This window comes from Sturnira hondurensis, unplaced genomic scaffold (genome assembly GCF_014824575.4).
Source record: "Sturnira hondurensis isolate 20B ecotype Veracruz unplaced genomic scaffold, ASM1482457v3 Scaffold0022766, whole genome shotgun sequence".
Taxonomy (NCBI): Eukaryota; Metazoa; Chordata; class Mammalia; order Chiroptera; family Phyllostomidae; genus Sturnira; species Sturnira hondurensis.
This window is the reverse complement of record NW_028095397.1, coordinates 1,088,578-1,160,372: the sequence shown is the minus strand read 5'-3', so window position 1 is coordinate 1,160,372 and position 71,795 is coordinate 1,088,578.

Sequence of the window (71,795 nt, the reverse complement as noted above, 5' to 3'; positions counted from 1 at the left end):
TTAAAGATTTTACTTATTTATTTTTTAGAGAGCAGGGGAAGTGAGGGAGAGAAAGAGAGGGAGAGAAACACCAGTGTGTGGTTGCCTCTCGCGTGCCCCAACTGGAGACCTAGCCTGCAACCCAGGCCTGTGCCCGGACTGGGAATTGAACCGGCGACCCTTTGCTTTGCGGTCTGGCACTCGGTCTGCTGAGCCACACCAGCTAGGGCTGTTCTGTTCACTTTACTGGGTAACAGCCTCAATTGTGCATCGTATGTGCAACTGGATTCAGATTTTAGAAAACTGGGAAGCAAGACTCGAGGGAGGGGGCGGGGCTCCTCAGCCAGGCCCCAGCCGGAGCTGCAGGGACCCCGTTCACCCCCCGAGATGTCCCGAGGACGCGGGAAGGCTCAGCGTGCGTGCGGGAAGACCGAAGCTCCACGTTCCCGCAGGACTGACAGACGAGGCGGGTGTTCTGTGACGGTAATTAGATAACGCACAAAACAAAACTCTGTCTGCAGCGCCTAAAAAATTCACTGCCCAGTAAAAACATGGGGTCATGTGTTTCGTTTGTCACTGGTTGAGCAAAGGGAATTCACTCTGTTTTTCATGTAAATCCAGCTTTTCGGAAAACATGCCCGCTGATGAGCAACTACGGCATTCATACGACTAAAAGTTTTTGCTCTCCTTTCAAACAAACATTTTGTGAGAGAGAAATAGGATTTTAATTTCCTGTATTTCTGAGGATTTGCAGGAGGACTTTATACTCAGGGGCCAGCAATGGGAAAGTGGGGCGTCGGAGGTGTTCTGCCCTGCACCCCCTGCCTGCGCAGGCAGACAGACGGACAGCAGTCTGTCAGGAGTCTGCCCATCCAGCCGGCGCCGTCCATGGTAGATGAATAAATGAATGCTGAATGAATAAGTGCAGAAGTTACAACAAAATAATAGCTTCTACTTTATAAAACATACAATCAGAAAGAGTAACGCATACCTGTTGCTTTTAGAAAAACATTATTTCTCACAATGCTACTCTCTTTTAAAGTTCATTTAGATGCTTTTATTCCTGACTCTGTACTTTGACCATAGAAGCTAATTTGTGCTTTTTCTTTCTAATGGCCTGTTTGGTGGACAGAAAACAGCACAACGTGAGCTGGCCTGCAGTGCTGGCCACACACCTGTCCCTTCCCGGGGGGAGGCAGGTTCTGTCTGTGACTCGGGGGTGGCCACGCAGCTCCCTTTGGCCCATCAGGCGGAAGTGGGCCTGTCATTGGTGTGACCAGCCCTAGTCCGCGTCCTCCGCCGCCTGTCACACGTGCACAGGAAAGCCGCGGGAAGTGAGCAGTGATGGTGCGTCCCGTGGACTCTTGGGGTCCGAGAGGGAGCTGCGACGTAATGATCTCACTCTGCCTCGGGCCCGGCACACACATCACCCGGATAAACCACTTTGCCGTGGAGAACTGGCTCACGGCATCCGTTTCTCGGGTTCATTCACAGTTCTCCCGGCACAGAGTCCAGCCCCTGGAGGCTGCACTGGCCTTCTCCCCGTTGGAGTGGTCACAGCCCTGAGTGTGACCGTTCAGTGTGGGACGTTGCATCCCCAGGGCCTGTGCCTGCCTGACGCCCTCAGAGGTGGCCCAGCGTTCAAGGGGCACTCGGTCCTGTTGTTCAATAAGTTCTGTGAAATGCAGGTAAAATGTCTGCAATGGACTCTCCAAGAATTATTTTAAAAACTCTATCTTCTCCCTTTACAAATTTCTAATAATATATGCTCAAAAAAGTCTGACCACATGCCCTGCCCGTGACAGAATGCGCTCTGATCGCCCTCCCTAGTTTCACGCCTGTAACATGTCAGCGTGTTTATCAAACCAGTGAGACCGGAGTATTTTAAAGGACACGAAGAAAAAAACTACAAATTATGATAATTCCTAATCAAGGCAGAAGAAGGTAATGAAGTCTTGCCAGACAGAAATTCATCTACATCATTGATTAAAAGAGATAAAAAGGGGAAAAAAAGAAAAAGGCACGCGATCCGAAGAGCCCTGAATTTCAGAGCGGACAAAGCCGGCCCGGGAAGATGAGATCCGCCTTCGACATAAAAGTGATTTACAATCAGTCTCAATTAGGTTAAGATGAACTGCAAGTGATTTTCTTTCTCTAGAACTTCTCATATTAACTTCGCTGTCAGATTTGACTACCATGTGCTTTGCATATGAATATATCCATGTGCTAAGCTGTCTGCATTAATTTAAATCTGATTTAACTTGGTTAACACTAATAGCCTGTTTTGACAGAGTGAAAAAAAGTGCCCTAAAAGAGAGAAGACAGTGAAAGCATGGAGCACCATCCGTCAAAGAGAAGGGTGTGTCCCCAGCTGTCGGTCGGCGCCAACTCACAGGGCGGGAGGGTTCCCACACAGGTGGTCACTTGATGGCCGGGAAATCGAGGCTGGGTCTTCGGACGGGAGAGCGGCCCGGCCACGTGCTGCAGATTCTGAGGAGACGTACACTTTGGCTCTGGAACATCATCTACCTGCATCTGAGACGGACGTGTGTGGTTAGGGTTCCAGGGAGGGAGCAGGTGTCCCCGAGCCATTCAACAAACGAGACCAAGGGCCTCAGCAAGTGCCATGGGAAGTGTCGGCCCGGGACTGTGCGGCAGCAGCAGCCGTGGTGCCGCTGTCATGTGGAACTGTCCTCTCATGTGTTGTTTCCCCCACCTGACGCCCCCTGCCTCTCTCCTGAGGAGTGGCCTGGACTTGAACTTGCTGCTGGAACCTCCTGAGAGCTTCCTAGTCCCAGTGCTTTTCAGATTTTGAACTTGTCTTCAGTTGGTTTTGTCTTTGCTGATAGCTGTCCATCCTTCTCTTCTGCCCATTTTTCTCTTGGGTTTTGGTGTTTTCCTTACTAATTTTAGGGGTCTTTGAATATTAAGAAAATTAAAGCTTTGTTGGGATCTGTATTGCAAATAGAGTGATCATTTCTCTTTTGACTTTGTTTCTGGTTATTTTAAGCACATGTTTGTTTGTTTGTTTGTTTTTAGAAACAGAAGACTAAAGTATAGCTATGTTGTGTCTTGTGTGAACCATGTGTGTGAGAGAGATGACCTTCATTCTATTTTGAAGTTAGATGGGGGAAACAAAACCCTGAAATTACCTTCTGGAAGTGGGACTCATACAGGACAGGTTTCCCCACTGGGTGAGCAATCTAGGAACCCATCTGTATCAGTGCACCAGCTGGTGTTATTGTGAGAGGCTGAGTTTGGCTTCAGTGAGGATTTTTTTTTGGAAGACTCTTTTGATGTATTGCTTATTTCGTGATGGGTGATTTATGAGTGCACCTGTCTACACCATGCTGAGTGTTCAGCAGTTTTGGACTAAAACCAGCATGACCCCCATGCCCTGCCCTCCCTATTCACCTGGTCTCACCCTCAGAGACTGTTTCGTTTCCCGAATGAAAAGGCCCTCAAAGATAAATGTTTTGCTGATGCGGCGGAAGTGAAATGAAAAGCAGCAGGAGCACTAAACGGCATCAGAATCAACCAGCTCAAAACTGCTGTGAGCAGTGGAAAGGACATCCTGGTAGGTACTGCATTCGATGGAGGGCACGTTGAAGGCGACTGACGTTTCAACAGGGGAGAATAAATGCACATTTTTAATAAATAAATTCTGGTTTGGGCGGTTCCCACGCATGCGAAATTCACTGGAGGCCGTTGGAAGGCCTTGAGCTTACGTAATGTCATTTTCACAGCCAGTGGCAGCAGGACTCGGCGCGGACCTGCATTCTCTCCCAGCGGCCATTGGGGCGTGCTGGTCCTTCGTGCTGACTGCTGTGTCATGTGTATGAGAGCCGTTGGGGCCGCGTGTGTCTGGGGGCTTCGGAAACGCTGTGCGCCGAGGGGAGCTTCAGCAGCTGGTCCAACACGTTTTCACGGTACCGTTTTCCCTGTGAGTGCATTTCAGACCACAGGAAAGCAAGCGCGGTGGGTCGTGCACCAGTGACTGGATGTATTATCCACATCTGCCAGCTTTCGCTCCTCGTGTTTCGGGGGAGCTGTGTTAGTTTCCAGATAGCAGAGGACCGGACTGGGAGCCGGGTGGGTCGCTCTGCCGCTTCCCCAGAATCAGGCAGGTGGCCAGTGGTTCTGCCTCCCTCGAAAGGACATGAGACCCCGGTGGCGCTCAGGGACCATGTTCTGAATGGCGTCACTGACTGTCTTTGCAGCTTTAGGTGAGAGCTTGTTACTTATTGCTTGTTGGACGTCAAAGTAATACATTTCCAGCTGTGCAGCACAAGCAAAATAGAACCAGAGGCATGGAGACAAGAACAGATTATGGCCAGAGACCAGAGAGGAGGGGGAAGGGGGACGAGGACGGAAAGAAGGGAAGGGCCTCGTCCAGAAACACGTATGAATGACCCACGGACATGGACAACAGGGTGGGGACAGACTGTGGGACAGGGGTGGGCTGTGTGGAGGAGGGGAAGGGGAAAAGCTGGAAGAACTGTGATAGAACAACAATAAAAAAGTGATACATTTTCAAATGATCATGTAAGCTGAAAAACAGTGTCGCACTGAGAACTACAACAAGACAAGATGTTTTAGGAGCCTGTAATTTTACGAACATGGCGCTCTTGACCAAAAAACGCAGCTGTTTAATCTATAATACTGGCCAATTTCCATGCAATTTGATAAACTGTAAAAGTGCAGAAATTACACCAAAATAGGGCTACAGTCCAGAGCCGATACTGCATTCCCGCAGCTTGGCCCAGTGTGGCTATGCCCGAGTCCACGCGGACCTCGCCTGCCTGAGTTTGCCTCGCTCACACCGGGTTGGAAATACCACCAGGTAGGAGGTAGGTTTAGCCTGGCCCACTGGCATCATGGGAAAGGAAAATTTTCTCACATTCCGGGAACTAGTCACTTAATAAAAGTTCCAGTTTAAGTACAAGAAACAAGAAGCTGCGATTGGGGAGTACCAAAGACATAGAAACCTTAACCAGGTTCTATTTTAATATTATTTCCATTCCTTGGATCGAGGATAAAGTTGGCAAAGACAGGGACCGGGCTTTGTGGAATTGCCAATTCTCGAGTGTCATTCAGACAGAAGGGACGAACTGAAATAGGTGCAACACTCTCTGAGCTTCTGTTACTTAAAATAATTACAATATTTTTTCCTTAAAAAGCACTTTATCTTGTACATTTTCGAAGCTAGGTCCCTCTTTGTGCACTGACTTTCTTTGGAGCAAACACATAAAGGAAATGCTGCTGCTTGATGGAAACAATGAGGCTGAGCGGGGGCCTCTGACCGGCAGAAACTGGAGAGCGTGAGCGTGCGGCTAAGCCGTGCGTTTCCGGCGGTTTGGTGAAGCAGCGGGAGAAGAACGGAGTCGCCCATTCTCTCTTCATTTTCATAATCATAAAATTGCATTAGAAACAATCCAATGCATGCTTTGTAGAAAAAAACCCGTTAAACTTGCACCTTGCACATAAATATGTTGATTTTCATAATTTGTTTTACTTTTCGGAAGAGGCATGCCGGTGTAGGAAGGATGTCAGAGGGTAGGCACTGCCTCCAAGAAGTATTCGCGAAAACTTGTAGGGTCGCGTGACTTTTTGTGTACGTCCACATAAGGAAACCGTTTTTGTGGGGGTTTGACTTGAGAAGACCTTTCCAATAACCATAAAATAGTTGATGTGAGTCCTCGTATTTATTAGGAAATTCTGTATGTAGACAGCTAGGAGTTTCTGTTTGTAGCTGTGCTAATATTATAATAGTGTAAAAATGAATATTCAGTATCTTAGTTGGGAGACTTTGAAGCCGACTCAACATGCTTTCCTTGGATGGAAGTCACAGCCCACACCCCTCCGAGTCGTTACAAGCAACAACCTCAGGAGCGCGCACTGGGCCGTCCCCACCGAGCTGTCCCCCACATGGAGTGGGTGCCTGGGATCTGCTCTAGGCGTGTTGTCCAGGGTTACGTGAGGAGCCTGACTTGGAGGGGCGGCGATTTTCAACCTTTCTCCTCTCACGGCACGTAATTACTCACACTGTGCAGCAGAGCTACACCTATTTTACCGATCTGACCAAAATAGGGTTAATTTTGACTCATTCACACTGAACTGGATGGCTGCTGTTGTGTTGGCTGTAGTCATTTTTCACTTTGACAGCCTGAGGCAGGGGGGTGGGGGGTCTCTGCACCAGCTCCCAATTTCATCGGAAACCCAAAACGTCTCTAAAACACAAAATCTTGAAAAGACCTGCAGAACGGTCCAAGTTACCTCATGTTCTCGTTCACCCGTTTGCTCACATTTGTCCCACATGTCGTCTCTTGCTTTAAGTCATTTTTGATAATAACCACAATGCAATTAAGACAAAATTAGGTGCAAATTAACCACTAACAAATTGAAGTATTCATTAAATTATCTTAACCCAACAGATTATAACTAATATCTATACACTATAGATAATTTAATGTCTATGTAAAATAGATCGTTTGAACTTTTAAAGTGTCATTAGTTGATATGTATTTTTGGAATTACAGTTTTGCAACCTTGAAAAATTGAAATAATTTAAAATAAAATGAAAGTCTTCATAACATGTGAAATTTCTTCCATCCTGCTGTAATCTAAATTGGAAGTAAAAAAGACTAGTATTTTTTTCTTTAAAAATTTATAAAATAAGTAAAACTAAAATAGTGAAAAAATTTTAAATGCTTTTTTAAAATCCAAAGTACATTAAATCCTTTATCGTGGTCCATAGATTTAATAGCGTTATCTTAAAATTTAAGTTATTTAAAAATTCTCTTCTCACGGCATCTAAAGCCATGTAAGGGTCATGAGTTGGTGGGGGCACGTTGCATCTGGGCTCCAACTGTTTCATCTTGAACCTGGGCCCGGGGCGCCCCCCTCGGCCCTCCCAGCACTGAGGCCACTGCCGCCTCCTCCAGCACTGAGGCCACCGTGCTGCGAGACTCAGAAATCAGTGGAACGGCCACAAGCGTTCCAAGTGCATCATTATGAAAAATGCCATATTTTGCTGAATGGAGCCATACAACTTACTGTAATTTTGAACCTTTGTGAACAGAGTTATTTTTAGGTGGAAAGTATTTCAGTAGCTGTTCTGGTTTTTTTTAAACAATTATAGATACACGAAATCTGAATACTCCTGCAGCCACATAAGGAAACCCAACGCTACAACCAGTTCGAGCTCCTACGTAACAGCTCTGATCACAGACGCAGAAGCCCCTTAGTCCCTCGTTTTTGGTTATCACCATACACAAGCCACACCTGGGCAGCCACGTCCCTCACACTTTGTGACGATGATGTATTGCTTTGCCTTCCCAACACAGTCACATGCTGAACATTATTTTCGTGGCTTTTTATAAGGCCCCAGTAATGTTACCTTCCTGGGACCCTGCTGATTTCCTTCGGCTCCCCGCTGCCACCCAGTGATTGCCTTGCCTCACTGGGCGGACATTAAAAAATTGCTCGTGAAAGTTTTCCGGGTCGCTAGCAAACCTCAGGGAGGCTCCCCTCGTGTCTTTGCCCTTCGCTAACCGTGACAGTGAATCTGCGAAGGATTCTTCTTCCTCTTTTGCTGCCCTTGCTTTTCCCACCTTTCTCGTTCTTTTCTGGCTTTTCCATCTCAAAAAGCTTCAAAAATACAGCTCCAGGCCCCCAAACTGTGAAATTTTCTTTACACTCTAACCAATCCAGGTTAAAAACCAATTAATAATAATAATAATAGTTAGCTGTTCCTGAGGTCACCGCCAGTGACCTTGCCAGGGCCCTCATCTTTACCTAGTGCCCACCGCATGGGTTCTGTCCATTTGCATCTGTTTCAACAACAGCATAGAGAATTTATTCTGGGCCAGGTTTTTGTTTTTGTCTCAATCTTAACAGTCCAAACACCAAACAAACAACAAATAAGCTTGAAACGGGAACTAAGAGCCATGATGCTGTCCTTTGAGTTTGGGGACAGGGCTCAGCAGTGAGAACACGCAGGTGTGAGAGGCAGGTACGGGGCAGGCTGAGGACACTTTCTCGGTGATGGGAATGGTGGGTATTCCAGGATTTGCAATGCCGTTGGTGAGGAAAAAAGGCCTGGCTTGGTGCATGTTTCACGAAGACTTCTCTGGCATTGTTGGGGGGCAGAGGAGGAGGGCCCGGTGGGGCGTGGGTGCTTCTCTCCCGAATGGTGGGGGTCTGATCGTCACACCAGGAGCAAGGGAAGTGGAGCGGCACGGATGTGCCGCTGAGATTCGTCAGGAGTCAGACATGTTCTGTTCTTTCTGATATCTGCACTCTCCGAGCGAAGAAGAGTCGCAACTCAACATCGTGCAGTTTCCTAGATGGAGACACCAGATAAATGGTGAGAAATTTAAATGCAGTTAAAATGCAATAAATACATAGGCAAGGGGCTCATTGGCAGGCCGATTGATTAAGGCGCACAGCTGAGTCAAGTTGGTCTCCATAATGGGTCCTACCCTCAGGAGGGCTTAGAGCCCCCTTTCAGGAGCGCCCAGGGCGCGTTCCCTTGGTTGCAGTGAGTTCATTGTCTGGGAGCATCTGTCTCCAGAATGAGTATGCTGTCCTGTGCGTCTCTCGGGTTAACACAAAAGCCCCGCCCACTGAAACAAATGGCAGGGTGTGGTCTTTTCTCACAGCTGAGTGGTGTTCCCGTGTCCATCATGCCGGTGGAGTAAGTCAGGAGTCGAGAACCACGTGATTTCCCTCAGGTGTGGGATGGAAAACTGAAAGCAACAGATAAGCAAGGTAAGCCAACCTCAGATAGACAGACAAGGGCGTGGTGGTGCCAGAGGGAAGGGGGTGGGGTGGGGAAGGGTAAACGGGGTCGAATACACTGTGGGGGAAGGAGATTTGACTTTGGGTGGTGAAGCAGATCACGTTTTGTAGAAATGTACACCCGAAACCTACGGGATCTTATTAACCAATGTCACCCCGACAAATTTAATTAAAAATAAAAATAGACTAATAAATAAGACACTGGTCTGCGTGGTCCAGTTTCAAAATCCAAAACTAAAAAATGAGAAAGTGAAGCCCCCCTCTGGCGAAGGCAGCGGAGCTCAGCCCTGGCCTCAGGCCCTGCGGTCAGCACAGCACTGGAAGGTGCGCTCTGGTCAGAGGCGGGAGGGAGGGGCTCCCGCTGGACCCGCGTGCCTGCTGGCCCGCGAGCCGCCAGCCACTCGGCCTCCCTGTGGTTCCCACACGGGCCTCTCCTTTCCCAGCGTCACAGGAGCCGTCTTCTCCTTTTGCTGCAGCGGACAAGCCGGAGCCTGCGCCTGGGTGGTGCTGACACTTCCGTTACGCAGGTGGCGGTGTGGGGTGGGACAGTGGGGAGCCTCAGCAGTGGACTTCGGTGACTGAGGGCACAGAGGGGCTCTTCGACGGGGCTGCAAGCCCGAGGAGCTGCGCGGGAAGGTGGGGCATCCTTCGAGCCACATGCACGTGGCACTATTTGGGGAAGTGTTTTGAGGGCAGTTACGCATGAGCAGACATACGGCAGCCTCCGGTCTCTCCTGTCTGTCTGTCCTGCTACACCCCTAACAGGCTTTACACTTCACTGCCAGGGGCAGGTGTTAGAACATACGCCACTGAGGGATGGTGTGGAGAGATAACAATTTTTTTTAAAAAGCTTTTATTTATTTATTTGTAGAGACAGGAAGGGAGGGAGAAACACAGGGAGAAAAACATCAGTGTGCAGTTGCCTCTTGAGCGCCCCCTCCTGGGGACCTGGCTCACAACCCAGGCATGTGCCCTGACTGGGAATCGAACCAGTGTTTCTTTGGTTCACAGGTCTGCGCTCAGTCCACTGAGCCACGCCAGCCAGGACAATGATTTTTGACCATGAAATGTTTCCTAACTTTGTAGTCTGTGAAGTTCTATCAAAGTTTTGTTTGGAAAAGAAATTTTTCTTTCTAGAGTAACTGACTCATCATCAGTTAAGATGAAATATTTAAGAGCTTCCTCAGACAAATAAGGCCTTTATGTAATTCAAAAATAGATAACTCTTTAATTTTTCTCCTCAAGTGCTCTTTAAAAAGCAATATTTCAAAGTACATTACAGATTTCACTGTGCGTAAGAGAACGCAGCAATTTTCCTTAAAGTTCAAAAATGTCACCTAGATAAATCGTGCCTTTGCAAAACCTAGTTAGTGATAAATTTCTGTGCGGATTCCACTTCAGCTTTCTTGAGTTTTTAAAAATTGAAATTATAGGCCTCCAAGTAATTTTATTTTTCATGACAATTAAGATGAAGAATCCTAGAGGTGATTTACTAAATGCTAATTACCTAATGTCTTGATGGTTAACCCAATTTATCCTTGATATTATGTATCTGAAAAATGCTGATGTGGAAATAAAACATGTGTCTGGTTTGTAACTGTATAATTTTCTCTTTTCTCTAGATTACATTGTTACTATCATTAATGAACAAACATAGGTACGTACATGTGAAAGAGTAAACAGCCATGGCCATATAGACTGTAGAATGCTAAGTATCTATTAGCTACTGTTTCAACAACAGTTATGTATCCTGTGATTATTGTCATTTCCATGTAAGTTAATTTTGAGCGACGAAGCCCTGTTGAAACAGACATCTGGGTGTGTGGTCCTTTAGGTGTTCATGACAAGGGATTCATTTTATCCTGTGTACCTTGTGGTTTGCAAAATTCTAACTCACACCTTATGAAACTTAGTATTTCACCACATGCCACAAAGCTCTGTGGAAACATGTTAAACATGGAAATACCAAAGTGACATTGTATTTGATACATGAATATAAAATCTATTGGCAGTATAAAATATTTGTGTTATTATCTGACATATTTAAATATAGGCTGGAGCAAAAGTAGGTTTACTGTTGTGAGTATGCGAAACAGGTTATTCTTGTATTATTATTTATTAATCATTGTATGATTTTTCGCACGAACAGCCATAAACCTACGTTGAGACCTGTATATAGGTCTGAACAGGGGCCTCTGCTTGTTTACACGCGCAAACCCTGAACCGCCCACCCCGCGCCGTCTGTGGAAGCCTTGAGGTCGGTGGTGGGGCTGGTGCAGCGTGTTTTCTGCGTGGTCAGCAGACTTCTCAGGTGCCGTCTGATTACGAGTGCGACTGACCCAGTCGGAGCGAGCGGTAAAGGCGTGAGGCCTGTGTGGAGAAGGTTGAAAACAAATCCTTCGAGGAGATAAGTCACAGTGTGACGAGTCCGGGGCGGGTGTTGAAAACCCGGCGTGAGAGAAACGGGAGGCCCTGAAGCCCGGTTGAAACAACTTGTGCCCAGAAAATGACCTAAGAACTTCTTTTAACATTTCATAGGCCCTCCGGTGTTCTTCAAAAATGTGCAAGAGAAAAACTCAGACGTCCTTAAACTGAAATGCTGTACCTTCCTGTATTGCAAATGCATTCCCCATGATTAAAATCTCTCTTTTTCCCCATTTCACTATGTTCTTCCTGCTAACTGCTATCGATTCAGGTTTAGTCTACAGTTAAGACTATCAAATGACTCTGGGGCCCAGAATTAATAAAAAATATGCACCGGAATTCCACTGGGCTGCACCCTTTAACCCAAGTGTTATTACTTCTGTCCAAAAAATGCTTCAGCAGAAACAGGGAGACTAGAAAAGCGGTCATGGAATATGCCAAGCGCCCATTTTTCTCGACATTAAACCACCTTCCACCAGATTTTTTAAACCAGGAATCGTTGCTGCTGCTAAGAAATACATTGATCATTGATTATTTTGAAATTAGTGTGCAGTTTATCAAATGTAAGGACTTATAATTACAAAATTCTTCTTTTGGAAGAGAAAAGGGAGAGTAAAGCTAATATTTTAGTGAAACTAAGGGCTGTTTCAGGTTACGATAAAGTTTGACATTTTATGAAGCGGCAGCTCTGTGCCACGGGAGACAGTGGGGGGCCCCGAGCTGGTCCTGAGGGCAGCATTCAGCGGCTGGCGAGCTGTCTGCTTAATCGTTCTGTCGGGGCGGGGGGGGGTTGCTTTCGTTTGCAGACCGGTTTCGGTCTGGGCCCTGAGTTCCCACACGTGTTCTGGGGGAAGACTGATAACATGATGAATGTGTGTGAAGCTCTCAGTGGTGTCTGACGTATGTACGGTCCACGTTTTGGGGTTTGCTCCAAGCTCCCAGCTTAGCCACCTCGTTTACTGTCTGATGCTCTCTATTCCCTTTGTAAATAAAGACTGAGAGGAAGCCCAACAGTTTAGAAATAATTATAGCACAGTGAGGACAGTGAGGGAGATCAGACGCGTGACGAGGCAGGAAGGAATTCCGGGCGTGGTCTAGGCCTCTTCCTCTAACAAACACAGGAGGCTCTCGAACAAGCACCGGAGAGGTAATACATCGTAGCCCTGAACTTCGCATCTTCACCACGTCGGGGTCTGCGTGCCCGTTGTGTCAGGTATTGCACATTTTACGGCAGATCGGCGTTTCTCGCTCGCTCTCCCGTCTGGGTCCCCCCGGGGCTGCTCTCCCCACGGTCCTCGGTGCAGGCAGGCTCCCCCGCGGGTCGCGCTTCCTCCAGGCGTTGGGTCCTCGCCTCCTTTCTGTTCCGTGGGCAGGTGGAGAAGGCGGGAGCAGGTGCTGCCTTGGGACTGTGTGTCGGCCCAGCCTTGAGGCGGCCCGAACTAGTTCTGCTCGTACCCCTCGGCCCAGGGCCCAGTTTAACGTTGACGTAAAAATGTGATCAGCTCTACTCCCAGGAAGACGTGGGGGTGGGGTGGAGCATGGATTTGTCTGAGAATCGGACACCCCTGCGGCAGACATTCCCCCCACCCCGCCCCCGAAGAGGCTCGTCCACGGACAGCGGCAACGCGGAAATCAGGGACCTGGCTCCCAGTGGCCGCGGCGACATGCCGCTGATTCCTGTAAACCAGCCAGAGACAGCTAGTGAAGGGAAATTGAAAAGACATCCTGGTACGTGCAATAAGCAGACGACACTTAAGGGTGAGGCTAAAAGCATGTAGGACCACTACAGGAAAATTATAAAGTGTTTTTTGAAAGAAGACATAAATAAGTGGAGAGATACACTGTATCGACTGATCTCAGAACCCAGGATTGCAAAGATGAGCCCTAGTTGCTTTTTCTTTATTGCAATTTTGATCTGAATACTGAGAGATTTTAAACATAGAATATATTAATCTCCTTGTAAAAGTTGTATGATGAACAAGGGTCCAAAATATTCAAAATGCCCCTGGAGAGAAATAGTGGATTCCAGGCATCAAAAGGGTGATTAAGATGGTTCAGGAATGTCACGGGGAAGGGCAAACTGTCAGTGGAAACAAACAGAAACCAAAGAAACAGCCTGCGATGTTGGGAAATATTCACTGCAACATAGCTGGCGTTTCGGGTCTGTGCGGAACAAATGCATTGTTCCGTAAACGGTGATGAGACAGCTGGGGGTCTGCACAGGGAACCATGAAAATGGACAGACCCGTGCCTCTCGCTCCCCTGGGAGTCAACCGCAGGTGGGACGGGAAGCTACAGGTGAAGGGTGAAACTTTGGAAGTCAAGTACACAGATACGTGTGAAAGCTCAGGAGAGGGGACGTTCTTGAACATGTGACCTACGAGCAATGAATAGGACCTAGAGTTAGAAAGATTCTGTGAGTGAGAGACGGTGCCTTCGTCACCGACACACTCGCAGACCGGGGGTGCTGGCCCAGCGTGCGGCGTCTCGGGAGGGGAACCACAGTGTGCTCCCCGGGGTGCTGTCCCCGGCCCTAGAGAGGGGCCGAGCGATGCAGGCCACTGGCTGCTGACTCCCGTGGCATCTGGGTTTGTTTTGAAATCGGGGGCTGGGACCACCTGGAGGCTTTTTCAACTCCCCCGCCCGCCCCTCAGTGCCAGCGCTGGGGACAAGGACTTGGGGACGCCAGGAACTCTGGCTTGGCCGGTGTAACACTTCATTCACACAGAGAAAGGGGATAACGGAAAAGAAGTGAAAAACCTCAACCCGGAAGCTTCAGAAAAATTTGCTTAAAAATTAATCTACCTCACCCATGAGGGTCCCGGCTGGTTGAGAAGCGTGAGTCATTTTCTGAGGTTTTCCTAGCTCACAAAACTATGGAGTCTAATTGAAGCTGAGACTGTCCGTCTGGATTAAGCTGAATTGTAAACACTAAGTAAGAAATGATGGTTCTAAGGGATGCGTGTTCATGAGTGATAAAACATTTTATGATTTCCTTTTTGGCCACATTTATACATTCTATGCTTTTTTCCACACAATAGCCCAAAGTTTCCATGCAAAATTACAGGAAGTGAAGAAAGTAATATGACTATAAATGGCAATTCAGGACGCAAGTATTGCTCACCGACAGGTGCTGTTTTGTGGGCTGAACGGCTGTCCGTCAGGGGGGTGTGGGCAACCGCCCAGGTTTCCATAGAAACGGTGATTGCTTAGGTGAGAAGATTGCCATTTTTCTTTCCATAAAGCCAACACCAGATGTCAGTTTTTGCATTTAAAGTCAAAACACGTAGAAATTCTTCGGTATTTTCACTGACTCTGCCGATGCATCTATTTCTACTGCATTTGGTTTGTATCGTCTTAAACCTCAAATGTTTACATCTGCTCTTACCCTTTTTAAATATTTAAGCGAGTACTTCTTTCCCAGCTGTTTAATTGCGCCATACAAATTTGTAGCACTTTTCAAATCCGTTGAAACCAACACAGTCTGACGCAGATTTCCGCACATGGAATTTGGTTCTAACGGCTGTATTATGTAAGCACAGCTCCCGAGGATCGCATCGTTTTAACTAAGCATTCTCTTTGCCCTTCCCCAAAACGATGTGTTTCTTTTGTTTCTCCTTCAGTTTTGAATTATCGGCAAAAGTGAAAGGGACAGATTGATACTGGGTGTATTCTCTTGTGTGAGTTACAAAAATAAAAGTGGAATCGTTTAGCCTAACTCCAGAGCACAAAGGCAGAAATAAAAGACCCACAACGCCTGTCATTTCTTGTATTACGTCCACGAAGATGCCCAGGGCACAGATTCACACACAGAAGGCCGTTCACCCTGTGTTTTTGGTCGGCAGATGCAGTGAGCTCAGCTCAGGGGGGTGGGAAGCTGTTCCCAGCCTCCCTCAGCGGAGGGCACTCTTGCCACCCCATGGGCACGCGCTGTCCATGCCACGGGCACCTACTGCCCCCCAGAGTTAGAGCCGTGGCTCCTCGGTCACCTGAGCAGGGGGCAGGTGTCCCCCAGGTCCCCAGCTTCACTGTGCAGAGTAATGCTGTTTGGCATCGTTCAGGGTATAGTACAGATGGCCGTCTGTCGTTACCGCATCGTGACTTTCAACCTTTTCCACCTCAAAGCACGCGTAAGCTAATCGGTAAAATTCTGCAGCACACTGAAAAATATTTCGTATTTTTTGTGGATCTGACAGAATACCTACTGCTGTGTTGACTGTCGTCACCCGTTTATTCGACGAGCTAAGGGAAGAGAGGCCAGTGGCCCTGACTACACAGTCAGGGGTTGCGTGTCTTTAAAATTTCGTGGCCCGCTGGTCGAAAATCGCCGATGTGTATAAATCGCTGATGGAACTGGAAGAGGCGGGTGATAACTTACAATCTAATTGTTCAAAGAATGCACACACCATGTGAAGAAAGTTCTACTACATTGAAATGCATCTCTGTGTTCACCCCAACACTATAAACAATTACTAGTCCTGAGAGTTAAGGAGAGTAAATTGCATCATAGAGAGAAAATGAATATTTGAAAAATCCATTCCCCGAGGGGCACAGTTTATAACAATTCTCATTTTCTTAGTGCATCCATTCAAATAAAACGATATCCATTTACTCTTCAAATGGCAAATGCGCAACATGCACTCTGCAATAGAACAGATGAGGGCACAAGGCAATGAACTTTCAATTATGTCTTATGATTATGCCCATTGTCTCAACAATAATTTAACATTTTAATTAAATCTGCAACTCTCCATTTCTAAAAGAGTGTGTTTCATTCATTAGTACCACAATTTAATGACTGGTTTCCCATTGCCATTTACAATAGCTGGCTATAAATTTTAACATTATTTTTCAATGGCCTAAATGTGTACTCTTCACCTTAAAACAAACTCGAAGTAATAAAAATTATGAAATGGTTTATCAGCTCACACATCATAAACTATATTTTATGTGCCATACATATTAGTACTAAAATCTAAATGTCTTTTATTTTTTAAAGATTTATTTATTGATTTATTTTTAGAGAGAGAAGGGAAGGAGAGAGAGAGAGAGAAACATCAATGTGTGGTTGCCTCTCCCACACCCCCTACTGGGGACCTGGCCTGCAACCCAGGCCTGTGCCTGCACTGGGAATTGAACCAGCGACCCTGTGGTTCATAGGCCCGGGCTCAACCCGTTGAGCCACACCAGCCAGGGCTAAAATCTAAATGTCTTTTAAGCATTCACAACACCAAAGATGAACGTGAGACAGCATCTGTATCACTTTGGGAGTTGTAAGCCTTCTCAGAAACTTGACAGAGTCCGACAGTGTGGGCGGTGGGCCCAACACTGCCTCCTTCCTGGGAGAGTGCGGGGCAGACTCGGGTCCCCGCCGGACTGGCACCCTTTCCCTCTCCTTGTATTCGGCCTGGTGCTTCCCTTCTCGCTCCACTGCAGCTTCGGGCGGCGACGGGTGGGGACTCGGCCTGGAGCCTGGTGTGGGCATTTGCCCCGATCCAGTGTCCCTGTAGCGCTTCGACGTCTGCCCTTTCAAAGACACACGCGGGAACTCCGTTATTATTTCTTCAACTACATTTTCAAATGCTTTTCTGGTCATCTAACAGAGCGCTCTACCCTCCACAAGGAACAGGCTGGGAATGAAGTCAAAACAAACAAACAGCTTCTTGTGAGAAAAGAATTACCTGGCAACATGGTTTCCTTTCGAGCTTCCTAATATCAAAGCCGATGGAAAGTGAGCACCGCCATTTAGCCACACACACTCTCACACACTCTCTCTCACACTCACATGCTCTCTCACACACACACTCATATACACCCACACACAGCCATACACCCACACATGCTCTCACACACACCCACACACACTCACACACCCATACTCTCATACACACTCATACACACACCCCCACACACGTCTTGTATTGAAAATATGGTGGTTGCTTTTTTTTACTGCAGGAAGATTATCTTGCAACCGACATTCCGTGGGGAGCTGCTCTCCGAGGTGGCCTCAGTGACGACCTCGCAGCCTGGTGTCCCTGTCCTTCTGTCGTGCCCTGGCCTGAATGTGGGGCGGCCCAGTGACTCGGGCTGAAACAATGGCATGTGGCCACGGTGCCACTTCTGTGATCAGATGAAAAGAGATTGATGATGTCCACCTGACAGGTCCTCTTGGCTTACCCGATCCCTGCTGGCTTTGATAGAGCAAGTCGCCATGCTGGTGAGGCCCACGTGGCAAGGGACTAAGGGTGACCAGTGGCTACGGCCAGCTGCACAGGGAGAACCTGGGTCCAGCAGTGACTGCATCCTGGCAGCAACCCGGGCAGCAAGCCTGGGGCTGAGCTCTTCCCGGATCCGAGCTTCCTCGAGACCCCAGGCCTCGCCCCCACCTGTGGGCCCCTCGGGGGAGGGAGACCCCAGCAGAAGCTCCTACAGGGGCAGGTGAGATTCCTACAGACAGTGAGATTCACTGTGGATGCTTACTGCCCACCGACTTACTTACCTTGATCCTTCACTTAGGTCACTTGTTTTGACATTCTAGAATACATTTGCTTTTCATCCTCTTCCTGTGAAAGTAGAGAATGAAGAATATTTCAATAAACGATTCACATTCATATACTTTCCAAATATCTTTAGAAATAGAAAAGTGTGTTTTTATAGCCTCAGAAGTACTTCTTGACTTTTAATAACATCCCTTTTCTTGCTCATTTTTGTTTTTTTCCCCATGCATTTTTCTAGTCTCTCTTTTCCTCCTGAATCCCTGCTGAGAAATGAAAATGCCTAATTAAAGAGGCTGTTGAGAATCAGCTGAAGGATTGTTTCAAAAAACACTTCCTCAAGTTCTCCGGGTGAGTTAATGAAAATTGGTATTCTCTCACAAAAGGCCAAAAAGCCTTTCAGGCCCTTATGAATCTGGGGGCTCCCCAAACACCGAGGATTTGCTTTAGGTGTGTAGGGCCCTCCTCTGGCGTGATGCCGGCCCCGCCCCCGGTGACCCCCTGAGATGCAGGGGGCCCTGGGCCTCACCTGTCTCCACGGCAGAACCCTGGCCCCTGCAAGTCCACAAGCTGGGCGGGGGGTTGTGGAATTCGAGAACGTGACTTCCTTCTGTGTACCAGCTGGTGGGACCGCAGGTGAGGAAGAGCGGCTGGGGGTGTCTGGGGGGGTATCGAGTCTGAGAGGGGGAAACCGCCTTCCCTGAGGCATTGGGGACGTCGAATAGACTTGCTTTAGCTCTTCTGTCCTCAAGCCCGTGTCCCCTTGACCTCCCACCTTTGCACCTGCCCAGACATGTACAATTTACAGAGACACGAGATTATTGTTCTGTCCAGTGGCAGTCGTGCCCTCCCGAATGTGAGAGGCTTGTCTGTCCGCTGGCCCGTCTCGTGCCGGGACCAGGACAGCAGCCCGGGGTCACAGCCTGTGGCACACACGGCCATGCTCCTGACGGAGAAGCCAGTGGGGTTGGCTGCGTTGGTCCATTGTTCCACTTCCAGGGCACATTCTTCGGTGACACCTGCCGGCTCTCAATCAATAATCATTAAGTACGTGTTCTATGTCGACAAACTCCAGTATGTTTTATTTCGGTTACAGAGAAGGCCTACCCACTCCTCAGACAAACTGAACGAGGCCCTAATGCTCGAATTCTCACTGAACACACTTCCCACCGTTTCATGTCCGTCTCTCTGAGGCTGTTGGAGGGAACTCACAGGTGCACAGACAGGAAAGCAGGAGAAATAAAAAGACAGGGACGGATTTGGGGGGCATTTCCCTGTCTTCTTCCTGTGAGTATTTATAAATTTTCGTCCCCAACAGATGCTGTGGCAGGTGCCTACGCATAACTGATGTACAGGAAATGTTTGATAAATGAGTTATCGATAAGGAGAAGCAGAAGCATTTTCTCAAGGACAGGGCATGCATAATGTCACTGGCCACCGGAAACTTTGGTCGGCAGTGATCCATCCAGAAATGTCAAAGTTTGGCAGGGAAAACCAATATTTACCCATTGTTTTTTCTGATGCATAAATTTATTAAGCACTGTCTAATTGCCACACCAGTTATTAAAAAATTAAAGTTACCCCTTGAGAGGCAAAAAAATCTTATAAAATATCAAATGTGTATTGTTTAGTACTTGTCGCTTTAAAATGTTGATTTCCTCTGTAGTTGCAAGACCGGACCTTGGAGCGGGAGCCCCAGGCGGCCACGCAGCGCGGCCGGCAGACGGCCTGCGGCTTTTCCGGCCTCGCTCTGCTTCCTGATGTTTTTCTATTTTGATCCTGACATCTCAGGCCGGTAAGTTTCTTGAAAAACCATTTCAGTGTTTATTTCTAAAGTAAGATTTGAAAACTTGAACTTCCTTCTAGACAGATATGTAACTATCCCCTTTAATTCCCTCAGTAGAAAACGCAGGCCGTCGTATGGAGGGGCAGCAGGCCGACGCTGAATCACCTCCTCGTCAACGCTGGTGTCGATGCCGTTTCCCGTGCCAGGGGCCAACCAGCTGCAGCCCAGCTGCCTCGGGGCTCGGCAAGCAGAGTGTTCCGGGAGCTGGGTCGTGCCCACTTCTCCAAACACACACTCTGGGACAGGTGTCCTGCTGGTCACAGGGACTGAACCAGCAGACCTGGACGGTTCGTGCCAACACTAGCGGCCGGCAAAGCCAAAAATACCCGTTCCTTGCGCCTTCGCACACACCCGTCTGCCCTTGCTCTTTACCATCATTTCCAACGATGCTAACGGGGGGTTAAAATCAGTATTGGGATACTGATTTAATTGGGTAACAATTAAATTGTAAAAAAATTGATATAATTGGGAGCAGTGCTATTTCAGTATGTAAGTAGCTACTAAAGGAAAAAAAGAAAGAAAGAAAGGCATCTGCCTTTAAATATTATTTTATCTAGAACACAGCCCAGATGTTTAATGCTCTTCCCAAAACATCTTGACAATGGCATGTAGGAATTAAATGCTGTCGTAACAGAAAAATGCTGAGAAATATACAAAGTGATTTAATGACTAGACCTCAAATTAAGCCAATTGCTTTGGTAAAACAGACGTTAGGCAGAGTGGGTTGACCGACATTTCGCCCCAACTGTCATTCAGAAACAGTGGACGTGATGCACGTGACTGCTGACGAGCTGAGTGGAAACCAGGGGGTGTCTCCCAGCTCAGTGGGAGCCTTCACAGACAGAGCCCGCCACTCCACCTGAGGACGCACCTCCGCCCCCTGCTGTCTGGCTCGGCCCCCCAGACTCTGACCCGTCCGCAGGCTGGGTGTTCGCCGTGGAGTTTCAGCGGACAGAGAAGTTACACACCGGAGGTTTTTGTGTTTTTTTTTTTTCATTTTAGATGGAAAATCAAGTGAGTTGGCAAAGGTAGAGAAAAGTACCTGTTATTTCAAAATGCCTGATGTTATAGAGTTTATATATTTTCTTTTTTTGAGACACCAAATAGGTGTTTTGAGTCAAAATGGCCTTTGAACCTCCACATTTTGGATTCTAGCTTCAAGGGGCCCGTGGACCTGGGACAGCGGGTAGCTCGGCTAACACGCCCCTACCTACAAAACCTGTGAAAGAAATCCACCCCCACGATAACAGTGCAATGCCTCATTCTCGGCTCCTTTGGATTTCCAAAATACCCACAGCTAGTTAAAATAGAACATAGTCTATGAATCTATAAATCCAAAATAAAAAGACATATCCCAACGTTTCTCAATAATTATGTTTTTCAAGGACTCGCGTTATAAACTAGTAAAATCACTAGTTTTTGCCACCTGGATAATGTGCCTGCTGACTCGATAAAGCAGGGACGCGTCGGTCATGGTCACGGCCTTCCCAGGCTGCCCTGAACTTGGAGGTGAGCAAGCCATAGGGGAACAGGCACCAGGGGAGCCTCTGGGTCTGTCTGTCTGTCCCAGAAGCAAGAGAGGAGGCTGGGCCCCGACCAGGGCATCAGTGCCAGGAGGGAGGGAGCGGCACCGTGTAAGGAGGAGGGTGAGACAGGACACCTGCTCGCATTTGACTTCCCCAGACGGTCGGTGGAAGGTGGGCCACCGGTGGTCGGCCACATTGCAGAGACTCGGCAGGAAGCGGGACAGAGTGCAGGGACCCACGGACACGGGTGCAGGGGTGCGGCAGGAGCGGGTGCCGTTTGCTCTCTGGTAGGGGTGGGGTCCTCCTGCTGCTAAGGGGAGCCCAGCCCTAAGCTGCCGATGACACGCGGCTGCAGAGCTTCCGTGTGGGCGGGGCCTGCCCTGGGGACGCACAATGAGGCGGACACTGCTTCCAAAACCTGCACATTGTAACAGCAACACAGAGATACACAGACACACAGATGCAGACCTGCAGTTAAACGCATGACAACACTCGTGCTAAACAGCGTGCAAGGCCCTGCTCGCTTCTTTTTATTTTATTTCCCCCCATTCCTATAGCCTCAGAGAGCTGTGCAGAGTCAATCCGATGGAAGTAAAGCAACAATTCCAACGCAGCCGAGAAGACAAAGACAGGGTGTGAGGGCAGGCAACGGGGCCCAGCCTAGGCGCCCGCTGAGAGGGTCCCCTAGCTCCGCGAGTCTCCGCCACTCACCAGGGGGTGTGCACCGTGGGGAATTAAACCGACGTCCCCCCCGTGGGGAGTTACCACGTCCCCTTGTTCCAGTCAGCTGTCGTGAGTCTCAGGGGGATGTTTTTCCTTAACAAGCTATTTTGAAACCCACCCAGGGATCATGTTAGACTGCCCGTCTCCTTGGGAGACGTGAGGCTGATTTTCTTCTTCCAAAGCCGGTGCCTTTGACTTTGAGAGAGAGGAGGCTTGCTGGACGTGGCTGGCTCACATGAGGGGCCGTGGCTCCCCCAGTTTCTGAAGGACTCACTGAGAGTCAGGAAACAGGGCGAGTGACTCAAGCCTGCTGCCTGGAGCTGAGTCACCTCAGGGGCATCTGTAACCACTCACAGACTGCACCTGCGCTCGCTGGCCAGGCGACACCACTCTGTTGCGAGGGACACCAGGGACGCCCTGCTCCCCCCTTGTCCCGTCCGCGCCTTGCATTCCAATCCCAGGGGTTCACCCGCCCTCGCCCGGGAGGAGTTCAAAGACCCCCACGTCTCCCTCTCACATTTATAAAGGCTTCCATGGTCGACTTTGCTCTAAATTGGGCATGAAATAAATGAGTTGCCGCCAAGGCCGGGAAACGAAATCTCTTATGGACTGGAGATGAATTCTGAGCCGGTAAATCACTCTCCACGGCGCGGCATTTTCTCTGCCGCCGTTTGGCTCGCTTGGAAAGCTTTGCTGCGAGGCAATCATGCTATTCTTTCTCTTTTCTTTCATTGCTTAAAAATTCAACATCGACTTTTACCTCAGCAGCAGCTGGTTCCATGGTTAAAGGACCGTAAGGACCCCGCTAATGAAGTGAAGGGGTCACGCTCGAGGACGCAGGGCGGAGCAAAGGCAGGCGTGCAATCGTTCCCATGGAAAATACTGCGCCCACCGCACAAATGACGATACACGAAAAAGCTCTGTGTTTCCTGCACTCACAGCCATAGACCCACTTCTGCCCCGCCCCCTACAGTGAGTGATAAAGTGTGTTTCTTCAAAAGGATCAGGAATTGGTAAATGCTAAAAGATGAACAAAGAGAGAAAAAACAATCTGTAAATATAGGCGATGAAAATGAGGATTTCACCACAGACCTTTGCAGTATGAAAAAAGATACGAAGTGCGTGTTAGAACCAAACTTTATGTCTGTACATTTGACCGCATGGGTTGCTCGTTAGTGTGAGTACGTGCGTTAGTCACTTTGGAAAGTGTGACTGAGTTTGGTGGGGTCTAGGAACAAATGTTCGCTACAGAAGAATAAGTGAGAGAGGAGAAAGGGGGAGGCACAAACGCTCAGGAGGCACTAATGCCAGTATCTGAAGACCAGCAGGGGCCACCTGGAGTCTGCACAGTGACCAGGGCGTCCCCATTGTGAGGCTGTGGTCGGGGGGAGGGGCACCGACTCAGACACAGTGGGCAGGGGGCCTCAGGGTCTCTGTGGGACCCCGCACAAGGCTCGGCCCCGTCTGGGCGCACATGCAAGGCCGGCACCCTGCTCCGGTCGGCTCCAACTGGCCCAGAGCAACACTGCACGGTGGCCATCTGCATGGTGGTCCCTGGCAAGGCTCATGGTGCCCCGCCGGGACCCGCTGCCAGGCGGCCTGATGTGGCTGGAGGTGCAGAGTGGATCTCGGTCAGGGCTCCGGGGATGGCTTGTTGCTGGAGAAAAGGGGGCCGTGTGGGTCTGCAGCCTGCCGCCTGTTGAGGGGTGGGGGGCAGTGACAGGGATGTCTCAGGGCATGGACCACAGATACTGTCTAGCACTCAGGCTGTAGAGGGACGAGCCAGGTGTCATCTCGGAGGAAAGGCTGTGGGGACAGCAGCAAAGGATGACGCAGCAGCAAAGTTCACGGACAAGTGCCACCCTGCTTGGCGGCTGCATGAACGTGGTGGGGGGCACTTTGAAGTTGCAGGGTGTAGACCCTCCTACAGGCTGGGGCATCCCCATGCGTCCCTGCGTGAGGAGACACTCAATCGGATATTAACTGGCTTCTGAAACATCTATCACTCTGTGTGACAGAACAGGAAACTGATTTTTTTTAAAAATTCAAATTGCAGGTTTCAAGTTTAACCAGATCCGCTCATACAATTAGATGCTTGGCTAGACGTGAGTTTTGTGTGATCACCGAGAACAGGACGCCATTCCCAGGGGCTCGACCATCGCATCTTTCTACAATATGACGCGGGGACGCACTCCCTTCAAGTCTGTCTTCTTTCATTTAAGAACATGTGGAAATGAACATCTCTGTTGAGTTTCCAGGGTTCATCTCCATTTGGGAGAAACTCAGTTCCGAGGAGGCCAGTGGTTTTCCACCCGAGAGCAGGGCGGAGTGGCCGTCGGCCGGCCCCACGCAAATGGGGTGTCCCCGTTACTCAGGGCCCGCGGGTAGTCGGCAGGTGTCAGGTGGTGGCAGGTGCAGAGAACCTCGAGGGGACACGCGGCCCAGAGTGAGGGGGAGTCTCGGGGTGAGAGAGCGCTCCATCAGTCTGTTTAGTGTTCCTAGAATGTCTCAGTTTGTGGAGTTTTATGGAGTCACTTCGAATAGCAAAATATTCTAAGGATTGCTTTTTAGTGACCTATCAGGGGAGAGAAGGACTGGGGGAAAACACTGTTAAGGCCTCTTTAATGAACATCAGTGCTCTGGTGAGACCGACGTCTGAGCGCCACTGACGAAGCGTCCACTTCGACCTGGACAAACAGGTTGTGGGATGGGGTCACAGAGGGAGACCAGAGCACAGTCCGGGAATGTCCCAGGAGTCCCTTGTCAGCGGGCTCGGGTGGCCGGGCGCCCCCAGTGCCAAGGCACCATCCCCCAGATGCCGCCCTGCCTGACGATGGGCGGGATTTTACAAGGACTCCAAAGGGGTCGGCTTTCCTGGGGTGATGAGGACAGTGGGAAGCAAAGCACAAAGCAGGTCGTTTTGAGAGTAAACACATGTGTTCAGGCAGAAGGGAAAGGTGACCCCTTCAGGAGGACTGGGCAGCGCCCTCGAGAGCAGGTCGCCGGACGCTTCCCACCTGCTTTTCCCGGTTAGAACACACCTCTCCGTGGGAAGGAACGCGTTGCTGAATGAGGTGCGCTAAGGGCTCGCCCCTTCCCAGTCACTTCCAGAGCCCGATGGGCTCCAGGCAATCGCCCAGGAGGGCGGAGAGAATGAGGCCCATCGGGTCTTTTGGGAGTGGGAGACGCTTGCAAGATTAAAGGAGAGAAGCTCTCTAAGCAAAACAGTCAAACTCACTCCCTAGGTCAGGTTAGCGGGAGTCATTCGTGGGTCCTAATAATTGCTTGGGAAACGGCCCACACAACCGAGGCAATGTCAGGAAAACGTTGTGTTCACAGTAACCTCTGATTCTCCTGGGATTTCGGGGTTTGAACACGTGTACTCTCACTTCTAACCCCGTCGACACCTTCGATTCATAGCTGTGAGCTTATTATGACGTTCCGGAGTGAAGGAATATATCGAGTAGCTCACATGCATTTCTTCCAAAGTTTTCATTTCCCCTTGCACATCGATGACTGTATCTGTATTTCTGTACCCAGGTTAAAGGCTGTGTAAGTCAGAGACCCTTTGAGAAAGCATCTCTACATGACCATTTAAGCACTCCCTGCACGGCACGGCTTCTCCGGGCCACGGCCCGCAGCCCACTGCAGTCTCCGTCCGTGGGGTCTGCCCAGGTTAGGTCCTGTCCCATGAGCAAGGCCTTCCCGGGGTCCGTGGCAGTGAACATCTTTTACGTGCAAACCCTAGGTCCGTCATGGGAAACGACAGTTGTTCAGTTTCTTGTTGAACAAATGACTTATGCATCAAGCTATGGAAAATTGTATGGAAGATTATTTGACTTTCTTAGCTTTGAAGGGAACAAAGTATCGAGCAAAAATTTGACTTCTCCTTTTGCAACTATTGTTGTGGCAGAAAAGAAACACTCATACCTCAAAGACACTTTTTAAGGCCGAGTCCATCCGTCACGCCCCTCCTTGTTCTTAGCAGCCCCGAGACCGTCAGACTGGCTTGTGACACCATCCCATTTCCTCCACGGAGAGCGTCGTGCGGTGTGCGTGACGGATTTCTCCCCGATCTCCAAGCAGAGAGGGCCTGTGTTTCTTTCCCCAAATGAGCACCCTAGACCCCTGCTGTCTGATCCGGTAACTACCAGCAACTACCAGCTGAAACTGGTTTCAGTGCGTCCGATTAGAAGGCTCCTCTTCAGTCACTCCAGCCTCTCACCTCCAGGACTCGGGATGAGCGGGCACAGGAAACGTCTGTCTCTGCAAGGTGTTCTACCGACCGGTCTGTGCCCACGCAGGGCCTCCAAAGCCTACGTGCGTTTCCAACTACACTTCTTTGTTCTTCTTCTTCTTTTTTATTAAGGCGTGCATTGCAGAAAAAATGTAAACCACAGGCACTTCTCTCACTAATATTTTTGTTTAGGGAAAGATACTTTTGAATAAAGATATGGTATTTTTGTTTATATAGAATGAGTTCCTTATTCTATTTAAATTCCTGTTTTTATTTATTTTTAATTACATGTATGGGGTGGCACATTCACAGTTTCCTGCCTATGACATTTCTCAGCACAGCGATGATGCTCCTGTTTTTCCAGTTGTCCCTTCAGGTTCTGCCTCCTGTGTGATGCCCAGGCTGTCTGACTCACAGAATGATTTATTTTCTGCAGAGCTAAGGTCACAGTTGTTTCACGACATCCCCAGAGAAAGATTATGCAAATTCCTGTGATCTGCGTATCAATATAACTCCAGATAACAGCAAAGGGTCTCTTTAGAATCCAGCTATTATGATAGCTAACAGTTCATTTCTATCTTGAGAGAAAGAGGAAGGCAAGCGTGATACAGGTAGTTTTAAGAAGCTTCCTTCACAACTCGTCAGTGAAAGTTGCAATTTTCTCACTCTGGGCGAGTGTGCTAGAATAACTAAAAGTGTGCTTCGCGACCTCACAAGTCAGCACCGCAGATGCAGCCCAGGGTGAATCACTCTGATTGTATGTTAAGTGGATTTGACAAATTTAGAACTAACCTATGTATGGCTGCTAATTTTGACAGAGGAGTTCAGCATGAATCATCTCATTTCATTCTCCCCCAAATACATCATTTTAATTTTATCTTTGTTTGCATATGAAAACCAAGGTTCAGACTGCAATGTGGTGACAAATACAGGACTTCTTTGCAAGTCCAAATTGCTTTCGATTTTTTTTAATGATTCTATCCAATTGTTTCAATAGTGTTTATCACTTTATTGGCTTAAACTGTTCTTGGCTGTAAGAAAACTACATAATTGAAACGCAAGTTCTGTTCAGAAGGTATCCAGCCACGGACTATGAATAATAGAGATATTTATTGAAGAAGATACCAGATATAAGAAACATTACACAGCTTTTGTAATTAGTTTTATATCCTTTTAGTTCATCCTTGGAAAATTAAATTGACTGACCATCAACATATCATTTGCTGGTTATTTCCATGCTCAGAAATACTCACAAGCTTTCCCGGTTACATCATGGTATCTCTCTCACGTCGAATCCTACAGACACAGGCCACGTCTCCTTTTAACCCGAGGACGGCCTGACACAGCAGGGAACTTGGAAGCTCTTCCGAGGAATCGCACGTCGCACAGATTTTGAATTAAAGTCCATTCTAGCCAGTGATGTGACTGTTACAACTTTTAATTAAAAAGAGATTGTCTTATATGACATCATTCTCACAGCTTACTTACTTGACTTTTTAAAGGTTTAACGAAGCATTCATAGACTTGAGGCAAATTATAACTTGTGCTTCCTCATAGCATTTACAAACTGAAAGTCTCAGATATATTTTCACCGATGATAACTGAAACATATTGAAAAACGTATTTTCCAAACCATAGATTTGGGGAGGTCATTTTTATACTAAGTTGCTGTCGATCTTCTTCACATTGACATTATTTGGATTTCAGCTAATGCTGGGAGCCTCACGTTCTGCACTTAATCCATCTAACGCTTCCCAAAATGAAATCCTAAATTGATGATAAACAATGTATCAGAACTCTACAACTCTTAAAAAAATAGTCTTCTTGTATTTCATGTCGGGTAATGTGCAACGTGTAGTTTTAGAACTGAAGTTGACAGAGTTTTCTCGGTTTCTAACGTGTGGAAAGCTGAGCAAACTGCGTTGGACCTGTGAGAAGAACGCCAGGCAGTCTTCTGTCAAGACTAATTATTCCTATTATTGATCATCTTGGAGGAGGACGTAGTTGATGACGCCCCGTCTCTCGCACGCATCCACCAGGGAGAAATGGTGCTGACGCCCGCACAGCTACCCGCCTGCTGCCACCAGGGGAGGGGAAAAGGGCTTTTCCTGCCTGCCAAGCCGGCGTCCGTCTCTTTGACAGCATCTGGCCTGGAAGCCAGCTGCCGGGGATTCTGGCAAATATTACCCACACACTTTCCCATGCTAAGTGGCAGAAATGCAGAACCACCGGCTGTGACAAAGTGGAAGGAAAGACATTATTGCCTGTGGTGCTTGGCACTGACCCTGGGCGGCCCCTGTCGGGGGAGAAGGGAACACTGAAAGGCCGACCTGTCAAATCTCATATGCACACGGGGGCTGAGGAGTCGACGGAGAGGGGGCGACCTCAGGACTGAGGGCAGAGCTGTTGAAAACGGCCCCACGATGCGCCCTGCCCTGCAGCCCACCCGAGGCCCCGTCTCCACTCTGAGTGTGCTGCGGGCTGGTTCCCGTTCGGAAGAGAAGCTGTGACCGGCATGAAAATGAGTCCCAAACGAGGGAGGAGATGCCCTGCTGTGTCCAATGAAAGGAGCACCCGCAGCCGGTGGCCGTGCAGGACCCGCACCTGCTGGTTCCCTGGGGCCACGCCGCCCCTCAGGGCCTTTGGGAGCCTGGTCAGGGAGGGGGTCTCAGGACCCGCAGCTGCGGCCTCCCCGACCAGGGCGGGACGAAGAGGCGCAGCAGGACATGAGCCATCACCTGGCCTGGCGCTCTGGGTTACTGTCCAGGTTCTTTCCTGTTTGCTGAGTCACTGAAGCTTCCCCTGGATTCTGGGCTCCCACTTTGCTTCCCCGGCAACTCGCTTCCTCAGTTAGAGAAGGTTCTGACTCACCCAAGTAGTAGGCCCCTGGGTGCATTTCTGGCTCGGAGGGGAAGTGGCTTATTAGAATGGGCGATCAGCACCCTGGGGGCAGGAGGCCGTGCGAAGGCAGCTGCACCCAGTGAAGGCCATGGCGGTGCTCGGTGGGTGGCAGCGATGAACCCCTCCTCCTATCATCACCCACCGATACCTGGAGAGTTCTCTGGAACGAGGGTTTTGGGGAGCTGAGAACCGTTGGTGTTTGTCTGATGAGCAAAGATTGTGGGGGACTCTTGGGAGGACTCGGTCGGCACAGGAGGGGGCGGAGCAAGCCCATGGTGAAAGGTAAGGCCCCTTCCCACATTCCATGCGAGACTCATCTCAGGGGGGGTGGGGGGGAGGACCACAGAGCGTACCCCAACCCGAGTCTTGTAAGGTCGGACTGCTTGGGGAGAGAGGAGGGGTTCAGCCTCTGTACCCACATTAAGCCTCCCTCGAGGGTACCGTGAGGATTGCTAAAAACCGGTAATCATTGGTTAATTGTTGTTTCAGCTTTCCTACTCTGTGCTCTACCCTCGACGCCAGAGTCAGGTGTTCTATTACTGTGTCCTTCTACCTTCATGACGACGCGACTGGTTCATCACCAAGTTTTCAGTATTTAGAGTTCATTATTTAAATTTCAATTGTAATTGTTGTTCAAGTACAGTTTTCTGCCTTTTGCCCCCACCCCAGCCCACCCCCTCAGCCCTGCCCCCCCCCCGTTATTGTCCATGTGTCCTTTACACTTGTTCCTGCAAACCCTGCCCCCTTTCCCCTGAAATCCCCTCCCCTCTCCCCTCTGGTCAGAGGTCAAAGGGCAACATTTCTCCCTGTTTACAAAGTTAACGACCGACACAACAGGGCTCGATTTCAGCCCTGCCTGCCACACAGAGTGTCCTTCTAACCATCGCTCTGTGCTGGGACAGCAGGAAAGGTCCACTGAGCAACACAGGACACAACGACCCGTCTTCCAACCCAGAAGAACAGGTCCTCCCTGAAGGGGCTGGATAGTTTCATCACATAGACTCTGCAGGGGGCAGAGCCAGCCCACAGACGAGGAGAGAAGGAAGGCAGGGAAGCTCAGTGGGCTGAGGGGGCAGGAGGTGTGGGCGCTGGAAGCGAGCACGGGCTCGAGGGACTGAAGTGTGGCAACTGGAGAAGGGTCTGGGCTTAGGGACAAAAGCCCACGTAAGAGGCTGTGCAAGGGTGTTCCTGGGTGGTTGTCGCTGGGTGCTCAAGGGGCCACCTTGAACAGGACTCGACCAGGCAGGGTGCCTCAAACACGGCACATTGCAGGACTTGTATCCTGACACGGGGCACACAGCCACAGGCTCAGCGAGGTCACCTTCTGCTCCTAGAGCCACAAGCCAGGGCCCTGTCCTCCTGTTTCCCCGCCCTTGCCCCTCTCCGACCTGCGTGGTTCACCTCACCTACGTCAGGCACCTCCCAGCACGGCCAGGCAGCACAGCGACAGGTGCGCCGACGAGCAGCCACACCACACGACCCAGGTCCCGTGAGAGCATAACGGAGCTCAGACATCCTGTCGCCTGGAATGCCACTTACAGCGCTGCAGATGCCGTGACGCTGTGATGTCCCGAGGTCGTCATGTTACAGCACAGAGCCTGCCTCTTCCGTGTCTCTGAGCTGTGGGTGGTGATGCCTGGGACACTCACCTGCCGAGAGTCCCACAAGGAACCACACATACAACCTGGTCCCATAAGACTGTATATTATAATGGAGCTGAAAGTTCCTGTCACCCAGTGACATCACCGTGGTGACATCATCACTTGGTAGCCTCATTCCACGTAGCTTCATGGGGCTCAGGGTCACACATCCTAGCACAGAGCTGTGCCAGTCTGGTGTGGCAACCCTGTCTGTGGGCCCTGAGAGGCACCCGCACATGACCTGTGGGGGACCCAGGCTGGAGTGGTTGTGACCCCAGCAGGGCAGCCTCGGTGTGGGGTGCACCTCGAAGAGCCAGCCGGCGCCGTGCGTGGGGAGGACCCTACTGATACCAGGAGGGTCACTAAGCAGTGTCAGACTTCCAGAGTGTCCAGAGAAGACCAGACCTGTTTGGCTACCTTTATTTATTACCTGTGTGTGTACAACAAATTCGCACATACATAAATTCAGCCTCATCCAAATGAAGAGGAGAAGGGTGAATCTGGCCAACTTGTGAAACTTGCCCTAATACTGGGGCTCAGGGGATACGCGTGAACTTGAGCGACAGAAGACAGGCATCTGAGCAGACGGCTCAAGGACGCAGGTGGCCAGCCCTCCGGCTTCGCTCAGGTGAGACACAGGTGCGGCCTCAGGCCCGGTGTGGGGACTGTGCCCCAGTTATTTCAGGGACTCAGGGTACATTCTGATCAGTCCCTGGACTCGTCACTCACCCTCTGGTGTGTGGACATCAGCACAGGTGGGATCGACCAAGACCCTCTGGAACGAAGAGCTCTGTGCCCCGCAGTGGTGGCGAAGGCCCTCCCAGCCCTCCGCCCGAGGCCTGCAGGGGGTCCTGGGCAGGGGTGGGTTCCCGATGTCGCGTTCCTAGTGAGGCTGACCGTGTCCTTCCGCGGAGGGTCCACCTTCCAGCACCGAGGTTTGGGAGAGGCCAAGCTGATGCTAGCTGGAATTATTGCACAGGTTTCTGGGAAGACGAAGAGCAGGTGTACGTGATGGAAAGTAAAAGGAGGTTCCTGGGGAGCATTTACATATTGCCTTAACATACTGGCACGTGCGAAGATACGAGATGACATAACAATCATTGATACGGGAGTATCTGCAGATTCTCTCCATCATGAGCCACAGTAAGCTCATCCCCACACGTGACAAATAAAAAGATAAATACAGAAAAGAGAGAACAGAAATCCTGGCGTTCCTAGTCTGATTTCCCTGCCCTGTCCCACACGGAGCTGCCCGGCCTGGCTCACCTTTGACAGCAGAGGCCCCTCCTGAGCCTGCAAATGTGGCCGGAGCTGACGGACTCGAAAGAGACAGTGCAGCGCCCGCCGTCCACTCCTAGGCGGGTCCGCCGTGAGCCCCAGATGGCCTGCGCCTGCCCAGACCCTGCAGCGCACCCCTCTTCTCTCACCTGCGCTCAGTTCTCGTGGGGTGCGGCCTCTGCCGCTGCACCAGGGACAGTTAGCCGCCGTCTTGCTGTTTGTGCAGGTACGTTTCCCACGGTGGAGAGAGTGTAGCCTCCAGGCTGCTCTGGGCGTCACGGCCGGGCGAGGGTGCTGCAAACCCTTCCCGACACTCACAGCGCGACCTCGCGCCCAGTAGGGCTGATCCCCTTGGAGCCGGAACTGCTTTGCAGGGGACCAGACCTCATCCAAGTCTGCCTCACGTCCGTCATTCATAAGTGGATGAGTGTTTTTGAATTACCTCAACATTTCCGCTCTGAGTCCCCAAACCTGCGTGCTCACGGAAGTGTGGTCACAAAAGCTCACTTAAGGGAACAGTGTCAGACCACTGCAAAGACATTTGCTGCTGCCCATTTGTTTTCCTGTGAGCATGGACTGTTCCTTACACATTTTGGTGTTACGATGAGCGCTCCTTGAGAAACTATTGTTGCAGGTAAAATGCATTATTTACCCGCATGGAAAAGACAGCTTCTTATTCTGTGTGCGTGCGTGCGTGTGTGTGTGTGTGTGTGTGTGTGGAGGCACAGAGGGAGGGACTTGGGGGGGGGAGAGTGAGTGAGGGACAGAGAGAGAGAGAGAAACTAATAGACAGAAAATGAAACGGAAGTCAAGAACTTCACAAAATGCAGGGTGGCAGCTACGAGGAGAGCGGGATGACAGCTGATAGTGACGTCAAAGTTTGCGTAGAGGTGACGGGATGCGAGAAGATAGACACTCGGGTGAAGGAGGAAAACTTCTAAGGCAAGGGAATTTGGGGTGAATTCTGTGAAAAGCAGGAGGATGCCTGCCCGATTTTCTTCAGTCACCGTAGAATCGCTCTCCACGGGGCAACAAGAAGGATGCAGACGGGGAAGGGGAGTCGTGACGGGGACGAGTCGGCGGGTGGAAATGTGATTAGTGTAGAAACTCCCGTGTTTGAAAGAAGGTTTGGCTGGAGAGCATTTCGTCGGTGACCAGGGCTGGAGGGGAATGGCTTTGTGCATGAGCGATGCCTTGTCTGCGTGCACACGTGGCCAGGCAATGCTGACGAGCAGACGCAAGGCCTTCCGGTGGCCCCGGGAGAACCAGGACGCAGCCTGCCCTTCATGGTCCCCAAAGGGGTTTCTCCCTGGACGGTGGAGATCGGATTCCCAATAGACCCTATGATTAGACTTGTGCCGATATCAATTGCACCACATTTTAAAGTTCTCATTTAGATAATCCCATCCACTATCAACCTTGACTACGAAAAATGTTCCAACCTGATTCGGTTTAAGTTTTACTTTTGTTCACCTCCTAATATCACTATTTAGAACAATTAGCCGTGCAGGTATGACACACTCACGTCGACAGAAATGCGTTGCTACTACGCCGATCGCAGACACAGCGACAGGCGAGCTGCAAATGCTCTTTGCTTTCCTTCACGTTGTTGAGTGGAAGAGGCTAGTCTGAGGGGCCGTGTCCTACATGATTCCATGAACAGGCAAAAATAAGGAGAGGGCAAACAGCCCCGGCTGGTGTGGCTCAGTGGACTGAGTGCGGTCGGTGAACCAAAGAGTCGCTGGTTCGATTCCCAGTCAGGGCACATGCCTGGGTTGCAGGCCAGGTCCTCAGTAGGGGGCGCATGTGAGAGATAACCACACATTGATGTTTCTCTCTCTCTCTTTTCCCCTCCTTCCCTCTCTCTCTGAAAAGAAATAAATAAAATCTTTTTAAAAGAGAGATGACAAACAGATCAGTGGTGGGTACTGGGCTGGGGCTGGGATTACAGTGGGGGGTGGTGAGTGAAACACGAAATTTTTAGGATGATAGAGTTACATATTGTGCTGGACAGGTAATGGCAAATAAAAGACATTATGTTTTCTCAAAACCCATAGAATTTTATAGCACAAAGAGTAACCTTGGTGCACGCAAATTAAAAACAAAGTGTGCGTGCTCAGGGGATCCAGCGTGGAAGTGAGGGATACGAGCGAGTGTTGGGGGCTGGGGGAAGAAGGCAGCGGGTCCCTGACCTGGGAGGCTCCGGGCGGAGCCTACTCCCGGCCTGCGCCAGCTTCTCCAAGTGCCAGGCTCCTTGGCCCAGGCCCCTTGATTGTCCAAGGCCGGTCAGACTTCCCTCCAGCCTCTCTCCAACGCTGATGCGGCCCCTTCTGCCTCCCGTGACAAGGGCTCTGGTGACGTCAGGCCACTCAGATGACCAAGGGAATGCCCCTATTTCAGGGCCCTTAACTAGTCTCCCCTGCAAAGTCCCCTTTGTCACTGAAGGTGGCATCCTCTCAGGTCTCACGGGTTAGAGCGTGGTCATCTGTGGGGCAACCGTGACTCTGTCCACCCCAGTGACTAGAATGAGACATCGACGTCCAGTGACGCAAAGGAAGGTTCTGCTCATTACAGACCAGGTCAGCCAGTCCTCTTCACAGTAGTTACTTTCAATTTAGGGTACACGGGAAAGTGCCTCTGACATCACCAAACTCTAAAAAGGAGAATAAATACGGAGCTGCTTGAGGCTTCAGAAATGACCCTGAATAAAATCTCCTGCTTAACCCCAGACACGGCCCAGTTGTGCTGCAGTTTCCCTGTGTTTTCACCAACATTAATTTTCGGTCCTCTTTCTGTGTGTGTGTATTTTAACCGGCCACCCATCTATCTATTCTCTCTCTGGTATGACTCTGGCTCTGCTTCTTTCCAAGTAACCACTTACCTCATTGGTTTGGATCACTTTAGGCATTTTGAAACATCAATAAAAACAGAGATTGACATTTTCATTTTAAGAGCGTGGCCACCACAGCCTCGCAGGCACTGCCCTGCCCCTCCTCACGTCCGTCCCCCGTCTCCCCCACCTCTGCCGCCACCGTCACCCTGCCACGTCCCCTCACAGTGGCTCTGCACCCCCCGCAGGGTCCTGCTCGGGCCCTACCTCCTCCAAGTCACTGCCCACTCAGCCACCAGAGTGACCTTTTTGAAGAAGGAAGTCTCACTCTCCAGTCTCCTCAGTGAATGATCTTCGGCTCACAGGCAAAGTGCAAAGTCTTTTCCCAGGCACACAGGTCTGGCCCCTGCCTGCCCCTCGCTCCGCCCCAGCCCCTGCCCCTCGCGGCGGATCAAGGGCGTTGCCTCTGCATTTCTACTGGTAGAAATGTTAGTGTCTCTGGAAATGATCAATACAGAAACATTTTCGCTTCTAACTACATCAAAGCTCTTCCATTATTTACCCAATTTGAAAACTAAGGGTAGCAAAATATGAGATTTTCTTATATTTGAATGTTTTCTAGAATGGATTCATCCTTTTTGTGCGTAAAAAAGTCTTAGTGATGGGTGTACTACACTCTATTTTAATTTGTATTAACAACGTTAATAAAATAGTTCTAAAATGTGCTTTAGATGTTATAAAAATGAGTCTCACGGCCAGTCTACAAAGAAAATCGATCAACTTTTATGGTTCTCCCACGTGTCAAACGGGAAACACGCCGCCGCTCAGAAGTGCGGGCTCAGAAGTGCGGCGGCCGCTGGGCGCAGGAGGCCTTCAGGTGTGTCCAACACTGAGTGCTGGGAAATTTGCTCGTGTTCTAAGTAAAGAAAATAGTGAGTGTTAGTGAGCGATTCTTCGTCTTAGAGTGATAACTCACGGAAGAAGAGGGCGGTGCTTGCTCTGGTCATGGCCATCGCTCACTAACCAGTCACGGCAGTGATCACTCGTGTGTGTGGTTTATGGAAACTCCATTCACGCCGACTTCCTCGTAGACCCAGATTGGTCTTTTACCTGCGGAGATTCAGAAGACAGCCCACAACGACCGTTCTCGACCAGCAAGTGCAACACATGTACATCAGTGACTGACCAGACAGTACAGGACTGTGACAAAAATACCTAGCTTGTCACACAAGATACACGCACAGTGAGAAGTACATGGAGGGGCGTGGTCTCCCTCCCACCCCTAACCTGGGTCTGGGGCCCCGACTGCAACACTCCAAGCTGCTGCTATGAAGTGCCACCAGGGAGTAGAATGTGCCAAGCACTCTGACGGTTTTTCTCAGGTTTACAATTTCTATATTTTTTGTATTAAGTGCTTACCTTGTTTGGAGGTCAACTGTTCACATTTTGAAATTAAAAGGTTGCACAGCAGTTCACCGCAGGAGTTTCATCCTCCCCTCCCTCCCTCCCCTCCCTGAGACATCGCATTGCTCGCAGAGGCCGGCAGCCTCATCGGGGTTTGGAAAAACAGAATTCTGAAGAAGTCGTGCATGTATTCAGGCCAGTGGGTGTATTTCCTTTCCTCCCTTTTATAATGCAAATGCCATGGGATAGTTCAAAGAGACAGACTATTTTGCTTGTGTAACACATCTATCTTGCAGATCAATTGGCATCGACACAGGAACACATTCCCCATCACTTTTTCGCAGGGTCATAGACGCTCCCTGCGTGCTCTGCGCCCAAGGCTTGCCTGTGTTGGGAGAGGCACCGCCCACGCTCAGAGCAGAAGCCGCTGCTGCGGCATTAACCCAGGTCAGGTCTCCGAACTAGGCTGCTCCCCCCACTTAACCGTAATGCTTCCCCGCTCTCATTCCCCAGGAAACCGGTGCTCCCACCTCACAGTAGCTCAGTGGAGCTCAGAGCCGGTGGGGCCCCTCTGTGTCCCCTGCTGTCGTGGCCTCTCACGCCTGCTCACACTCACCCCATCACTGCAGTGGCTGAGGTCACACCGAGCTGCTGTTCCCTCAGCAGCCACCAGGGGGCCACTCTCTGTTTCAGAAGTGAGCAATCCCTGAGGGAAACACATTTCACTTCTGATGCCTTGTTCAGCGGGGAAGGACGGGAGATGACAGGCGTGCTGGGGCAGGTGACAGCAAGTGCTCAGAATGAGAAGGCCAGAAGGAGCGGCATCCGGCAAGGAGAGATGCAGCCTTCTTCACAGGGTGGCCGGAGGAATTCACTCAGGCTCCTGAGGCCCAGCATTTTAGGCACAGACGCCTGGGGGTGTGTGTGACATTCTTCATGTCACAAGGAAGTAAGGGCTGTGACGTCTGGGGAACAGCCTGGGTAGGCACGGGGACAAGGACGGACGGAGGGGAGTGTGAGAAGCTGCTGGAGGAGAAACTCCAATGAGAAGGAGGGTGTGCGGGACAGTTGGTGAGCCTGGGGGCAGAGCAAGGAAGTCCTGCAGGAAGAGAGACGTGGTGGGCAGTGTTTCCCGTGGCCACCAGGACGAGGGAAGGAGGCCACAGAGATGACCGTCCGGTTAACCGGCGGGAGGCCTGCGCTGATGATGGCCGGCACGGTCTTGCTGGGGGAGGGAGCCTGTTTGCGTGGGTTCGTGCAGACGAGGAGGACTCGGGTGGACACGGAAAGCGCGTATTGCTCTTTCCAGGGGTTTGTACTGCGAGAGGAAAAATGGAGTGGTCCCGAGGACAGAACAGTGGCCATCGCCAAAGACGGTGTCTTTCCCAGATCCCAACAGCGTCTACTGTTGGTGTCCAGGAGCGCGGCCGCAGCCGTGCGCCCAGGGGTGCTGACTGGGGCTTTCTGACTCCCGTGTCCTTTATGATCTAGACGTGTCTCACACACGCCCTCGGCCTGCCATCGTCTGTGACTGAAAACAATCAGGCCGCCCTGAGCCTTCCCAGGCTTCCTGTTTGTGAGCCTGCTGATCCGGCCTGAACATACTTGCGTTTCAGATAAACTGTTCCGCTCGCTGTGCCGGAGAGCCACTGCGTGGGTCGGTGCTGATGAAGCCGCTGACGGGGAGGCGAAGAGTGGCCACCGAGGTCACACGGCCGTAAGCTATTTTAATAGTTCCCACCGGACCCTTTCCAGAAGGAGCGCACCCACCCCCGCGGGCCCGGGACGTGCAGCGGGACTCGGGATCGGCTCGGTCACCGAGGGTCTTCCTCGCGGTGGCTTCGCTTTGCCAGGCAGGTCTCTTTCGGCTCTGTGCTTGGCACTGGTCTCCGCCTCCTCTGTCAGGCTTGTACCTTCCCCTAAAATAGCGTCCTTCTCCTGGAGCGCCATGTGACTGTCTCCAGTCCTCGGCGAGGTCCCAGCCCCTGTCCCAGCCCCAGCCCCAGACATGGGGGACACTGAGTTGCCCCCACCCCCCCGGTGTCTGGTTGTTCCCAGCTGTAGGGCAGCCGCAGGGCCGGCCAGACCTCATGTTCCAACACCCATTCGGCCACGGAAATTACTAGAAAGGAGGAAAACACGTGTCTCCTGCCGCGGTCTGCAGGCTCCTTGGATGCACCCAGGATTCCTGCGTCCTCGGGGCACTGGAAGATGCAGAGCCCAGGGGAGAAGGAGCCATGCTCCCCAGGGGATGTCGTGCTACGCGGCGGGAGGAGTCTGTCCCCGCCGAGGGCTGATCTCGGGGGGCTGGAGATCGGAGCACTTCCCTCTGCTGGGGTCCGAGGAGGAGGTCAGAGTGCTGTCCTGCTGGCCGGAGGAAGGTGCACAGCCTGTCATGGACGACGGTGGGGCTGCCTCGAGGCCTGCGGGCGTCCCCGACCCCCTGGGACCAGCAGCCAGCCAGGGGCCAAGTTCAGCCACGGCTGTGTGTTTCCAGGAGTGCTGAGAGCCGGCTGGGAAGGGCAGCACTGCTGACCACGGACCATGGCCTCAGAGACCTAGCTGCCCGGCCCTGGGCTCCCGACCCACAGAACTGAGACGACATGGTCGCTGTTTTCAGTTGACACATCGATGGCCCCTTTTTAATCTAGTGACAGAAGCTGTGTCACCCACGTGCAAAGAGAACACGATGGAAGCTTACTTAGTCTTTCTTTGGCTTCCACACAGGGCTGTTGCCTGGCTTCCTCTCTGCACAGCATGTGTCTCTTCGAAAGGACAGCAGCGCCCAGCACAGCGCCGAGGAAGGCGCGAGCTGAACACCTGCACTGGTTATAAGACACTTAGATGGACGGTTCTGGAACACGCCAGGTGTTGTGGAGCCGTGCCCAGGGAGGCCCAGAGGGCTGCGAACGCCCCCGGATGGGTGTTTTCCATGCACCTCCCGGGGAGCAGACGTGTGTTGTTGGACGGACAGACGGGTGCTGACTTCCATCTAACTTGTGTACGGAGGTGGTTCTCCAGTTCCAGCACTGAGAGAGCTGGGTCTGCACAGGGCGGGTGAAGGTAAGCGGGACGCAGAGACTCTGGGCCGCGTAATCCCGCGCTCCGTCCGCTGCACAGGAGAGGTGCTGCGGTTCGCGTTGCTTTGGGATTGTTCACGGTGAGAAATTGAACTATGAAAAACAAAACAGAAAATGGATTTGTCTTCCAGACACTTAGAGTGAAATACTAATTCTTTCTAAAGTGGAAGGGGCAGCTTTACAAAGTTGTTAAGTAAGATCTCATCGAAATGGAATTTGAAAACAGGCAGCTTTCCGTAGACTTGGATTAGAAGTGGCTTCTTTGGCCACACTTGCCAATAGGCCTTGCCTTCCTTAGCCTTTGGGGAAGCACACTTGTGCACACAGACATTTTCTGCACCATGCTTTCCTGCCTCGCACGTGGAAACAAGCGAAGTATATCATTGAACTTGAGGGAACGTGATTTTCCCGTTTTTAGCAACACAGGTGATAATGGCAAACAGCCTCATCCATCGTGTTATATTAAAGTAAAGTGAAAATGTAACCAGTTTTATAGCTTTGTTTGTATTAATGTGCACGTACTTCCTTTTTTCTACGGTCGATTAAGAGCTAAGGCAGAGAGAATGGACGCGGTTCGTGTTTAATGTGCCCGTGCACAGTAACGCCTCTACACCTCTCACGCATCAGCTTCGGGATTTTGAGAATGCCTCCCCTCGGATGCGGGCGCGACTGCTGCCTCCCACCCCTCGTCCAGAAACCCGCTCCTCCCACCGCAGGAGATTGCCTTCCTGCGGGCTCCCGTCCGCGCCGTGAACCCTGCCCTCCCTGGAGCCTGGGACGCTGGGCGTGGCTGTGTCGTGCAGCCAGACAGCCGACTTCCAGACACCATGGCGTGAGTGCAGGGGTGTGCGCGGCTCTGGCATCACGGCTTTGAGAACGAAGCTCTGGTCTTTATTCCCCACCTTGTCTAGTTGTGACCATGGCTGTGGAGGAACAGAGGCAGTGGCAGAGGGCCCCCTGAACTAGGGCCGACTCTCATGCAACTCCCCTCACATTGGCCATATTTACAGCAGAACTACTGCGAAGGACTGGCCTGCGTTTCCTGCCTGTGACGAGTGGACTGAGTTACGTGGAGGTCATGGCCTCTTGCACGGTGAGGACAAAGGCCGCGTGAAGGTGAAGAAGCAGGAAAGAGATGGGCTGGGACCCCAGCGGAGGGCTCCTTCCACGTCCGCCCGGAGGGCTTGACCGTGAACTGTCACGTTGGCGCTGCTGGCTGCGCCTTGGTGGCTTCACCATATTTGCAGCGGCCAGTCTGTCCCCTAAGTAATACGGCTCGCGGCCTATGGTTGTAACCCTGAGGTGGGTGGAGCCTCACAGTGCTGTGACGTCAGAGAGAGAGCGGGCTGGAAACCGACACTCGGTCAGTCTACACTATCGGTCAACTTTCCATTCCCAGGTTCACACACTTTAATATTTCCAATGTTGGAATCCTGCTATTATGTGATAGGTTTTTACAGTGGTTTGCTCCCACAGGGGAGTCTTGGCCTGGTGGTTCATGCCCGTGCCTTCTCCACGGCATCGGCCCCTCCTCGTCTGAGATCTGACCTGGAGAAAGAATGCACTTGACCGAGGGTGGGCTCCGTGAGAGAGAGCCCTCCCCGTGGGAGCCGTGCCAACTCAAGCCGAAGCACCTGGATGGGTGGTGGCCAGGGAAGGGTCCATGGCCAAGGCTGACAGCTGTCCCCCCCTAAGTCCATCGCTTTTCACCCAGCGCTGTGTTCTTTCTGGCTGGAGCATCTCTTCTGTACAGCAGCAGCGCCCTGGGGACCAGCTGGAACTGTGCTGGGCACCCACCTAGAATCGTGAGCCGAGAGAGACTAGGGGACTTCTCCCACAGGGGTTCTGAAGTCTCTATCTGAGCAACAGAGCCCCATAATGTACCCTTTCAAAGGGGTTCAGATGTTACTCAAATTCAAGAGAATCAAGCTTTCATAGTATTTTTATGTTTCAAAAAGCACTAAGAATGCTCAAAAGTATGTCCAAAAGAAATGATAATAGACTAATTCCATTATCCAACAATTTTATTATAGCTGGAATAAGTTCTCCAGTCATTAAATGAGCTGAAAAAGAAGATGTGGTTAACCAGCTGCGTTGTGATTCGGGGCCACGACGGTCTATTTCAGGATCGATGGCGTCTCCGTTGTACATACCAGTTTGAATAAGCTTGTCTTGTTATTTTACACAGCTTGGCTTGTTTAATGATGAATGTGAGATTGTTTTGGTCCCCGATTTAATGAAAGTGTTCTGATCTAGTCCACACGTCAGAAATCACTGACTAATCATACCAAGAACTTGTAAAGGTCTCTGTTTATTACTTTGACAGGAAGACAACTCTACTTAAGCCAAGGCTGACGGTTACCTAGAATTCAATATTTTTCCCTTAGAAATAATGTCTAGACCTTATTTGAGAAATGTCTTTTGGGGGAAGTAACAGTACATGCAAATGTTTTATATCTGAGTCTGTTGTAGTGAAAAAGACACACAGACTCAGAAACTGGGAACCGCGATACAAAGAAACAATTCAAAATGTTGACATCACAGCACGCACCGTTGCGGGTCATCTCGCGAACCCCGAAGGATACACTAATTAGCAAATTGTGGCATCAAAGGCAGATGAGAAAGGACCTGCCTTCTCTGCTGGTGAATCTGCAGGTGCTTTCAATGAATCCTGGCTGACAATTTGTGTCCCCAACTCAACTATGAAAGTGACTTTATTGGTGAGATGATACCATTAAGGACTGGCCAAGAATACAAGAAGAAGAAGGTTTTTAAAAAGATTTGAATGGATTTGTTCAAAGAGAGACGGTTTTACCTGACGACAGCGTATCAGAGGTCCTTGGCAAAGATGCAACAGAAACATGGTGTGAACAGACTTAGTGGTTCTTCGCCGTACTTTCAGCTTTAATTTGGGAACGTAGTTACACGCACACACAAATGCCAGTCGGTGCAAATTGAATCCTCGTCGGAACAGAGCTGTTCAATGATGGGCGTCATTAAATCCAGGATATTGATTAACATTTAACTGTTTAAACCTTGTGTGAGAAAATGAGATTAACTGGTACCCAGCTGTCGCTTTATTCAGAAATGTGTGGTTCTCGTGGGTGTGCATACACACACACACACGCGCGCGCGTGCGCGCGCACATACATCTTTCGAGGTCTGAAACCAGATTTTGACAGAAAATAATTCTGCGAGGGTGATAGGTTTTCAAATGATCATTTTGCCAATTAGATTAAAGAGCAAATAAATCCATAAACTGAATAAGCAAAAGCTACTTGGCTATGATTTTGCTAAAAATAAACATTAGGAAAGCAATGAGACAAAATTAATAATCCAAAAACACTCCACTGGCAAGGACGTGTCCGGATGAACAACACTGAAATGTTCACCCGGGGGGAGGTGTGTCGGCTGAGTGAGGGCTCTCTGAGTGTGGGTGTGACGGGTCATTTAAAGTGCGGCGGTTCCTTGGTCAGCAATGGCCACGGTGTGGGTATTCATCACAGAAACTGAGAAAGCGGCTTAGGGAGCAGATGAACCTACAAATCGGGAGGTTTCCTGCTCTTGTTTAAAAATAATTAGGAAGTGACCCGTCGACTGACCGGCAGCAGGTGGGAACCCAGTTAGTGGGCCCAGGCGAGCGGCCGTTTGCGGAGCTGGACCCGGACCCTCCTCTGAGAACCCGGGAGAACAGGCACGTCTCCCAGCCTTCCTCCTCGGACGTGCCGTCGTACAGAGGCTCCTCATGGAGCCTCATTTTGTGCAAATACATCTGGGGTCCATGTTCATTACTCTCCGAGACGTCAGATTGTTCGTTCGGATTAGACTAGGAAGAAGCTAGCGCGTGAGAAAATGCAGTTGCTTGGCTGACGTCGCTGGTGCGGCAAATCAAGGCACAGCCCGGAAACCGTGAAGGAGGATAATTCAAAAACAAGCCTAAATTAGTGCCATTCATTTTCTGAATTAAAAGCCACTGTTATGCCCGAGTTAATGAGCTTGTTCACAGCAATTTCAGTTTCCCCAGAACAGCCGACGCTTTCCTGTTGCAGACAGGCAGGCCCTGGCCGGTGCGTTCTTCTGCAGCTCTGGGAGCAGTGGGGGTGGGGCTTCTGCGGCACAGCCTGCCTTCAATCGGCCCCCTCGCGGCCTCTAGGGCCGTAAACAATCGATCCCGGGCTCCTAAGTGTGTTTCCAAAAGCAGACACGGCCTCTCAGCGGCGCAGATGCTGGCTGGGCTCTGGGAGAGGACAGCAGGGCCTCCCTGCTCTGAGGGAGGCCTGGGAGGTGTGTGTGTTGGATTTACTTTAAATGTTGTTATAGCGTTTAACTACTTGTAGCTAAAAAAGGTGTGGTAGCCGAACAGATTGCATTTCTGATTTGCTGCTGTGTTGACCTACCCTTTGTAGAGAGGTTTTATGAGTTTAGAGTAAATAAGATTAATGATCATTTGTTCTCTTTTAAAAACTAACAAAAAGGTCATCAGATGATACAGGCCACCTCTGGGTCATTGTCACTAATGAATGTATTCTTACTCTTCGTAAATGAAGCATTTGGCTTGGCTGATGGGTGAGCAGTCTTGCAACCTTTCTCAAGATTCTGGCAGCAGCAGCGAGTGATCAATAGCAGACGAAGGAGCGAAACTCGATATTCTTGCCGGCACCCTGAGTGTAGGTGCGGAGAATAAACCTCGGGATTGACTAGATGTTTCAGCCAACCCGGCAGAAGTCCTTGTGACACCGCCCCGATTACAGCAGTTTTTATCGCCCTACAAACTTTGGGGGCTGGAGACCCAAGGCCCATCGGCCCTTCCTTTTCACAGTTTATCGGGGGCCCGGAGACAGGGCGTCCAGCAGTTGGGGTTCAGTGCCGATCAGGTCGGCCTGCCACCCATGCTCTGAGCCCCTCCTGTGATGGAAACACACCCCAAGGCTGTCAGAGTCAGTCCGCTTATTGGAAGGTGAGTCCCAGGGGCTTTGAAAGCCACGTGAGCAGAGGCCGGACCAGCTCGTGTAGTAAGGCCGGGCATGGTCTCGGAGGGCGGCAGGCTCCCGACAGACCCGGTCCATGCGGTCCAGGAGTGTCTGACCCGTGGCCTGAGGCCGGCACACAGGGTGGCTGAGAATGCAGGCTGGCCCGGAATCGTACATTTACTGAAAAGAGGATGGGATTTCTTGCGATGATGTGCGGCAGTGTGTTTAATGTGTGGCCCAAGACAACTCTTCTGGGAAATTCATGAGAAGGCTTCTAGGGAGGACCTGTAGAGAGGCTTGTGTGTGTTTAATTTTCATCTCTTCCTATACTTGTTAGAGTGTATTTCACCTTGATAATGGAATTAGGCATATTCCAAACATTGATATTCCATTCACCACTTCAATTAGAAAAGTCAAAATTGAAAGATTGATGAATTGCCTGGGGTAAAATAGAATATGTGATGAAGTAAATCATGGTTGGTTTATAGATTAGAAAATACTACAATGAGTTGTAAATGTTAATAATATTCTCCCATGGAACACCGTTAATGGTGGAGACTTGGTTTTTCTCTTATTACCCTCATGACACAATATTTCTCTGTTTCTTAATGAGCCGGAAGTACATACCCTTCTTCTTCACTTTAGGGCGCGCCCTACCACTAAGGTCACTAGCGGTTCCGTTCTCAGGACCTTCGCCTCCTGACAAGACCGCCTGGACACTTCAGACATGTCCTCCTCCCTCAGGTGGCCCCCTGGTCCCTTAATTCTGCCCCTGCTCCTCCGGCTGAGGTGCGGCCATGAATGGACAAGTCCTGCTCAGTCCCAGCGCATCATCCCTGCTTTATGCCACTGGCCCCATTGGTCAGCATCTGGGGGTGTCCCCGGAGCCTTCCGTCTGTGGGCTTTACCTGGGAATTGTGAGCCATGTCTCGGTATCACCACGTGAGTGAGTATCCACATTGCCATTTCAACTAGTTTCTAGTGTCGAGGAATTGCAAAACCGACAACCAAGTTGCAACGCCTCGGGGTCGATCCAGCCTCGGGGATGAATTCATGTTTCAAAAGGTTGCATTCAACACCCTGGCTGTTACTAACCTAGCACGGCTTATGTCATTACTTAGTGTGTGGTTTGGTCTGGTTTGGTTATTCGTTCTTTCCTCTGGGCCCGCACCACTGGGTCACATGTGTGTCACCCGTTTCCTGTTGGTTGGTTTGGGCCTCTTTCTGGACTCCAGCCCTGTGAGGACGGGGAACTATCCCCTCACTGTCTGGAGAATTCCAGCCGCTAACAGAGAAAGCAGCACAAACAAACGAGGAGACGCGGTCCCAGACGCCGCCTCTGCAGTGACGGTGCCTTTTCCCAAGCACTCGAAGCCGTGAGGAGGGCTGTCCCTTCCTGCAGTGAGCCACTCACGCCGCCCGGTCGGCTGCAGTGTGGCGCTGGTGCCTTTCCAGGAATTTCTGTGCTGGTTCTCTCTCATTGCACAGAACATTATATGAAGAGTCGTGGGAAGAGAGGAAATCAGCACACTCCCTTTGCCCCACTTTCTCAACCCATGACCGTGACCTTGAACTCACACACGCTGTACTTTACCTCACTGTCCATGGTTGCTCTACTTTCTCTCCTAATGGGACCTGCACCGATGTTCCTGGCGCACTGTGACTTGCAGGAACTTGGGAAAATCCACTCAGTAAACGGGCTTATTTTGGGAAATTGCTCTAAGATTTCCAGTTCTCTAAGCATGAAATTAATGAAGAAAAAAATCAATCGATTTACTTAAAAGTGCTCTTTAGGGGCTGATGGAACTTGAACAAGTCGGTGTGAGAGAGCCGACCCCTCACCAGTCTCCAGTGTCAGGTTCAACGTGCAGCTGTCTACACACACATTGCCATCCTCTCCGCTCGGCGGGTGGGGTCTGGAAGCCGCGCAGTGAGGGCAGCCCGCCCCGCGGACCCTTCTCACCGCCCCCAGGGATGCCGTCTTTTGTCATCCTCGCCCGGAGCCCTCTCTCATCACCTGGGGTTAAGGTCTCCCTTGTACAACCTTGCTCCGCTCACAGGGATGATAGTTTGTTTTCTCCAGGTTGGAGGGCACGTCTTCCCGAATGGGGCGGGAGGGTCCCGTCTCCACGGAGACCCCTGAGTTAACGATGGGGGTCGTGTTTGTGGTAACTGACACCACGTCACAGGCAGTACAGCCCATTTCTGTAGCTGGTACTCATGCAATCTCAAATATAATTTAAGATAATAATTCTGAAAACCATTTACAAGTGTTTACACTGCTTCGACACGCCAGTCATAATTGAACATTTCCACCTCACAAAGGCATTTCATTTTAAGTGAAGTTTTTCATTTTCAAAAGAGACGCAAGAATGAAGGAGAATGATTGTGGAGCATGGCACGCAACTTTTAGAGATTGTCGTTTTCCTAAGATTGCTTTTTCTGTGTGTGAAAACATTGTTATTCCATTCTCGCAAAAGTACGTCTCTGTTTCAGCAAATAAAGGTTTCTACTATTTTCTATTTTTGTATGTTTGTTTTATCTTTTTCTACCCTTCAGTGGCTTTATAAAGAATGTCAGGCACCAAAATCACGTAGTCTCACAAGCCGAACAGTAGGTGTAAGCACCGCCTTTGGCACAGGCCAATCGAACGGACGACAAGACCCAGAAACCTCTGGGAGGGTCCGTGACCCGAGGACTAGCTTTTAAACTATCAAGTCAGCTTTATTTTTCTGAACGTAATTACTCTGTGCTGGATGTTTTGAAAACCAGCGCATATTGTGGAAGAATGGTTCCAATATAACTCAGCCTGTGTTCTTGTCAAATACAATGTGATGTACGTGTTATTATAAAAGAACAATGATAAAATCTGACCTGATGACAGACGCGAAGTACGTCTCTCTATGGTTTACGAAGGGGAGGAGCACCATATAGACCGCCCCGCCGAGTCCCTGCCATGCGCCCAGGCCTGGGTTGCTTCTGTGACTGCCACCCAGTGAGGGGGCTGTGGACCTTGGCCCCTGATTCCTGGAGGGGATCTCTAAGTCCTTGCACTTACCTGGGTGACAGGAGGGTCCCGGGGGTCTCTGGTGGGACCCTTAGAAGTCACGTGAGTTTATGCTGAGGAGGTGGCTCTGCTGGGCCCCTGCATCGTTGGTGCGAGCAAGATGACCCAGGACGGAGGCTGGCCCTGCAGAAGGACCGGCCTTGTGCTTAGCAGTCAGGGGCTCTGAGCCAGGTGACCTCGGGGAGGGGAGGGGCTTGGGCTGGAGATTGAGTGGGAATCCCCTGAGCAATGACACCACCCACCCGCTTGGGGAAGGAGAAGGAACCCCAGGCGCTGCCCAGCTGAGAGTGCTCTGCGGTCCGCTCTGGTGTCGGGAGAGCGACCTGCGCTGACTCCAGAGGCAGGACGGGGAACCCCGGCGTCCGGGCCCTGCTAGACTCACCACCAGCCCCTCTTCTTCCCGCTGGCCCTGATTTTGTGCGTTTTGCTGTGAGAACAGTGCACCCACAGCTACAGCACCCCCTGAGTTTGGAGGGCTCGTGAATCCTTACACACGAGTGGTGCGTAGGAAGCCCTGGATCCATAGCCAGCCGGCCGGCTGCCCTAGGTCCCCTGAGTGGGCAGCTGGCGTCTGACCCGGGGGCAGCGTCAGGAGTGGCCACAGCTGCCGGGACGGTGCCTACTCCCCCCCCTCCCCCCCCAACGCGGATCTCGGTCAGGCTCTCGGGCAGGTGGCTGGCGGGGAGGCTGGTCCTCCATCAGCAGCCGGAACGGTCCGGACAAGTCCCAGCTCCACACGGCGCTGAGCACACTTGTCCTTTCCGATCTGGGAACCTGCCCGCTGCTTGGCAATGACTCGACAAGCTCGGATTAACCTGCGTGGTGGAGTGGGCGTCCCGTCCGTGTTTGGGAAGCTGGATTTATGAGGCCACAGCCCAAAGGTCAGCTGTGGGTCCATCAGGGGCCGCCAGGAAGACTCGGTGAAGCTACGAGCGTGGAACACACTGTGGTGTTGTCTCTGAAGGAAATGTCTCAGTGAAACGGAGCAAAACATGACATGCGGGGTAATAAGAATTTTACATAAAATTGACCTTGGTTTGAGAACAAGAGAAAAATATGAGCCTGCGTTACTTGAATTTAAGCAAATTCAAGAACTTATTCTTGAATTTAAGCAAAATATCCGTTAATATATTTGGCAATAGAGTCATAATTGTCATGATAAGTACAACTTTTAAAAAGATTTCTTTGACTTTTTTTTCCTACTCTTCATTTCACTTGGTTAGTCTGCACTTGCAAGCCATTTAATCTGTTTTTGCTGTGATGGGTTTGCGGTACCCAGTGTTCGAAACTGCTCTCCGTGTCCTCTGCTGTTTCCTAATCATCCAATCAGGGACAGGAGCACCTGCCAGGAGGGGAGAAAGTCATCGACCTTGGTTTCGGCCCCAGGGTGATTGACGGGAGCAGAGTGGACATGCAGATCGTCACTCTGACTGGTGGGAAACCACGAAGGCCTCATGAAGAACAGTGCCGTGGGCGAGCTGCCGATCATGTCAATCAACACCCCAAAGCAGCCCTCACATTTGCAGGAGGCAGCAAGGGGTCATGCCCCCCACACACCCAAGGTCAACAGGCGTGCAGCTTGCTAAGGGTTTCAGAAAACCCAGTGTGTGTTACAATATCACAGGAAGGGTCAGAGTCCAGTAGAACGTAATTAGTCCGTCAGTGAGGGCCCAGCACGAAGAGTCATCTCGAAGTAACTCAGGAGCCGTTAATTCGAGATCCGGAGTAGCCACGCCGTGGTGGCAGACGGTGTGCCCCCTGATCACAGCAACAGGTGACAGTCAGGGCGGCAGCCTCAGCTTGGAAGCATGGATTTCTGTCCTCGTCCTCAACCCGAGAGGACACCTGCAGCTTTCCGCCCACTCTGCTGCGTCACCTTGGCGGAAGGCCGTGCTCACATGCGTGCTGAATTTTAAAAAGGCTGCCTGTAAAGAGCACACACATGTATGGGCCCTCTTAGTAAGGGACGGAAACAGGTTTTGGTTGGAAAATTTATGTATTTATTATTTTCTTTAGTGAAATCAACATCTCACCCTAATATAATGGAGGCTCTAACTCAATTCCATGGTTGAAAATAAGACCAGAAGTTACTTTTACAAAGGAGAGAGTTACTTATATTGGTTTGTCTACTTTTTGTAAAAAGTACGAGTGTATTAAAAGCTAAGAGGGCAGGGTATGATAAATGTGGACAGACACATTCTTACTATTTCACTGATTACTTATTATCTTGGTTAGAAGAGAGGTCTTATAATTAATGGGGTATTTAAGAAACACTGTATGTTATTTTACTAAGCGTTAGCACATCTAAATCGAGTGTTTGCCTCAGTGGTAAGAGTCCACCCTGAGTATCAGTACGAGCTGTGATGACAAGCTGAGCACGCTTCCTGGAAGTGAGAGGATGCTGAGTGGCGGGGGTGGGGGGGCGCTTCTTGTTGGGCCTGCAAAGAGTACGTATAAAAAATGAAAAACAATATCATTACCTTTTTTAGTTGAATTGCAGGTGACATTCAATGTTATTCTGTATTGGTTTCAGAGATACAGATGAGAGAGAGACAGACAGACAGAGAGAGAAAGACAGACACATATTTGCTTCTCCACAGACAGAGGGTTGGGGCCACGGACTGAACACTCCTTACAATTCTACACTTTCGCATGTTTTTGCAGATCGCTTCCTAGAGGGTAGAGTTACCGACTTCAAGAACTCTTATTTCATACATTGTTATAATTGTTATTTTACAACATAAAATTTTAGTAAAACTTTTCAATCCATTTGCACAATTTGTCATCAGATTGTAACATGCCAATGAGGATATTGTGAAGGGAAGTCCTCTTCTGAGTGAGCAATTTCCTTTCCGGTCTCGTGTGTTTTGGCTCCTCTGTCTCACGGTTATGTTGTACGTTGAGGCCCCACGCACGCATGTGGTCAGATGACATCTGCGGGCATTGCCTTCCTCTTGCTCGGCTCCCAGCAGGCTGAAGTATTGGACTGTCCAGACTCCCTTTCAGCTAGAGCGGCCGCCTACGTGCTCTTGCCTGAGAGGTGACGGCGGGGGTGGGGTAGGGGGGTGGGGGGGTGGGGTGGGGAATCCCCATGGAAGCGTTTCCATGGTGATTTTAAAAGCTTCATTCTTTCTGCCTGAACCACAACTGTTGTTCCTGGAGCCACATTGCCCCCATGAGGCCATGGGGGAGGGGGGATGAGCCAATGGTACGAATTTCAGAGAAGAGACGGGGCGGGGGATCTGGACCCACATGAGGGGCCTCTTCACGTGCTCCCTGTGCTCCTTCCAGGTCAGTAAAAATAGGCCTCTCTCTGTTGGCGATAGTTGATGGCTGTCATGTGACTTGAAGTTGTAGAGGAATTTCCTGTTTCGCACATGGAACTTTCTAGATATGACTTTTTTTCAGTTGTGAATAACTTTTCTAACCCTAAAATGTACTAGCTGTTTTGGGCTCTCGAGCCTCTTGATCTGCCCAACACACGGGGCCGCCCGTGACCGCGGCTGCCCCTCTCTGGGTCACGTTTCCCTTCTCCGTTCCCTCGTTATGACTCCCCGTTGACGTCCCGCAGCAAGGCCTTCCTCATTCCTTCTGAGTTACCCACTTCCTCTCCGGTCTTCTCACACTTTTGGATCCTCTGTTTCAGGGTTACTGTCAACAAGGAAAGGACCGAAATGGCGTCTGTGGCAGACACCTTCATTCTCTGCACTGCTTTTATAGGGCGTGGTGCATGTGTGCGTGTTTGTCCCGATAAAACTTTATTGCTCTTTGTTTGGTCCATGTGTCTATCATTTTCTTCTGCTCGGGGGGGTTCTTTCAACATCCTTGGTCATGACTCTGTGGCAGATGGATACTTTTTCATCTTCTATGTCCTAAAAGTTTTCACCTTGCCCTCGCGTTGACAGATATCCCCCGGGTATAGATTCCAGATTGACCGGGATTCCTTCTCACGGCACTGGACCTACTCTCTCGTTACCTTCGTTGCGACATCCGCTGCCGTCCCTATCTTTGTCCTCCTTTGCATAGCGTCCTGTTCCTCTGGCTGCTTTTAGGGGGTTTTATCAGTTTTTAGGGCGATGTGATTATTATGGGCCTTGGTGCACTTTTCTCCAAGGTTTTGTACCTGGTTTCCATGAGCTTCTTGAATCTGTGCATTTATGGTTTTCATCTAACGTGGAATTATTCTGAGCGTAATTTCTTGAAATAGTTTTTCTGACGCACAGCCCCTTTGGGGGACGCTCATCACACACACGCAAGGTTCCTAGACGTTGTTGGTGATTCGCTGATGCTGTTTCCCTCTGATTTTTTAACATTTCCATTTTCATTTGGGTGGCTTGTAGGTCTTCACGTCCATGACTTACCTACTTACAAAGTTCTACTTTGTTTTACTGGGGTCTAAGGAGACAGGCTCCTTTTCCTGGTGTTCTGAGGCCAACGCCCCTTTTACGAATGGATTTCTGCCAGTAACAGCGCAGTAACGTGTGAAAAGGGGCTATTGGGGAGGCCGACAAGTTAGTCCAGTTGGTCTGTACGATGGCTCCAGTAGAGCTTAGCTTCCTTTAATGTCATTGGAAGCAAGTTTGTTAGACCGTGTGGTGATGGATATCATATCAGTGTGCATTTAAAAAAATGAATCAAAATTGGTGAATTTTTCAGTAACCGTTTTAACATTGAAGATGGAAGTAAATAAGGGAACTTTGGGGCATATTGTGCTTTATTATTCCAAGAAAGGTAAAAACACAACTGAAACACAAAAAATATTTGTGCAACATGTGGAGAAGATGCTCTGACTGATGGAACGTGTCAAAAGTGGTTTGAGAAGTTTCATGCTGGAGATTTCTCGCTGGAAAATGCTGCACGGTCAGGGAGACCAGCTGAACTTAGTTGATAGTGATCAAATTGAGACATTAATTGAGAACGATCAACGTTCTATCACCCAGGAGGCAGCCGACCTACTCAAAATAACCAAGTCAATAAAGTTATTGGTGAAAATGACAAACGTGTCTTTTAATTTATGGAAAAAAATAAACGGACTTTTTGGCCAGCCCAATAAGTGATCAAATAGCAAGATTCAAACGATGATTCCAGGTCTCCTTTGTCACAAATACATTCACTTGGAAGTATTTTACTTTCTCAGACAAAACCGACAGCTGCTCTTGTCAGGAGATCGACAGCAGCGAAAAAGGAAGATGTGCGCAGGTCCGATCTGAAACCTGTGCGTCCTTCTCTGATTCTGAACTTGGCCGAGCTGCGCTTTGTGACTGTGTGATTGTGTGATCGTGGGTCTGAGTGACGCTGTCGCCCTCACGTCCACTTAGAGGCCACATGGCCGTCTCGCTGTCCAACAAGAGTACGCACGGGACCGTCCCCCTGTGGACAGTGTCAGCCTGGAGCATGGAATGGGCTGTCTTTTCTAAGTCAGATATAAAGTGTTGACGTAGGACATGAATGACTCGTGATATTTGTACATTATTTGATCAAATATTTATAATTGTGGCCTAACTTAGGATTGTTTTCCTGACCTATTTTTATATTTCTGTTTCGGATTGAACTTCACGTAAAAAAATGAAAATTAAGTGCGACGGGAAGGCCCCAGGCTTGCACTGCCCAGAAAATAAGGCCTGCCGTGCGTGAGCCGGGCCGAGCCCAGGGACCGGACCTGGCCATCCTGCCAGGTGAGAATCCGGAAGAGTAAGTGGACTTGAAAAGAGTCCACACACTCCGGAAACTACCAGTCATCGTCTCCAGGGGCGGTCGCCTCTCTGCGGCTCTGCGGCTCGGTGTGACAGCACCTCTAAACGTCCTCCTCGTGCACAAAGCAGCCGGGAGGGTTGGAATAGGTCAGCCACCTGTACGTGCCCATCCTGGCCACTCTCAGGCACGAAAAAGGGGTGACTGGGCTTGCTGATGGTCGTCGTGAAAGTGACGACTCAGACTGAGGGTCCAACTGCTTTCCATGGTTTTTTCTCTACTTGGATTCTGCAGAGTTTATTTTTATTCCTCACTGTGATTTTTCCAGTCATTCTGTACAATGTTTGCCTTCACATTTCTTAATCCAACAAGTGTTTCGTTGAACTCCTGCCCTGAACAAGACGTCACACCAGGTTTCTGGGACACGGATAGGATCAGTAGGCCATCTCTGTTGTCGGTCACGGGCAAACACCGACCTAATTAACAGTGAAATAACGCGCCTGTCTAGCCTGGGGGCCCCTCTCAGGGCCGCCCACCCGTCCTGTTTCCTGCGGTACTCAAGCGCCCGCTCCGCCTACGGGTTTGCGGGTGGGGGCGCGCGGGCATCCCTGCGGCTCCACAGCACACGGAGGGCAAACTCACAGGCTGCTCCTGGGCGAAGGGCCCCACGGGGCTGAGGTGAGACGAGGCCGAGGAGGGTCTCCTGAGTGGTCACGGGAAGGCGGTGTGGGCCTACTTCCAGAACAAGACCCGGTCCGATGAAAGAATGACCGTTCAAATACTGTGTTTCATGATCAGCCTCACAGCGGCTCTTCACTCTCAAGTAGCACATAGAAGATGTAAAATACAATAGCGTGGCCCTGGCTGGTGTGGCTCAGTGGATGGAGCATGGGCTGCAAACCAAAGGGTCTCCAGTTCGATTCCCAGTCAGGGCACAGGCCTGGTTGGGGGCTGGTTCCCCAGTTGGGGGCGTGTGAGAGAAGCAACCACACATGGATAACTCTTTCTCCTTCCCTTCCCCTCTCTCTAAAAAGAAATAAAATCATATATATATATATGTGTGTGTGTGTGTGTGTGTGAAAACTATTAATCATCTGGAAGTAAGTATAAGAAAATTACATAGAGCCTCTTTATAAAATAGTATAAATTACTATGAGAGAAATTAAGACATATATAAACCAATTAAAGTGACCTACTGCTTGGAATCCCCCAGGGACAAGGGCCCGTGGCCAAGCGAAGTCCGAGGGGGAGGCGTGGAGCGTGCGGAGGTTAGAGACGGTGGAAAGAGGACAGGACGTCAGGGAGGCCCAGGGGAGGCGAAGGAAGGAGGAGTGAGTTACGCCTGAAGGCAGCACAGAGCGTTTCTAGAGTGAGAGAAGGCGACCCTTGTTCATCACGGGCCACCGAGCTGTCGGGGGAGGTGGGTCCCCAGCACCGGCCATTGGAACTCCGGTCTAGCTTTACACGGCCGACTTCCAACGGAGGTGACCACTCACCTTTCCTGGAGCAAATAGACGGCACGGCATGGAGGGTCCGGGGGGAGGGAGGGCTCGCTCTCCCGCCAAGATAAATTTCACCTGTGCACATGTGTGTGTCCCCACAGTCCGCGGTTATCATCTGCCACCTTAGACACCCCCTGGCAGCTTTCGGTGGGAGGCGCTTCCCCCAGTGCATGGGGACAGCCCTGTGCGGACCACAGTCAGAGACGAAGCTTTCGGGCAAAGGCCGGAAGTGAGTCCGGCCCCTCTGTCTCCCAGCCCCGTGTGCAAAGTCAGCGTGTCAACGTGCTGCGTGTCCACCCACCGGCGGCCTGGCAGCTTCTGTGGAGAAGAGTTAAAGTAGAGAAACGGGGGAATATTGTACCAATCGTAAAACTTAGGGTTTGAGACTATTGTGCACAAAATTATCAACCCTTTCATTACAGCTATCAGAACCATTTCGGTGTAAAAGCTTTCGTCATAATTGTTGTTTTTGTATAATGATTGGTGCACAGGAGAAAGGAGAGAAAATTCACGGGAACGACCTAAAACTCAACGGAAATTCTATGAATCCCTCAGAACAACTATAAAAGCACATTTGAAGCTTCAACGATACAGTTAAGTTTTTCTGAGAGACACCAACTGGAATGGAATTTTAGAGTTTCAAAAGAATCGCATTTTCAAGGCTTCTGTTTCGCATCGCCAAGTGGAAATTAAGGAAACTGGCACCAGTTCACGTTCCTGCAAGCCGAGCGGGAGCGCTGTCTCCAGCTGCCTCCCTGGCGCCGCTCGGATTTGTGTCTATTTCACTTGACGTCTGTGAAGCGTGGGGTCGTTCCTGGTGTTTGAAACCAGTGGCCACAGTGGATCAGAGGTCAGTGAGGGCTGACCCTCTGCCTTGCACCCCGGTCAGCTCTGTGATGCCATGTCCCAGGTCCCATCACCAGGTGACCCGAGGACCCATCCTGAAATGCTGTTTATTTTCTTTCCTTCCCGTTCTCGCTGGCCTGGCTCTGAACTGCCTCCCGACGTCTGGAGGAGGGTTTGGGGGTTCCTCACTGCAGGTCAGAATGGGGGTGCAGCAGGGTACAGCCAGGGGCAGGAAGAGAATAAAAAACCACCCTGACGTCTGTCGCCAGGGCCTGTTCTGCGCGTGGGGAGCTGGGCAGATGCGGTTGCCTGAGCCGCACCTGAGTAGCTCAGGTGTCCCCAGAGGCAGAGCTTCACTGGGGACCCTGGGTGAACACAGTCACCCCACCAGGACACGCTGCGGGCTCCACGGGGTGAAGGCATCAGTTTGCAGTCGTGGGAGCAAGAATAACGTTTCTTTCCTTTAAAATTTGTATTTTATACAACTTCAACCACTATCAAGACGTTCGGAGAACAGAATGTATTATTCCAGAGTGAAATGAAAGTGAAAATTGTTTCATCCTCATACATACAGGCTGTTTTATTCAACACTGAACACTAGTCAGGCCCTTCGAATCTATACTTGCGCCTGGAGTTTCAGTGGTCAGTGTAGAGATACCGTGTGATTTTTGACAGTTTGAACAGATGTGATCTTGGTGCGATTGATAGACAACTGAGTCACTCATTAAATGATGAGCTTCCAGGTGTGTACCAGATACAGGGCTCTTGACTGGGGACACTGAATGTGCACAGGAAAGTATGCCACACTTTTGCTTAAGGCGCTCCAAACCCGGTGGCTGAGAGAGGTACTTTCTGAATTGGAAAATAAAGGGTTACAAAACTGAAGAGTGAATCGGACGCACCCTAACGGGTGTGTGGCTGTGACGGTGGCTCGAGATGAGCAGAGACGCTGCAGCGGAGCCTCTCTGGGTGGGAGCAGTGAGACAACACGTGGTCGGGGCCTCAGTCGGGAGAAGCATTGGCAGGTGGGGGAAGAGCCGGGAGGGCAAACCGTCGGAATTCTGGGGCGCGAGGGGTCGATGCAGAAGAAAAGGGTGAACGCTGGCCTTCGGGGAGATGCGGTCAGCAGCCAGGCGGGAGAAGAACACGAAACCTGACTCGTTATAAAGCAACAGGTGGTACAGAAGCACTTCAAGCCAGTGAGGTACGGGATTGGCTCTTAACTTTCAAAGAATTGACGTTAGCAGGGATGAGGCAAGCGGGGCAGGGAGACCTCTTGCCTCGGGTAGTTTGATGCTGGGGTTTTAAATGTGCTTGCCTGGCAGGAGGTGGCCTGGGCGTTTGCACACTGAAGATAACGGAGTGTTTCGCTCTGTGGGAGAGAGTCGGAGAGGCTCCATCTACCTCTATTCCCTGGTCAGTTTGTGCCTGGGGGCGGAGAACGGACATTAACCCCTGAATGGTGATAAGGTAGCCCTGTTTGCCCGGCCCTCAGAGGGCGGACGACAGGGCAGTGGGTGGGGACACACTCTGCAGGATGTCACAGGGTGACAGAAGACCCCACTCTGTGCTGCTCCTCGCTGTCCCCGCCACGGGCATCACGGTCGTTTGGGCCCATTCAGCGGCTGTCACGCACCTTCGTTGTGTGATGTGGGTCATTTAGCGGTTTAGCTGCTGGGCCACCGCGCAGTTCTCTCCCATCACCACCCACTGCCCTGTCCCCCTTCCAGCCCAGCTGGCGAGGCTGCACCTGTCGGGGAAATGGAGACGGCGCCCTGGGTGGCCCTCCCAGCGAACGGAGGAATCCACGCACTGAGCCAGCTTGCGATTCATAGTATTTATCCAAGCCAATGAGAAGTTTAAACACATTTTCTTCAAGAAAAATGCAATGTTCAGCCACACAGTGGGTGGGTCCCATCCAGTTCTAAGATTTTACTTTATTTATTTCTTTTACTCATTTCTCTAACACATACTTAATATATCGCAAGCAAGACTTCCTCCTCAGAAAATAAGTGCATGCATTAAAACATTGAGAGAAAGCACCATCGTACGTGATGCCCAGGTGAGTGTGAATCAGCAGAGGTGTGTGAAGTAGCCCCGCCTCCCCGCCTGTGTTTCTGCTACAGTAGTTTGGTCTCTGGCGTCACTGTTTGGGTCTTCCGTAAGATTTCCGTCTGTCTGTCCGTCCGCACGCCTGCCCCGTTACCCTTGTCCCACAGTGCTGACCCATAACTCGTTAACTCCTTCATCGCTGCTGTGTTCGGGTCTCAGACTGGCCCTCCCCTGAAATCCTTTGCTTTGCCAGCAGGTGGGCCTTGTAATTACGGCTTGGCAGCGGACCGAGGTATCAGCTAGGGGGTCTCAGGACAGGCTTTGTGCCCTGCAGCTGGGTGCCGGGGTGGGGTCACAGGGGTCCTTCTGCGGCCCTGGGACCTCATCTCAGGCTCCCCGGGTATGAGCCCCTGGTCTACAGACCTCACCCACCCTCCCTCCCCCTGGGGCAGCAGGCCGGGTGCTGGCCCAGGTGAGGCGGGCTCCTTGGTGGGTTGTGTCCCGGCAAACAGCGTGGTCACAGCAGTGCTTTGGGCCATTTCCCAGGCTCCCAGGTCCCCTGTTCCTGACTCGGTGGCTGGCCTCCCAGCACTGGCGAATCATCTCCCTGCCCCAGCCGCCCCTTCCATGGCGCTGGTTCTGCCCCGGCCACTCTGGCAGTATTGACCTATCTGTGCTGGTCCGGTCTCGTGACCGGGACCCATCCCTGTGGTCCCAGAAGAGGGGGCTGTGGGGGCTCAGCCATCCATGTGTGACTCCTCGGCAGAGGGGGACCAGGGGCGCAGCAGTGCCCTGTCTTCCTTCCTCAGCCGCCCCAGGGCCCTGCGCCTCTCCAAGGTCCCATCAGAGCCCCAGCTGGTCCCCGGAGTCTGCACAGTGAGACTCCGTCAGATCCCCACAGCCCCGCCACACCCAGCTCCCTGGGTGCTCCCCACCATCCTCTCCTGTGGGCAGGTGTGGGGGTCCGGAGGGCAGGCCCAGGGACGTATGGGTCTGAGGGCAGCCTGTGGTTCTGGGGAGCCTGTCCCACCTCACCTGGGGGTGCCCTGGGGACGCTCAGGTGGAGGGTGAGGGTGGGGTCCCCCTACAGTGGTGTGAACAGGAGCCCCTGCTGTAGGGGGCGCCCCCACCAGGTGGGGGTGGTTCTGGTAACAGGGCTCCTCCCCCAAGGGTGGGCCTGGGCAGGAACCAGCGAAGCTCCAGCCTGTTCCAGACGGTTCCCCCTCCCTCCAGAGGAGGCTGTTTACTGCGGACACCTGGTCAGCCTGGTGAGGGGTGGAGCTCTCACAGCCGGGCCCTGGAGTTTCCAACCAGACACCTCCTGGCCGAGCCCCGAATTTACTGGCTCGGGGTGACTCTCCTGAGACCTGCTGTCTGCTGAGCTAGGTGACTCTCCGTCCACTGGGTTGGCCCCCCAGTTCTGGGACAGTGGCTGCCCTGTGACCCCAGTGCCCTTACGCCTTCCAGAAGAGTTGTCGATTTTTCAACTTTCTCAGCCTTTTGCTAGTTAAGGTGAGATTAATGACCTCTAAGTTTTGTACCTGCTTGACAGGCAGCCAGAACACAGTTGATTTTTTTAGTTGGGGAAAAATAACAGTTTGAACACTGTAGGGGAAAATACAGTAGAGAAGGAAAATCTTGTTGATTAAGGATAATCCTTAAACTAAATATTTGAATAGTGACGTGAGGTGGTTCAAATTGGGTCTAACAATTGGCAATTTGCTTTGAGGCGTTCGAGTTATCAAAGTGTTAACTTTGTTCACGGTGTGTTTGGAAAGATTCCTGCTGGCATTTAAATGCTGAATTTACTGTAGACCCTACATTCATTCCTTACACAGAAATGGCTGTCTGAAACTACCTTAGTGTGCATTTTCTTATTACTGTAAATGTGGTTTGTTTCTTTACACAAGGTGTTTTCTGGCCCCGGCAGGGCAGCGCCGCGGGCAGCAGCGTCACCCTGGGCACCAGAAGGTTGCGGGCTGAGCCCTGGTCGGGCTCCGAGGAGAGGCAGCTGGTCCGCGCTTCCCTCTCACATCTCTGTTCCTGCCTCTCCCCTCCCCTCCCTCTCTGTAAAATCAGCAAACGTAGCCTCAGGTGAGCCTTTAAGATATATATTTTTTTCTGCTCTTGGGAAATTAAAATGGAAAGATATTTTTGCAAATTTTTCTTCTTTTTATGAATAATTTTATGACAAAGAGAGTGGAGGATGCTTTTTAAAAGCTACTCTTCTCCCCTTTTTAGCATTTTGTTCGTCTTTGAGATTTCTGGTTTGATCTCTTGAAGACCATTAACTCACACAGATAAACCCCATACTTAAAAGAAAGATTAATTGGTTTTTCTATATACCTAAAGGTGTCATTCCCCCAATTTATCATTTCATGGAAAAAATAAATGCTTTTTTTGAATTGAGGGTATTGGAAAAATATTCATTTGAAAACTGAATTCTATTGTCTATTTTACCCCATGCATGGAATATAAAAATGTTTGGTGAGCAATAACAACACTACAATCAATAAACATGCTTTTTAAAATAGGTTTGATGCTATAGTTACTTGGAAGAAATATAATTAAATGCTAATTTTATTTCAGAGCAGACTTGTCTCTGTAGCACAGACTGTAAGATGTGCCAAAGCCATATCGTAGAAACCCACTCACGACTTAATTGAGAGAGAGTGAGGCAAGAATAGAAGGCACGGGGACATGGACATTTGTACTTGCACCGAACTCCGTCGTATGTCCTGGATTCCTGCCCTTGGAATGATGATTTTTTTCCTTGTAAAAAGAAACATTTTTATTTATTTGTGAAATCGCTCAGAAGTGATGATTTGTCCGTTCTCTGCATGCCAGGCAACTTTGAACCGTGCGTGGAACGATGAGGACCCAGCAGCCTCCGCCTTCCCCCAGCTCAGGTGAGCACTGAGAGAAGAACTTGTCTTTCTAACATATTTCTGACGCATCTCGATCTTAGCATCTGTGTGCTAGCTCGTCCTGCTCACACGGAATGCTGGAGACAATTTAGGAAGCTGCAAATTCGGTTTAAAAATGTGTGCTAAGGGCCTGGGAAGTGGCCAGTGAAGTGTGGAATTGGGGACGAGATTCAGGAGAGCAGAGCAGTGGACACGGGGGGGGGGGCTGCTTCTGGGAGGAGGAAGCCGGGGGCAGCCAGAACCTGGGCAGCCAGAACCTGGGCAGCCAGAACAGCGGGCGCAGAGAGCCCGGCTCCCTGAGCGGCTCTGCTAACACAGAGGGGGCTGGGGGCTGCTCAGCAGGGGGTCCCCGGGAAACACCCGGCTTCTGGGTGGGCCCCCCGTGGACCCGGCAGACTGGGAACAACCACTTCTCAGGGTCGAAAGCCCAGATTTAAATGATCTCAGTTTCCTTTTGAATTTAAGTAAGGAAGAGGAGGAGTTAGTGAGTGAGGGGAGGTAGTGAGCACGTGCAAAACTGTAGGGAATTAATGAATGAATCACTGCCATCGGATCAATAAAGACACGGGACCGCTCTTTCTGCAGCACAGAGACCTCGGTGGGCGCTGGTTCCGACGGACGGTAGGGGGCGTTTTGCCTTGAAGGCAGCGTGAGACCCCCGGGGGGTTAGGGCCGGTCGGGGAGCGCCTGGCCCCCGCAGGTGTGAGCGCGGTTCAGGGGAAGGGGGGCCGGGAACCACGGTGCAGTGTGGGCTGCTGGTGGGTTTCTTAAGGGAGGAGAAAAAGATGCAAACTGCACATCGAGTGTAGAAAGCAGATGGGAAAGTAGATGCAATGGGAAGTAGTTCACGTTTATTAATGAGGGAAGGTGCCCAGGATTATGAGTTTTTACTTCAGACTGAGGAGACTGCTTGTCGTGATTGACACATGCTACTGTGTAAACCCCTTACCAACTGGGGCCTGAGGATCAGAAGTAGCGGCCACCCCAGACTCATTGGTCACGCGTCCCTGTGTCCCAGGTGGGCCAGGAAACCNGTTTCTTAAGGGAGGAGAAAAAGATGCAAACTGCACATCGAGTGTAGAAAGCAGATGGGAAAGTAGATGCAATGGGAAGTAGTTCACGTTTATTAATGAGGGAAGGTGCCCAGGATTATGAGTTTTTACTTCAGACTGAGGAGACTGCTTGTCGTGATTGACACATGCTACTGTGTAAACCCCTTACCAACTGGGGCCTGAGGATCAGGAGTAGCGGCCACCCCAGACTCATTGGTCACTCGTCCCTGTGTCCCAGGTGGGCCAGGAAACCCGACTAAAGTCCAGCGAAATGCAGGTCACACCCAGCCACGCAGGTCACACCCAGATGCCCCTTCTAAGGGAAACAGTGTGGGGTTGGCTTTGCCTCCTGCAACCCAAATGCAGGCGCAATGCCCGGTGCGTGTCTTTGGGTCTGGGAGGCAACGTGTTCCTCATCTGGCTTTGCTACTCCGGCCTGTTCACCACGCCCCTCGTTCTGAGTGGGCGAGTGGGGTGAGGACAGGGGAGGGTGGTCTGGAAGCCCCGGGCTGCTGCACAGAGGCTCGGACCCGAGCCGTGCAGTCCGGCGAGTCCCGTGGATGGGCCACCTCCAGGGTGGGCGGGGTGCTGTTTGGAGCCCCGGCAGCCCCGCAGGGGCACCACAGCATGGGCCCTTGGGATTTGGGGACAAAGCCCAGCCACGCCCCACAGGCAACTACTCTCCTTTTTAGAAACAGAAACAGCTCTTGGCCTGTCACTGGTCCTCCCAGAGACTGACTGTTTAGCCGTGGGCCACCGGTGGGCTGCCTGAACTGCGCCCTCTGAACTGGGTGTCACCTGGCCCAGCGAGCACAGTGCCAGGTGTGCGCAGCTGTGCTCTGTCACCCATGGAGTGGTCCCTGCAGGGCGGGGCCCAAGCAGGCCCCGAAGGCACAAGTACTTTTCAGGAAGGAGTGACCTGGTGCCGAGGTCCCCCTCCGGCTGTACTGCCTTCTCTCCCCGAGCCTGCACCAAGGGTTTCATGGGGACTCCTGGCAGTCAGGTGACACAAACAGGCTGAGAGGTGGGCCCAGTTGCCAATGGCTCCCACGTGGTGAGCTGTGATGACCAGAGAGGGCGCGGGCTGAGGGCAGAGGGCCTGTGGGACGGGTTGTGCGAAAGGTCGTTGGGGTCCCATGAGTGCCGGCAAGTGCCGAACAACCTGTGCAGCTTCGAGGGCTGGACTTGGCACCAGTGTTCTTCTCACTTTGTCACACACACTTTTGTGTGTGTGTGTGTGTGTGTGTGTGTGTTAAGCACATGGTTTTGTTTGCTTTCCTCTCTCCATTAACACGCAATGTAGGATGTGCTGACTTTGCATTCCAACATTTAAGTTACATGACAGTAAGAAGCGTCACGCAAGGATTTGACTTCCTCTCCTGTGGGTGGAGCCAGCGTGTTCTCAGCTGTGTGCAGGTAGCGGTGTTGGGTCACGTCGAATTGTGACCTTGTCTTCGTCTCTGTTAGCATATTGGGTGTGCCTTACAGAGATGTTGGTGGGTGCTGGGCAGACAAGGGGCGGACTGGTGACAGTTAACTTTACGTATTGCTGTGACTGGGCCACCAAACACCAGCAGGGGGTCTGGTCGGGCATCACTGCTGGGTGTGTCCGTGAGGACAGTTCTGGAGGAGGTCAGCTCTGGAACCGGTGGGCTGAGGAAAGTGGATTGCACTCCCCAGTGTGGGTGGGCCGCGCCCTACACACTGAGAGCCCAAACTGAACAAACCAAGGGTTTCTGTCTGCCGCCAGCTGATCTGTCTGCTCCTGCCCTTGGACAGGAACGTGCCTCTTTGGCGCCTCTGGTTCTCAGGCCTTTGGGCTCAAACTGAAATGATACCACCAACTGTCGGGGGTCTCGGGCTGCTGAGGAGATGGGCGACCATGGACTTCGCAGCTTCTGTGACCCTGTGAGTCAATTCGTTACACTAAATCTCGCATGTAACCTAAGTACGAGTGTAGAGACTCATGCATTCTGTGGGTGCTTGCTCTGGAAATCACTGCTTTGTGGTGTTTGCAGTGTGGTATCAGGGGGGAGGGGAGAGAGAAGGAAGGACATGGGGACACTGAGGATCGAAAAGACACCGAAACGTAACGATAGACGCACTTAAAACGTAAAAGAAAAAAGTCGTGCATCTTTGCTCCCTATTTCCCCCAGTTTCTAGAGTATAATAGACAATACTATTAGAAAAATAAAGCCTGCATTTTAAAAGAAAACATTGGAGAAAGAAACATTTATCTGGGAAACTTAATTGACAATAGTATTGTGAGGAAGAGAAACTCGGCACGCACTCTCGTCGTCACAGGGGAATGCAGGGGAGTTCGAGGGCTGTGGGGCGTTTCCTTCCAGCTGTTTAGAAAATATCTCATCATCTCTATCAAACGCCTTCCTTCAAAGTCCTGGAATCAGCTAGTAACAGCTCTGGGTGGAAACACAAAAGTGTTGGATTTTGCGAAATGCTTTCTCTGCTCCCATTGAGGTGACACTGTGATTTTGAGTCTGCACTCCGCTAGTGGGGGGCATCTGACGCTTGGCCCGCCTGTGTGGAGCCCTTTGCCTTCCAGGGGTGACCCCCAGGTGATTGTGGGAGAAGGTCCTGTCCCTGAGTCGTGGGAGGGTCGGGCTGGATGGAGGTGGCAGTTTTGTTGAAGAATTTGACACCTGTGTGCGTCAGAGTTCTCAGCCTGTGCTTTCCTTTCTTGGGGTGTTTGTCTGGCTTTGGCATTGGGGAGATGCTGGTCTCACAGGATGAGGTTGGAAGGGCTCATTTTCCTGTCCTTTTCGAGGTGTTTGAGAAAGGTTGGCGTGAATTCTTTGTCAGATGTTTTGTAGATCTCAGGCAAAGCCCTCTGACCTGGGCACTCCTGCGTTGGAGGTTTGTAGTTGCTGAGTCTGTCTCCGTGTTTAGTCCTGGTCTGCTCAGGCTCTCCTTTGCCTCGTGATTCGGTCTTGCCAGTTCGAACATTTCCAGGAATTTTCTCGTGACTTCTAGGTTGTCCAATTTGTTGGCGTATAATTATTGACTGTGGTCCCTTATTATTGTTTTTTTTTTTCTGGCATCAGCACTAATGTCTCCTGATTAACTATTGATTTAATTTTTTAGTATTGACCCTTTTCTTCTAGGTTATTCTAGTTAACGGTTTGTCAATTTTGTTTATCCTTTTCAAAAACCCAACTCATAATTTGTTGAATTTTATCTTGTTTTCCTATTCTCTATTTTATTGATTCTGCTCTAATCTTTATTTTCCTTCCTTTTTCTAGCCTCAAGCTTACCTTGTATCTTGTTTTCTAATTTCTTGAGGTATAAAGTGAGTTGCTTATTTGTCTTGAGATCTTTCTTCTTGTACACTGTAGGTGTTTATCATTGTAAACTAACCTCTTTTTAAAAATATTTTTTATTTATTTATCTTTAGAGGGGAAGGGAAGGAGAGAGGGAGAGAACATCAATGTATGGTTGTCTCTCGTGAGTCCCCTGCTGGGAACTGGCCTGCAACCCAGGCATGTGCCCTGACTGGGAATCGAACTGCGATCGTGTGGTTCTCAGGCCCACACTCAATCCACTGAGCTATACCAGCCAGGGCTGTAAACTAACCTCTTAAAACTGCTTTTGTTATTCCCAAAAGTTTTATATGTTATGTTTTCCACTTATCTTGAGATATAAGCAAACTGGTGTATCAGGATGTCCATGAGCTAATGTAGTGATGTAGTGAAATAAGCCAGTCATTTTGCTAATCAGTTTGTTTGGATGTAACTGCATGTAACTGCATGTAGTTCTCTGACTCTGATGACACGCTGCATTGTATTGGCAAATCTGGGGCTTCGTTCAAACCTCTGGAACTGGGGTATGTAGAACACAAAACTGTCTGTTCGTGAAAATCTAATGTGTCAGAAAATAGAACCGTGACACTGGTCCCGATAGCACCTGTGGGTCACTGTGAGGAGCAGTTTTGGAGTCCTGGATTTCCGTAGAAAGTTGGCTTCTGCATCAAACGAGCTTTCTGGGGTTGGGCTGCATTTTACAGACTCACACGGGCGCCCTGCCGTGAGACAGGGCAGGGGACCCATAATGTCCCAGGTTTACGACGTGGTCCTGTGCTCGGCTAGGAAGATGCCGGCCCCTGTTTAAGACAGAGGAACCGAAGTTCAGTGGCCTCCCCTTCCAATCCCAGAGGGACAGGGTCAGGACGAGCAGGCGCTGTGCGGTGGGCGACACTTACGGAAACACGTCTGCCAGTGCCGGACAGCGAACCCTGCAAAGTGCCCCAGGTTATCTTGTGGCTTCTGGCCCCGCCTTAGAACTCGAGGCTCCTGCAGGAAGCTCACGTCAGAGGTGAACGGGCCTGGGGACCTAGATCCCAGTGCGTCATGTGTTCACAACGGTGACATCTTTGCTTCTCGGGCCTCACAGCTGACAGGAGGCCTGTATCACATGTCAGCGTAATGAACGTGCTGACAAAATCGCGTGTTGCGTGTTGGCAAAACCACGGGTCCGTTTTGTGCCAGAGGAATGGGGATTTCTCTTGACCTGGGGGCCTTTGCTGCAAAATCTTTCAGCTCGTCTGAAAAGATGTAGTTTCCACCCCACAATCACAAGACTGTCTGGAAAGAGTGCCATTCTCATTCTTTTTTAAAAAGATTTTATTTTTTTATTTTTAGAGGGGAAGGGAAGGAGAGAAGGAGAGAAATATCAATGTATGGTTGCCTCTCGTGTATCCCCCGCTGAGAACTGGCCTGCAACCCAGGCATGTGCCCTGACTGGGAATCGAACCACGATCCTGTAGTTCTCAGGCCCGCACTCAATCCACCGAGCTACACCAGCCAGGGCCCATTCTCATTCTTTTTGTCATGTCGTGGATAGCTTGGGGGGCAAGTACCAGAAAGACGGCCACACCCACCCGTGGTGAGCCAAGGAGGCAGGGCAGGAAGCAGCTTCTGCTGCAGGTGTGGGCCACACCTGCAGCTTTCTCAGGGCCTGTGGGGTTGATGGGCCGCCAGGTGGGCCTCAGCCGTGACCGCTGCAAAGGAGGCATCCCCCGTCCATGCAGTCTGGGGACAGGATTTGCGAGAAAGGGGGCCCATTCCGGACATGAAAATCATTTTTCTCGTTAGGAGTAAATGGCTCATAGCCTTCTTTGCTTTGCCAACGTGCTGTAGACTCAGCTTTTTGAGGGGTTTTCTTTTACACTCTGTATCCGAGACAAGGTCAAAAATTTAAAAGTCGTTCCGATCCACAGCCTACACCTGCTGACAAAGCAGCGGCGCGGAGGCCGGCGACCAGGCTGTTCCTGGCGCCACACCATCAGGGAGCCCTGCACTCCAGTCTAGCCCTCAGATCCTGCCTCCTGGTTCAACTCCCCCCACCGGTGTTTCACAGCACAAACGTGGAACACATCTGTGACCAGACAGAATTCAGCAAGAGCCAAAGGCTGCGTGAGGCCCTTGGCCGTGGCCATTTCGGCAGTTTCTTAACCAAGTTTGCTCAGTAAATGCATCAATCCAGACCCACATAAGCTTAATTTTTCACCAGGTTTTGTGGCTCTCACGGCCACCTCTCCTGACAGGTTGGAAGTCATGCCCCCGAACCGTCCCCTGGGATGACAGGGAAGTTGGGACCACCTCCTCCAGGTATGCTGCTTGTCCTGGTCACCAGCAGCCGCCCTTCACAAGGCATCAAAAAAGTTGCTTTGCCCATCTGCCTGTCCTCTCTGTCATGCCCTTGGAAGTATTGGGAAATATCTATCGTGTTAGTCATAAACTTTTCTCAGTACATTAATTTGTGAGAAAAGAATTTTTATAATGGCACAAGTGGGTATATCCTTAAAAGTACCGCGTCTTCAGAAATTCCAAATGATTGGAACTGCCATGCATGGAAAACCCTCCATGGTTTTCCAGCCCCAGGGTGCGGTTTTCATCGCGTACAGCGTGGTTTCACACCTCCGCGGGCCATCCTCACACTAGCAGAAGAGGAGGCCGGACGCACACTGGAGACCTGCAGAGCAATGCCCGCGGTGCCCTTCCCCACACCCATTTTCTGACATTATGAACTAGCGCACGGCTGTCTGACACCTCTGCCTGACGCTGAAGGACACCTGTCACCTGTCCTCTGCCACACCATGTCCTCTCCCTGGAGTCAGTGTCTGGCTGCCTGTCCTTGTGCCAACAAGAGCTGCACCACCCAAGTGGGCTCCAGTGTCGCGCCTCTGGTGATTTGTGGTCCTCCAGGGGCCTCCGGTTCCCTCATCTTAAAAGTGGAGAAATGGTTCTCAAACAGTCCTCGTGGGGAAGTGCATGGTGGGGAAGAAAAGGGCTGGGCAGGGTGGAGGCCAGGTGAGCTCTCAGGAGTGGCGCCCCCCACCCCTCCCGCCGTTCCTTCTGCTGAGGGTGCTTCTGTTTGACGGGTAACTGCTCATGTGTTCGCTGGGCACAAGGAGCCTGTAAAACTGTGAGGTCCAGATGCTGGGGAAATAGGTCTGAGAGCTTGGCCTGGAGACACCGGGTGCAATCGATTCCTCCAGGCGATCTGAGGGCATTTTATATCAGGACTCCACGAGCTTTCAGAATCTCAGAATAAATGTGCATAGTTTCCATTCAAGGTCATTAACAATCCATTGTTGAAGCTCCGTTGCCTGGGGGTGTTGTCACAAGAAGGCTTTCCTAGGTGAGCGTCCCCCACACCCCACAGCGGGGTCCCTATCCGGATGGGGGGTCCACAGCATTCAACAGAGGGATGGGAATGCGAAAACGAGAGGCTAAGCACAGAACGGAAAGTTCCTTCTGATCCGGAGAAAGGATGGTGTGAGGGCCTTGTCTGCCTTAAATTTGCCAGTCGTATCTTAGCAATTGTATTTTTAATCATTCTAATCACAGTTGTTCACTTTCCAACAATTCAGTGACTGGGGATGAGTGCGTCACTGTCATCCGGCTGGGTCAGGTGGACCGGCTGTGAGGAGCAGAGAGGCGTCTCCTTCAGCACAGGGTCCGGGCGCAGTCCCCAGGAGCCACAGGAAGGTCCCACACAGAGAAAACCACAGGGACGTTCTCCTTCATCAAAGATCCTCAGTCACTCCCGTGTTTCCTGACCCTGTCGCCGTCTGCATCAGAACACCCTGCAGGAGAATCCGTTAGCGCCTTAAATAACACCAAGAATCTTCCCTTTTCTGTAGAAACAGAAAATGATGGCATTTCCAACGGGCATTAAAATGATCTTTCTCTGTATATGGCTTATAAGAGTTTGACGAACTCCAGCCAGAAAGTGGAGGGAGCAGTTAGGAACCCGCTGGGCTGCCGTCCACGTCCACGTCCACATGGAGACAGGGTAACAACAGCAGCACTAACCTGAGCAGGTGTTGCTTTTCCGGCGACTTTAACTCTTCAGTGTAATTTTATGTGCAGACCCCTAGAGAGTGAAGGGGTGCAGGAGCCCCAGCGCAGCTACTGGAGGGAGGGGGCCCTGGGAGCAGGCGGTGGGGTTGGGAGAAAGCAGGGCGCGGCCCCGCGAGCCCCTAACGGAGACGGACAGGACACAACAGCACTGGCTGACCTGCGTGGGTTCTCGGCTGTATTCCACGTCCTGTCGCCGGGCAACCAGAGCGAGTGAGTACATCTGGGGAGGCTCCTGGGGTCCCAGGAATACTCCTCATGGGCGTAGTTACTTCAGAGACAGCACCCAAATGTCGTTTCTAGACAAAGGAAACCGAGTCGTGACACCCAACTGTTCTGTCTCGGTGTTTGCCGTGTGCCTTCCTCAGGGGGCGCTCTGTGCAGTAGCCAAAGCGGCCCACTCAGGTCAGTGCTCCGAGGGGCTTCCTGTCAGGCTTCAGTGGGCCGCTCTGCCTTCTGTCCCCCTCCCGCAACTCTGCTCTGTCCTCCGGGCACCTGCCACTCTCGAGCAGCCCTTCCTGGCTCTCTTGTGACAGCCCTTGGACTTGGCTTGCTGGTCCTAGGACCCGTTCCTCCAGATATTTGGGTGGTTCTCTCCAGCTCCATGCAGATGTCTGCTCAGTGTGCATCTCTTCAGAGACCCTCTCGCTGCCCCCTGCCCCCCCCCCACCGGAATCACCGTCCACATCCACCCCATACCCTGACCCTCTCCTCCCGGCCTGCCCTCCCAGCTGCCTGCAAACCACGTGCCTGCTGCCCCTTGCGGGCCGCCCCAGGAGTTCTGTCCCCTGACGACATTGGTGCTGCTTCTGCTTGCTGTGAATGCCTTCGCAAACAGGCATTCCAGAATTTGGAAATGCTGTATTGAACTTCTTCCTTATCCCGTTGAGTACTTATTCACATCACATACTCTGCTTTTTAAAGCCTGTGTTCTGATGTGCCTTAGTTATAAAATACAACTTACATACAGTACAATAGCCCTTTAATGACATTATTCAAGAGTGATTCAGTCACATCTCCAGAGAGTTTGTAATTTCATGCACAAACTAAATCATGTTATATTTTGCTAATGGAGCTGTGTTTGGCGAGCTTATTCATTTTTGACTGCTGGCTATGAACATGGACACAAAATGATTGGGCTTTGTGGTGTTTTGAAGTAGGTCTATTTCAATACATCTTCCAATGCTTTTGAATTCTAGCATTTGCATGTTCAATTACTTGAATCATTCGAATTTAAGTTAATAAGAGGTTGGTGTGGCAGAGGTGCATGTATCCATATATTCATTGCGAGGTAGAAACATGTTGGAAGATGAGGCAATGTCTACATTGTAAAGTTCCCCACATACTTTTCTATTTGAACAACATCGGAATTCATGTCAGTGTATCTCTTTTTAAGAAATTGTTTTAATAAGGCACATAATTCGTTTAAGATCACTTTTCTTAGATCAGCTATTCAAATAAACAAGAATGTTAAGTTATAGAATGTCAAAAAATTACATTGTATAGCTAGTCACAATAACTAATCATTAGTGCTGATTTAAGATACAGCATCTAAATGATAGTGGGGCTTTCTGTTTCTTTTTCAAACCCAGTGTGTCTCAGAACACAACCATTGTAGCGTTTTACAAGACACTTTGCCCGCCATGAGGCGAGTCCCCGTGGAGGGCACACACACTCAGTTTTCCGCTCCTTCTGGCTTCCGCTGTGAGTCAGTTGCCAGCACGTTAACTACTTTTGATGCCACGGCGTGATTAATACTCTAAGAAGTATAATTGACTATTATATCACAAAGAAAAAGTCCATCCATTCATATTAACACCTCGATGTTGTTTGGCTTCTGGGGTCTTTTGTCTCTTGTAAAATATACGAGTCAACTTGTAAAGTTTAATACCCATTTTTGAAGGACAATAAAAGTCTTCCACCACTTCCCTGGGGGGGGGGGAAGACTGGGGCTCAAATCAGAGACCTGGCCCCCTCCCTCGCCACATCTCGTAATTGGTTCCGACCAAGACCCCTGTGTGCGTCCCGCATGACCACCTCTGGATGGATGTATCTACTGCGTGTTTCCTGTGGGCGTGTGGGAGCCAGGAACCTTGTTTTTCCCTTCAAAGTTCTTCAAATAACAAGTTTTACAGAAGGAAGGACCCAGGGAGCCCCCTGTGCTTGGGTCTACTTTAGCTTTCAAGTTCCTGCATGATAAACTTGAACTTGTTGGCATGAGACTTCGTTTGTGTGAGGAGGGAACACTGTGTATATATTCCCTGTGCGAGGAGACAAAATCTGTTGTCAAAAGGAGAGAATGTGACTACTTAAAAATTCGGGCACAGAGACTCTGGTATATTTCTTTTAATAGGTGACATGTGTTCCCCACCTTTCCTACACCCCCCCCCCCAAGTTCAAAGGCCTGTGCTGCCTCTGACAACGATGATGTGATGTAACTTCCAATGCTAGGTGACAAAATCCGCAACATTTCTGCATTTATCTCTAGCAAACTCAGTCTTAGAGCCTCTACCTGCTGCCCTAGGGCAGGGCAAGGACCAGGTGTTGCGGTCATGGGGACACAGTGGGACAGACAGGCCCAGGGGATTGCTCTGTGAACAGCCCTGAGAACGAGGTCATTCTGACTGTGGAAAAAGCCCTCCCACGGCAGGGCCACACCCCGCAGGGAACCCGGAGCACAGCTTCGTCTGCTCTGGGAAAGGCAGGGACACTCTCTCAGCCGGAGTGCTTCATTAGGCACCGGGAAAGTTGCGTGTGAGTCGGACCGTCCCCACTCAGGGCCCTGCAAGCGCGCAGGACAATGGCAGGCAAAGGCAGCTGGGTGTGACAGATGTAATGTGCACTTCGTTCTTAAAATTATGGAGCACTTTCCAGCAAAAATGTATGTTCTGCGCTTCAAATTTTAACTCAGTAATGAATGGGATCTCAGGAGGTACAGAAGAAACAAGAACATTTCTCGGGACTCAAAGAGGAATTTGAGGACATGTGGAATTTAAATGGAGAAGGGTATCGTTAGCACGTGCAAACGCTGTTTTTAACCTGTGACTTTTAGAAAAAGTATATGCCTTCATTAGTTGATTCTTGTGTGTGTCCCACCCACAACCTTTTGGTGAGTGGGACGACACTCTAACCTGTATGTGGAATC